This window comes from Helicoverpa zea, chromosome 1, assembly GCF_022581195.2.
Source record: "Helicoverpa zea isolate HzStark_Cry1AcR chromosome 1, ilHelZeax1.1, whole genome shotgun sequence".
Lineage (NCBI taxonomy): Eukaryota > Metazoa > Arthropoda > Insecta > Lepidoptera > Noctuidae > Helicoverpa > Helicoverpa zea.
The window spans coordinates 4,213,768-4,285,856 of NC_061452.1; the positions used below are offsets into that span (position 1 = coordinate 4,213,768).

General features: G+C 34.4%; 4 protein-coding genes and 2 non-coding genes across 12 annotated transcripts in view; 3 read left to right on the forward strand and 3 right to left on the reverse strand.

The window, feature by feature from the left end:
- Nucleotides 1–16,864: 16,864 nt before the first annotated feature.
- On the forward strand, nt 16,865–22,271 carry LOC124631371. Of its 2 annotated transcripts, none has more exons than XM_047165748.1 (3): nt 16,865–16,905; nt 20,714–20,893; nt 21,745–22,271. In XM_047165748.1, the coding sequence occupies exons 2-3, from the start codon at nt 20,749–20,751 to the stop codon at nt 22,257–22,259; spliced, it is 660 nt and encodes a 219-aa protein (XP_047021704.1). In that variant the 5' UTR covers nt 16,865–16,905; nt 20,714–20,748; the 3' UTR covers nt 22,260–22,271. The 2 variants fall into 2 exon arrangements, with proteins under 2 accessions (XP_047021704.1, XP_047021697.1); XM_047165741.1 differs by lacking the exon at nt 16,865–16,905 and adding an exon at nt 19,708–19,858.
- On the forward strand, nt 18,905–18,977 carry Trnak-cuu. Its single transcript has one exon. It is a non-coding gene; the product is annotated as a tRNA-Lys (tRNA).
- LOC124635576 lies at nt 19,264–19,382 on the forward strand. Its single transcript, XR_006985029.1, has one exon. It is a non-coding gene; the product is annotated as a 5S ribosomal RNA (ribosomal RNA).
- A 628-nt stretch (nt 22,272–22,899) lies between the features above and the next one.
- LOC124631387 lies at nt 22,900–35,400 on the reverse strand. 2 transcript variants are annotated; one of them, XM_047165767.1, is made up of 4 exons: nt 35,229–35,400; nt 24,745–24,949; nt 23,821–23,941; nt 22,900–23,297 (listed from the first exon to the last, which is right to left on the reverse strand). In XM_047165767.1, the coding sequence occupies exons 1-4, from the start codon at nt 35,275–35,277 to the stop codon at nt 23,106–23,108; spliced, it is 567 nt and encodes a 188-aa protein (XP_047021723.1). In that variant the 5' UTR covers nt 35,278–35,400; the 3' UTR covers nt 22,900–23,105. The 2 variants fall into 2 exon arrangements, with proteins under 2 accessions (XP_047021723.1, XP_047021715.1); XM_047165759.1 differs by having other exon boundaries at nt 23,821–24,058; nt 35,229–35,396.
- A 5,680-nt stretch (nt 35,401–41,080) lies between these two features.
- Nucleotides 41,081–54,031, reverse strand: LOC124634305. 3 transcript variants are annotated; one of them, XM_047169836.1, is made up of 10 exons: nt 53,893–54,030; nt 48,270–48,339; nt 47,806–47,841; nt 46,788–46,827; nt 45,249–45,443; nt 44,661–44,840; nt 44,149–44,316; nt 43,447–43,656; nt 42,953–43,090; nt 41,081–41,926 (listed from the first exon to the last, which is right to left on the reverse strand). In XM_047169836.1, the coding sequence occupies exons 1-10, from the start codon at nt 53,945–53,947 to the stop codon at nt 41,717–41,719; spliced, it is 1,302 nt and encodes a 433-aa protein (XP_047025792.1). In that variant the 5' UTR covers nt 53,948–54,030; the 3' UTR covers nt 41,081–41,716. The 3 variants fall into 3 exon arrangements, with proteins under 3 accessions (XP_047025792.1, XP_047025807.1, XP_047025801.1); XM_047169845.1 differs by lacking the exon at nt 41,081–41,926 and adding an exon at nt 42,355–42,591 and having other exon boundaries at nt 53,893–54,031; XM_047169851.1 differs by lacking the exon at nt 47,806–47,841.
- Nucleotides 54,032–61,198: 7,167 nt separating this feature from the next.
- Nucleotides 61,199–72,089, reverse strand: part of LOC124631762 (seroin-like) — a 12,717-nt gene continuing 1,826 nt past the window's right edge. For 2 of the 3 annotated variants that reach the window (XM_047166359.1, XM_047166350.1), the window contains exons 2-9: nt 66,556–66,787; nt 66,006–66,054; nt 65,651–65,663; nt 65,295–65,568; nt 64,975–65,005; nt 64,647–64,656; nt 63,344–63,367; nt 61,199–62,203 (exon numbers count right to left, since the gene is read on the reverse strand). In XM_047166359.1, the coding sequence (XP_047022315.1) occupies nt 61,952–62,203; nt 63,344–63,367; nt 64,647–64,656; nt 64,975–65,005; nt 65,295–65,568; nt 65,651–65,663; nt 66,006–66,054; nt 66,556–66,607 (705 nt within the window). In that variant the 5' untranslated portion in view covers nt 66,608–66,787 and the 3' untranslated portion in view covers nt 61,199–61,951. Of the gene's footprint in view, nt 62,204–63,343; nt 63,368–64,646; nt 64,657–64,974; nt 65,006–65,294; nt 65,569–65,650; nt 65,664–66,005; nt 66,055–66,555; nt 66,835–72,089 lie in introns of those variants that run through there. The other variant, XM_047166368.1, reaches the window with a different exon arrangement.

Here is a 72,089-nt window from a genome sequence, read left to right on the forward strand (position 1 = left end):
TGTAAGAGATAGGGTTTTGGGTATCGGGTGCGTGTGATTGGAATATTACTTGGGTTTGATTTTAGACTTGTACGATTTAGTTTTGAAAGTCATTGTATAGTGTGGAAATTATTTCAGGAACATACATTACCCTTCTTCTAGTACTAATACATAAAAGTTGTTTATTACAGCCTAGCGTGTCTTGTTTTTAGACCTTCAGCAAAAAGCACCACTTTCCTAACATAGAATGGACGAACCAAGGGACCGAACTCTAAAGATCCTACATAAGAAAATATATCCTCTTTTCAGTTTTTCAGGGTCGGTTGTATCTTTCGCTCTGTTCCATCCGCATCCTGCGGAAACTACGCTGTCTTTGTGCTTTTCGTTTTACTGTTTAATTGTGGTAATCGTTTTTTCTCATTAATTTAGGTACGAGGTGAGTAGATATTCAATAGATAACTAAATAGATAATCCGGAATATACAAATTACCAAAACACAATACATGGATTATTCAATAGTATAATTTGAATTTAGAATGACGCAAATATCAACTGAGCATTTATAATAATGAACGTTTTAAAAACAATTAATCACATTAATTAAACATGAATTGTATTAAGTTTATCTTGTACAACATGCAGGGTCTTACCGACTTCCTGTACGAAGTCGATTTATAGCGTTAAAATGTTGTACATACTATTTTATGGCGTTCACGCAACGCATTCAATCAAACTGTAGAGTTGGATCGTTGACTGCTATTTGATATTAGTGATTCCGGTAACAGTTCCAAAGAACACATTAATGTCTCTGAGTGGGGAGGTAACTGTTAAGAAAAATGTTTCGTTAATATTTCGTTTTTAAGTGTGCTGGTGGTGTGTGGTAAACTGTCATGGACGTATAGGTACATATCAGTGTAAAAAGCATCAACATTATATTCGAAGTATTTTGGTAATTTGATCACACTTTTCATCATAGTATTTTGATCTTCTGCTTTACAACTAATGTGTCTACTACAGATACATGTAATGCAGGTGTAGTACGTTTTATGATCAATTTAATTGAAATAATACAGGGAGCGTATTATTTGTTCCCTGGTTTGAATACTAATCAGTGTTCCGAACTAAACTGTTCTTTATCGTCACTGTTCCTTTTCCCATCCCTGTAGCTAACGCATAGCATATTAATTGCTTTTATACGAGCTCCGGATGCGTCCACGGTTGTGAATTCACAACTAATGTTTATTAACAGCGATTACATTTCATTTGTATAAAAACCTTGTTTATTTAAACGGTATTTGGGTTGCATTACGAATTCTTTGATTTATTTTTTCTGTCTCCTATGTATGTGATTAAGATTTATGTAGGTGTAGGATAAGGATTTTTGATAAAGATGTTACTTTTCTTTATCTCTGGGTGTATTTCAATTATTCTTGATTCTAAAGCATCTTTTCTCTAAATTCAGGGCCGAAGCTCTTTCAAAACAAATGACAATCTCTATATGTATACTTTTTAACCACCAGCATCATTAGGATTTTGGGTCTAATCTGCATACGGTGCTTAAGTAAAGTCGTAGCTTTATGGAGGTTTTAGCAAATTAATAGGTACTTGGCTAATCTATTATCGCGACCCTCACCCGTTTCCATAGTCATTATACCGGACACTAACTACCAACTGCCTTCATCCGTACTTAATTCAACTCCAAAGAAAACTAGTAATTTATGCCTAACACATTACCCCAATTGCCAAATATACCTTACGCCACTTACATCCCTTAATCCTTTCTAAACTCTATACCAAACATCTTAGGGTTGACATTCCTATGTTAGATGAATTTGTTATTTTAATACCTCAGCCATTTCAGACCAGTGTCCCCTTACGGTCCGGTGAACATCGGACCGGGGCACTTAATTACGTGATAGTGGCGGTCCATTTTAGTAACACTCCCTCTTCAAGTGTTTTGCACGTGCGCCCACTATTAAGCCACAGTCTAAATTATACGATGAAAGCTCAACAGTGAATTTTACAGCGAGACAATTTTAAGCTGGAGAAAATTTTACTCTGTGTCAGTAGCTGTTGACAGCCAGTGGGCTATTTTAGAAGCATGTGTTGGTTTGACAATACAATTTAAGGGATTGGGGTGTATCTTAGCTTTGGGTATATCGTCCCTTTGATTAATACTATCGTAATGGTCCACCGGAATTCGTAATTCGGAAGTTGGGATAATGTTCTTAGTTAAATTAATGCTTAATGCGCTCTCGCAATTTGTAGAAAGTAATATTTTGTGGTTTTCATAATGGTTGCTTGCTGCAATGTGTGTTCCTAAAAACTGCATCTACTCAGACTGTTATAATCATATTTTCCCTTCCGTTTCCCTTTCGTCTATTAGTCTATCTGTTTCTTTTAACGCCATTTATAGTTCACTTTGATTGAAATAGGAAAGAAATGAAGGTTTCTTTTTCTGACTATACCATGGAGGACAGACAGGCCGCTCAAAAAGGCAGGGGAGTGACGAGGTTTTAAACGTTCTATTCAAAAATTCAAAATTCGTACACCAAACAAACCAATGCTCGTTTGAGTTCGGACGACAAACGGTCGTAGAGGATTTGAAAATGGAACGAGGCGCAATCACGAAGGATTGTGCTCGAATCCCATTCTAGTCACATATCTATAGGCGACCAATCAGTTAAGCGCTTTTGAGAAGTACGCATCTTCCCCTTTGTCGCCTGCATTAGTGCGGGGGGAGGGAGGCAGGGTAGATCTTGTACGGGTGGTGTGCAAAAGCGTGAAGGGGTCGCGTGAATGACATTTGCGTAAGCGGCTGCCCGCCCTCAAGATTAGCTCTACGATGATTCTCGTCTGCCTAGACTAGAATAGCGAAATACGTTGGAGACGTTCAATTATTAATTATTAAATGTATAGTTAAATGTTTAATGTTACATAGTCCCTAACAAGTTTCTTCTGACCTTAAATTAAATGTGAATTCAAAAGGACCTAAATATAGAGAATACATAACAAAGCATCTACAATGCATTTAAATAAACAGAACATTGTTAGGTATTAGATGATATCTTCCACATTTATTTTCCAAAATTGCTTTTGTTTGAAGTTTTTTATGCCTAAGAGAATAGTGGAGTTTTGTATCAGTTGTTGAATTTGTAACTAACTATATTTTCTCCCCGTGTTATAATCTTCTTTAAAAAATATTTGCACAGCCACTCCACAGTTTTCTCTATGCAATCAATGGGAAGGATCAGGCGTATCCCTAATTTAACTGTATCGGCGGCTTGTCGTGACCGAAGTTGTAATGGCTGCCATCAGTCCTCTCTTACCCGCAGTCAAATTCAACCTCCCTGGTACAAAACAATTTGTGTAATTTGTAAACTGTGTAGCTACATGAAGGTTGAGGATTTGTGTTGCAAACTGTACTCGTTCTGAAATAAAAATGCGAGAGAAAATGAGTTTGTCTGCTTCTTAGGTTTAATTTAAACCATTGAAGTAGTTTTGGATGATATTATCCTTGGAGATGGAGATAGGTACTTAAGGTTGTGGCTCTAACAACTGCATACACAAGTACTACCACACTCATCTGACCTAGATGCTCTGTGGTCAGTGATGATGATGATGATGAAGGTTACTTTTATCTGGAGCAGTGGCGTAGCGTGGGTATCTGCCGCCCGGGGCAGTTGTCGATTTTGCCGCCCCTTCCCGTGTATTTTTTTTAACAAGTGTTACTGGCCGTTTGTTATTTTTTACCGACTTCAAAAAAAGGGATTTTTTTTTGTATCGACGTTAAAAATCATGAAATGACCATTCCCGCTGTGGGTTAGCAGCGGTGAGGGAGTGTCAGACTCTTACTGACTAAAAACCGTCGTGTTCCGTCGAAGGCCTTTTATGTTCCAGAGCCGCGGTAATCTTTCGAACATCCCGCAGCCCCGGCAGAAGGGCAAGTAGACTATTTTATATCTTTGTTACTTGATTTCTTGAAGGTTTTAAAATTCTTTTAGGTACGCAGGCTAGCGAAGTAGGTACCTATAAGTATATATGAAATTGAAATAATTTAAAAGCGGGGCTATTTTAAACTGTTTAACTAATTAATTTAATTTACGGACTTAAACTAGTTTCCATGGAACTATACCTAAGCGTGAAATTTGGCCTGTATCTAGGTAGGTATTGCTTACCTATAGCATTCAAGTTTATCTAAACCAGTGGTTCTTAACCTTTTAGTCATGAGGGACCACCTCATTGGTTTACCTAAATTAGCACTCTGCTAAACGCATGTCGGCAGTTGTGTAGGTAAGCAAATGCAATAAAGAAAAACTTGCCTATGTAGTTTCCAAATGCGCGAGCGAAGCGAGCGCGAAATTTTTATCGGACTTAAACCAAATATTACGTAAAATGTAGCCCAAACGTACTTAACTTTTTGTTTGTTGACAGATGCAAAAATAAGGGCATATCGTTTTTAAATAGGCGAGCGAAGCGAGCGCGAAATTTTAATCGGACTTAAAACAAAAATTACGTAAAATTTAGCCCAAACGTACTTAACTTTTTGTTTGTTGACAAATGCAAACATAAGTGCATATCGTTTTTGAATACGCGAGCGAAGCGAGCGCGAAATTTTTATCGGACTTAAAACAAAAATTACGTAAAATTTAGCCCAAACGTACTTAACTTTTTGTTTGTTGACAGATGCAAAAATAAGCGTACACTGTTTCTGAATACGCGAGCGAAGCGAGCGCGAAATTTTAATTATTTTTTATTTAAGGCTCAAAACCAAAATTACGTAAAATGTAGTGTCACGTTTGTTTTAAGTACCAAATTTTAACAATAATTAATTTTAAGTTTAAAAAGTTTCAACTTTCTTGTTTAATGTTTTGTTATTGTTAGACAGTTTTATGTAGCGGCGCAGATACTAGTTGCGAACAATTTTTTTTTAATTGGTTAAATTTTGCCGCCCCCTAAAAGCTGCCGCCCGGGGAATTTGCCCCCCCTGCCCCCCCCACGCTACGCCACTGATCTGGAGTCCCTATATGACATTGTAGCTTCAGTATTCAAGTAAAACCGCACGAAAGGGCAAGTTACAAACAAAAACCAACTCTTAACTTCTGCATTTACACTGTTTCAGCTCAGTTGGTCCCCTGAAATTAATTTCTCGCTGAAAAACATTTAAAATGACTTCAGCTAGCAGTTGCTGAACTTTCCCGCCGCTTTTGTACGACAAACACCACTTTTAACTACCTCACTTTAGTTTTAATTATAGTTTCCACGTTCCTTTCTATAGTCGCTATGAAGGTTTATGGCTGCTAAAAAGTTTATTTAGTTATTCTTTATTCAAAACTTTATTCATGAAAATTTCACAAATATAAAAGCAAGTTGACTGGTTTATAAAACGATTCACCATTCCACATGAAATACTAAAATAAAAGTAAACAGAAACACTTACCTAATGGAAATCATAGACAATTAGTTAGGCGCCTATAAAAGGCCACCCATAGACTCTCAATGTGCGTCGTAAAAGGCATATGGGTTTTTATGACATGGATTTCAGTAGCAACTAACGCGTTTATCCCTATTACACAAGAATAAAAGACAATCGGGACGAAATCAATTTGAATTTAGAACAAAATAAGAACAAACAATTGAATACCGTTATTTTTCGGCTTTTGGAGACTTTCACTACAAAGGATCGAGGATCTAAACTTTACATCCGATGTATATTGTATGCAAATGTCCTATGTTAAGTACATAAGTCCGTCATGCCATTGAAATGTCATTAGGATAGTTTTGAAAGGACATTGCCGGTGTCTGACATGGGTCTCGGTTAATTTCCGTAGGGAATCCCGGACTCCTAATAGAGTTGTGTCCAAAACTTGAATATTTTGAGTAATTCAGCGGAGATTGTTGAATAAATGAACGTTAGTTTTGACAGAAAATCTGGTGAGCTTAAACCAAAGGTACATAAGTCCCTTGAGTTAAAACTAGTAAACTACAAAATCAGTTCTGCAACAATTGTACGCAAGACTAGTTCATTCCGGTTTCGATTTCGAGGGATATAGTTAAGACTTTCAAGAAGAGATCAAAATACTTTGAAGACTGAGTTTGAACGGTAATTTATATTTCAGGACAAGAGGAGCCGGCTTCCATATCAAATGGCTGCGACTGAAGCGAATTATTCCAAGAAATTGCGTTAACCGATTTTTAGAAAGACGCTGTTCCATTTTCAAAATTAATTCAGTTAGGAATTCCCCGCTGCTTTCATTTGTAGGTTACCGTTCAGTGAGATAACTTTTCTGTTTTGCAATCTTCATTGAACTCCCATTTTTCGAAGACGCCCATTTTGCAAGCTTGGGCCTAAATAAACCGCCCTTCATGTTCTTCCATTAAAAGTTTTTTATAATTATGTTTTCTGATAAACAGGAAAGTTTCCGAACTCGCCGAGGTGAGCTGCCACAACGCCACTTAGTCTAACGACGCAATTCTAATTTATTGCTTACAAATTGCGAGTTTCCTACTAACCTATTTTCCTTGCCTTTTTCTGTAGACCTGCATAAATTCTGTTTAGAGAGATTTATTTTGCCCTACATTGAAATAAATTGTGCCGCAGATTGATACTTACGTCATGTTCGCGAAATGAAATTGGTTCATATTTGTTCACATACTAATAACGATCAGCGCTAAATTGGCTCCCACGTTATTGAATCCGACGGAGACGTGCCGCAACAATATAAATACACCAAATAAATTATCCGTTTCCAATAAAACAACATCCTTGCTACGCTTCGTGGAGCACTAAGTGCGGGTGAAGTTACACAGAACAATTTATTCTCAAACTTATTGTGTACACCCTAAAGTTGAATTTTGGGTATGTAAATAACAGGTTTGTGGCACGCGACGCATATCTTTCGGGCGAACGTCGATTTTTCAAAAACCCATCCTCTGAGCTTAATCGAGCGGATGTAAACATACCATTTTTCGCGTCTCGCGGAAAAATATCGATATTCTCGCATTGTAGTGGAACGAGACAGCGGAATAGAGGGGCTCCCACGAATGAATATGTTTTCGAAGTCTGCAATCATTAATCATGCATTGAGTGGTGGCACAATGCGAACTCTAATGGAGGGTTTTGTCGCAAAATAGCGGTGGGTGTATAATGTTCGTAGCGAGGCTTCTGTCGAACAATGCGAATGGAGGCTTTGTTTCTGTAAAGATAATTCATCTTTCCGCTGCGAGGCACAGTTGACGAGGCACAGCTTAGTGGATTAAACTATTGCATGAAGTGTCTCGGAGGGTAAGCCGACCGTGGCATACAGACGCCTTGCTAAAGCTGCAATATTGTTTCAGACAATGGCAGACAACTTAGTTACGAAATAAACATATTCTGGCAAAAATATATGTGCACAGTTACCATCTTAAAAAAATTATTAAATTAGGTACGCGAAAGGGAAATAGGAAAATTCCCCAAATCTTAAAGCTTTCGTCTTCGGGAACTATCAACCATTTAAAATGGACAACTAACGTTCATAACAAACACGCAAATGACAGGACATGTTACTTGACAGCGGAACTCATAAAAGATTAAACACATATGCATGTCACTGATTCAATTTGTAAAACTGCCATAAGTGTCTGCGCAAATTAAATCAAACCTAAACTTTGGGCACTAGAGTTGAATTTCGTCTGCAGTGTAAAGGTGTTTATGGCTATGTAAATGGTTTACAGGGATGATTAAAAATGGTCGAAGCCATCCATCAAGCGACAAGTCGCCTGCGATACGCAGCGCGTCTTATTTGAATAACGCCTATGGACAGAGAGTGGTGTGGAGTAGCTTTGCTAAAAATATTTTAATGACCGGTAAAAAATCGTGCTTAATCGTAATCGACCGAAACAATGAAACTCTTCAACTGTTACAATTATTATTGCAAAAACTTTAGAAAAAAATTATAGTCATCTTGCTCATTGGTAAATATGTATTCAATTAAAAAATATTCAATGTATCGTTAACACTGATGCAGCTTCTTAACAATGTGCTAGTTAGGTCGTACATCGGGCCCTAATTATCTGAAATAAATAAACATTTGTGTCATTTGAAAAAATAAAAAATATAGGTACATTCATATAAACTTTCTCACTTCGACTCCATGCCCCTCAGCCCACGTACAGGGTGTGTTCAATCCTGTAGATTGATCGTCCCGCAGTATCGGCAGCGCACAAATTGCGGCTCATTTCAATATTAGATCCGGATAACTAGCCTAACAAGTGCATGCATAAGTTATCCAGACAGATTGAACGTAACTACCTATTGACGGAGGTAGGCGAGGAACTTGAAAATCAATGACCGGACGTTTTTGCACGATCTTGGTAATGGTTTTTGATTGGCATAAAATGTTTGTTGTTGGCATAATTTTGTGTTTATCAAATATGAATAATGTAATTATTTTTCTGTGTTGAACTTAGTGATTGCTTTCGACGCTCTCGCAACATTCAGGTACATATGATGTAATGCCAGGATTTTGTAAAACTGAGGATTGATTACTAGCTAAAGACAAAACTAAAACCATTATATCATATGTTCGTACGTTTTAGCAAATATAAGAGAGAGAAGAAATAATTAATAAGCATATAACTAAATAGGTACTAATCTAAATTCTAATCCAGTTCAACTGAAACAAAATATATTCCTAAAATTGATAACTTAATAACAAGCACATCAAATATTGATTAACCCCCAAATGATGGATGGTCTCGATAATAAGTATCGAATGGGTTTATAATCGTAATCCTTGTGTTTGTTTATAGCCCGTATCAGGCGGGCACAGGCAAGGCCCCATACAGCCAACTAATTGATCGGCCCAATATAAACAGTAACTACATAACTGGCTTTTGGGGGTTAGTAAATGGTTGGTTTTAGATCAAATTACGATTAAAAGTTAGCTTAGTAGATATTGCTAAAGTAAACTAATTCGCCGGAAGACGCTGGATGCAGGTCGCTTCCAACAGGTATCTGTGGAGATCAAAGGGGGAGGCCTATGTTCAGCAGTGGACGTCCTATGGCTGAGATGATGATGATGATGATGATGAAACTAATTCGTTTCGGTAAGTATTATGCTTTAGCTACACTGTGCTTTTTAATTAAGACTTTGTGTTTTTTACTTATTTAGCGCGTACCTAATTGAATGCCGATATTAATATACCTACTTTTAGTTTTTACTCATTAGGTAAGTCAATTGCTTCACCTTGTTATTGGTTTTGAGCCTCGAAATCTCTTGCAATATTGTACAGGAATGCTGAAAATAAAATGAAAATATAACCAAGTACCTATTGCTTAAGTATTTCTATACAACCTATCATAAGTAAGATTCGTCTTCTCTAAATTCTATTTAACACGAGTTTTATAAAATAAATTGTGTACAATATTGAGTATCAATTTGTTCGAGTGGACGGGCCGGGTCTAGCATATCTTCATTTTGTTTATTTTTCGACCCTTGTTTGTACGGTAGCCATGCCTTATTTATTTAATGTTCCTTTTAGTCATGCTTTCGAGTTTCGACCGAATCGGAAACATAATGTTTTAGTAATAGTAAAAATATTTAGTTTGGAAGTTTTGTGGGGTGACTCAAGCACCAAAGTATTTTGTAGACTGGTAAAATTGTATACTAATAAGTAATTATGGAGAACAACTTCTTCTCCTGCCGTTTATTACCAATTTACCACGAGGGCAGGCCATCTAAAACGTAAATGCCTTACTAGTTAATTAAAATAAAAACACAACTAAGTACCTATGATAAGTAGGTGGTAGAAATTGAGTAAAAACTTTACTCAACATTTCGTGAAATCAAATTACAGCCCGTTACAAAAACATACTCCAATAAAAACAAAAAAAAAACTAATAGGAACCCAGAAAAAGTCCGTCCTCTTTACAGAATCGTGTACGTGTATCTGGCCATCTAAATGAATATTACGTAAGTGAAACATGACGAACGCATTCCTAATTTAAAAATTTCCATGCACGATCACCTCCGAATTACTGCGCGTCGCATCGTTATCTATTTAACATCGACCATAGCTAAAGTTAGGGTAAACAGGGACGATTTTTTGTCGCAAAAAGTGACGTGTCATGTGGGGTGCTGCGACAGTTTAGTCGCATGATGTCAAAAGATTTGTATCGAATGCTGCGTCATTGCATAAGGCAGGCTTTTGAATTATTGTTACGTGTGCACACGTGTGACAGTTTTGGTAGTTTATACAAAAGTGGCAGTGTCATTATTTTTTATGAACTTTTTTGTGTTATGCTCATATTCGATGTTATCAATGAACATTGCAATGAGTAAAGGGTGTAATTTTTTATCGATTACAGAAAATCAAAAGCTAACGAAAATGCATTGGCCGATGGCATGCCACAAGTACAATCCTGTATTTTTATGTGTATTTTTCTACGTCTTTTACATATTGTCACCTATATTACGAAATAATATTCTTACATATAATAACGATACTCAACTATCTATCTGATAGGGCTGCACCAAAATTCATAATTTATTAAAACAACGTCATTCCCAGAGATCACCCTTGGCGACTGTCATTCCCACGCACAGCGCGCAACGCCTTCATACAATACGCACTTTATTTTTTATTGAAACCAATGTTTATTTAATTTATCTCTCTCTCGTTATTTTGTTGGGGTAAATAACAATAGTTTTGCGACAACCCTACGGCGACACGCGACATAAATGAGCCGTAATTTTGAAGATGGCAATATTTACGATGAATATAAATATTAATATGTAAGTACTTTAGTTCGATTATTATTGTATATCCTTATGGTTTCATAGACATTTTTCGTATTTTTCGTATACCTAAACATAAAAATCAATCGATTAGATAATTGATATACATACTTATGTCATGAACTCAAAAACTAAAGCAAACAGCGGAACCAACACATTCAATTGATTAAAAATGCCTCCAGTTCCAATTTAATTAAGGCCTTACAATGCGAAATGAAATAACAACTCTTATTACCTACAGCGTGCAACGAACATAAGTTAAAAAAATAAATAAGTAAGACAATCTCAACGAAATTGCTATGTAAACGTGAAATTAACATAATTGTAGGGAATGCTATAATCAATAATCGGCCTGCAGTATAATTTACTCAAGTATAGACGGTTAAACAAACAAGAAACAAGCTTGTTCTGTACGAAATGAGACTTCTTGAAAAGTCGTGGGTAATTGTCGATGTGTGTGTGCCGGTGGCATTATTGGTGAATTGCTCTTACATATTAAAAATGGTAGTATACTACAAATAAGTATTAAATTTTTCTGTAAGTATATTACGACATGAAGACAAATTGATATGTATGTAGGCACGTGAGCGTGCGTCCGTTAAGTAATACTTATTAATTATTATATGATAAAACTTCATAATAAAGAAGAAGAAAAGTTATTTTTTAAACAAGAAATTAAAGACAAGGTTCCAGTTCAATTCAACGATGGGCCGAAAATGCTTCCTTGCTGTACTCCGAAAAAAAAACTTCCTCATTTTATTTTCCGATATGCAAATATTGAAATACGGATTCCAAAGCAGACAATGACGGACTAGAGAACCGAAATAAAATAAACTGAGATTTTAAATGAAGAGGATCGTTAGTATGAACGTGTTTTCAGGTAAGAATGCAATTTGCAATTTTGTCGGATCAATATCGGATAACGAGTGAGCGGAGAGATTTTAAATTGCGGACTCCGCAACTTGTCCGACGAGTTGTAATGAGGATAGACTATTTGTTTGTTGAAATTATGAGGAAATGGCGGACTTTCCCATTTTTTACTTTATTGGCTTTATTGCTAGATTTTAATTTTGAAAGTTTGTCTTCGTATAAGTAATGGATGTACGGTGATTTTAAATAAATTGTATATCTCATAATTACCAATTCGAACGGGACAAAAGTTAACCAAAAACATTTCCTAATGTAGATACTAGGGGATACCTGGCTTTGACAAAAGCAACACCTGAGTCGCGGATTTTAAAAATAGCAACTCATTTTTTCCCAAAAATTAACCATAAATTATAAGTAACAGACAGAGACACCAGTGATCTAATGATATCACAAATTAAAAAAACAAAAACGAAGGGCAAGCAACCTTTATTCAGAGTGCCGTGAAAAAATTAGCAGCAGGTTGTACAATAAATAACCCAGTTTCCGGACCGACATAATGCATAAAAATATTTTTCTTTACTTACCATCTCGCCCTCTTTGCTAACCAAAGGTTCAAGCCATGGAAATCTAAATGACTAGCGGAGGTGCCATAACGGAAAATATCCTAAGAAAGTGAGCGGAGGACGAGGAATGTTACTATTTTCACTCTCATATACTTACCTTCTTTGGACCCGATATTTTTTTGTAACAATAAAATCGTTGATAGATGACTCAAACAACCCGAACGCCTCGTTAGTTCACTCGTTACCGATCGGTTTGGTCGTGCAGACCGTACCAATCAGGCCTGGATGTAGGATGACCCACCTGCATTATGACTTCTCCGCTCATCTTTCCCTACTTCGTGGTTCAAACTCTCAAACCTCCCTATACTTCCTTATTATACCGTATTTCTTCATCACCCTCCTTAAATTATGATTAAAATTAACGATAGCCGCAATTTTCCTATCTGGCAACCTAAAGTTGTTTGCTCACGCGACTTTTAGACGATTTTATGCAAAATTACTTTGATTATGGGTAAAATTTGAACTTGTAAGCGCAGTGAGAGGGTTATATTGTATAATTTGATGCCTTTTGTTTATTAACTTTCCTTGATTTTTGGTAAATGTTTAACAGCAATTAAAATTCATTTTGCAGGGATTGTGGGTACGAGTACTTATAGGTAAACTCAAATGAAATCTAACACTTTTGAGAGTTTTTTTAACTCTCAAAAGTGTTAGATTTCATTTGAGAAATCTAACACTTTTGAGAGTTAAAAAAACTCTCAAAAGTGTTATCATTTGTTAAACCAGCAAATAAAGTGGCATTTTTATATTTATAAAATCTGACTTAATCAATAGATCTTAAGGAATGATTTCCAAATAACTTCACATTATAGTAAGCGCGGTAGCTGGTTTACCTTAGAGACAGTATTACCTATTGCAAGTCTCAGGTGTCCACCCCATATTTCTACTGGATTACTGGTTATAAACCGTTACTTCATCCATAACACTTTACCACTAAACTTGCATCAGCTACACTTCTATAAGTTTATCAACCAACTTCATATTATCCTCCACAAAATCCCTGCCAGACTAAAATCGACTCTATTTCTTGGTCATTAAGGTCTGTGTATAGTTTATTGTTTGCAATATTAGCATTGTTACTTGCTTTGCTTATACAGAAGTGCATTTGGCACAGGTGGTCTTCCCCATCTTCTTAAGTTACGAGATTTTAAACAAACGCCGGTTTTCCTGACATTTTAATTATTCATTTCTGTTTTGATATTGTCTCCTAACTAGGCAGGTATTGATTTTACATTCCGGGAAAAATTAAAATTTAATTTATGTATGTCTTCTTGCCGAAGCCGAAAATAGATCTCAGTGGCGTGCACTTGGAGAGGCCTATGTCCAGCAGTGGACTGCGATAGGCTGATGATGATGATGATGATGATGATGATGATGATGTCTTCTTGTATGTGACCATAAGTACCTACAAACACCAGGGTACAAAGTCCGGGCATTTAAAAAGATTAAAATACAGCTAGGTACATTCATTGGAAAAAGGATGTCGATCAATTGGTCGCTTAAAGTGTCGTTACTGTCAAAATACAAAATCAAAAACTATAAAAAAAACACTAATCAGTGACTAAATCGTAAGTGCTTAATAATTTAAATAAAACATAATAAGTATTTGGACGTCGCTCGCTCATTCATACGTCATGTCATGACGAAACTTGGGACTTGAATTTGAAATGGGCAGTGCGATGACCATGAAATTGAAAAAGTATTTCCAATTTGAACTTCCAATTGTCAAATAACGAACTAATTAGTAAAGGAGAATAAGATCACACTGGTGGTCATAAGAAGTAAATAGTTACCCATTTACTTATCTTTGTAAGTGCCAAAAGGTTCTAGAAAATTGTATGACTAACTTTGGTTCATTCGGGTCACCAAGCCCTTGTTTTGAAAATCTAAGTATAAGAAATATGCAAAAATTCAAATTGCATTCCTACAAAATATTGACGGATGAATAAAATAACATGAACACACAATTAAACTGACATACAATTGTTTCCCAAATATATTAGATTTGGTTACCCTACTCATCATTTGGCTGACACGAGGTGATTACGGGCCTTGTTTATTTTGTTATTATTATTTCTTTTTTATCTAAACACGATCGTTATTATCGAGTGTAAGTGGATGGACTCGTGAGTGATTTCTTTTATTTAGATTTTTATTTAACATTTTAACCTTTGGGATTGTCCGGCCTAACTACTTGTGGAGATGGTGACCCTACAGAGCGGTTCGTTTGTAGATTTTAATTGAATATTTCACGCTGTGTGAATGTTTGATTTGATTATTCGGTTCGTTATTATTAAACAATTATGTTAAAATTGCGTTTGTTTGCTAATTAGAATAAATGTTATTTGGTAGTGTGGGTTTAAACACTTTTGACTCAATTATTGTTCGTTATAATATTTTGTAATTAAACATGGTATTTTATGTCTAGCTTTCTCCATAAGTGCCAATTTATTTCACAAAAAAATAAAATAACTTAGCAAAAAAAGATAATTGAAATTGATATATCACATAAATATTTGCTAATAAATAATAGTCTATAACAATGCATTAGATATTATCTCACGTTCTCATACTATAGGTGAAGGTATGTAGGTACCATCAAGTGTTGCTCTTTTTATCAAAGACTTCGCCGCCTAAGATCTAAGGGGTCCGCTGTAGCACGTTGTGTCCAATTTAATTTCGCCAGTGGCTAAAAATAACTGACTATGGATACCGTACTACAACACTTTGTAATCAATTTTTTTGTGATTGAAAAAAGTTCGTTTGAAGATGAGTAGTGTAAGTCATGTATATTCACATATGTAGTGAAGTAACTAGGCGGATCTATAGTTCGATGATCTTGTTAAAAGAAAATCTTATAAGCAACGAAATAGCTAACTCAGATGCGTACATATCTTATTTGGTTTTAAATTCACTTTAAGTGACGGTTATAATAATAAATAAATAAATAAAAGCTCATTTATTTCCAATCTACAAAGTTATATACATTGCGATTACTTTTAAATATAAGTTTAAGTATTTATATAAAGTTTTCCTTTTTCTTCTACTCGCTATCGTTGCTTTTTTCCCTCCATTTTCTTCCCGCTACCTCTTCTATATCCTCTATCCAACGGTATGTTAAGTGTTGTGTTAAGTGACTAAATCTATCAAGGAGATAGCATTTTTTCAGAATAGACTAACAATTCGTATGCATGCAACCGCCATACAATGAATATCAATCAGCCCAAGATAAACTGGATCCTGTATACATATAGGCACCTACCTTTACATGTATGTAATTTCATTTCCATGTTTAAAATTACTTGTCCGCTTGACAGATTACTTGCTATGAGTGAATAACGCTTGACCCGCCCTCTTCGCGAGAGCCGAGACGAGTAGGGTGCACACAAATATGCACTGAGCGGGATTAGTCACCCACTGACTCATCGGTTTTTGAACAGCGCTTCAGTTTGTATGCGAAAGGGGTAAATTGATTTTTCATTAGCAAGTTATTTAAAAATGCTTTTGTAGGCTTTATGTTTAATTTTAACGTGTAAACAAGGATTTTTGCAACCATTTTTAAACAAATATTAAATAGACCCAACATTTTTTTTACTAACTTACTGAGTTGATTATTTTGATGAGTCAATAGTGTTAATGTAGTGATCAGAGCAAGTAAATGGTTAGAATTTTAAATTCAATTGATTAATGTTTCCCATATTTTTCTTTTGCACTAACCAACGAAATGGAAAAAAAACTGAATAAGACAACTCTGGAAAAAGAACCTTACGCATATTTCCATTACACACATGATATTTCGCGAGGAGAAAATTGAATTCCATGGGAGGATAATGTAATATGAATATAATGTATGGAAAACATAAGTAAATATGTTGTAAGTATAAGGAAACGACAATAATAACAACTCTGAAGAACATACTTACATTATAAATTATTTTTCATTTATATTATTTATTTCGCTTTTATCGCTTCCTTCTTTACTGTAGTATCTAAGTATTGTTTCAAACAGTAGCAAAATCCTATACTCCATTACACATATCATAGCAGTTTCGTACTACCGATTGTCATAAGTTGTGATAAAGGGATTATTCCAAAGTGATGGCCCACCGAGCCCACCTGTGAACTAATATTAATAATTTATAACGATATCCTGCCTTCCTATCCCTGCGGTTACGCTTGTACGCCCCTAGCGTAATATTTCAATTAATGGCGGAAGTCTTGTTACCGGGTGTATTGAGTTTCAACTAATAAGCAATTTGATTAATGCATAATTTAGTAATTTAATGGATTTCTTTTTTTTTGGTTTCCTAGGTACTAAATTTAGTGATTTAGAATATTATATGGGTACGGGTTATGCAAAAGTTCAGGGTATATTTTTAATCTCCAACTTATATTAATATTTTTTTATTTATTGGGTGAAGGAAAATTTTTAATGAATCTGAAAAAACCTCCAAAAAGTTCCATGAACACTATTTTATTTTTCTGATACCTTTTTACCTATCTCAGGATCACACACAACAAGACTATCCGAACTACTACCCAATCCATGGTCACCTCACACCATGCTCTCAGAAGTAGCCGCTAGTTTATCTCCTATTGAATTTACATTGTGCCCGTTTTTTGTAGTAAGCAATCGTGACCGTGATAACTAGGTACATAAATACATAAGCTAGTTATTTTGCATGCTATAAATTCCAGCTACGCTTTGTGTGTGCCGATATTTTTTGCCTTGTTAGTGTGAAAAACTGATTAATAAAATAACGCTTGCTGATCAGCCTGTCAAAAGTTTATTGAGGTTGTTTAATTTACTCACCAACTTACTTATTCTGTGTTATGGATTGTTGCTTAATGTTTGTTTTGATGGTTTCGTGTTTGCTTTACTAAACTCTATAATTTTTATATTTTTATCAATTTCGACAGCATCATATGCCCTGAACCCTTGGTACTTAAGACTGAGATAATCCAAAAAGTATCCTTAATGCATTGTTCTTGACATAAATAGTTAGGTAAAGTGCCTACATACATCTTTGAAATTTTAGTACTTTGAATAATATCCGTAACTGCCTGACAGTATTCGGATGCTATAGCATTAACTAATTGTACTTACTTCTTATACTTCGGCAATTGGAATCGTATTGTAATGGAAAAACCTCATTTGTTCTTTGAAAAACTTACCATGCCTATGCAATATTTAGCGTAAGATATGCTAAAGGCAGGTAAAGGTAAGTTGTGACGGCTTCGAGCCCACTTCGCTGATTGCGAGCGCGCCATTTGCATCAGCCACATTGGGTGTGCCCACTGTACATTCAGGTATGAGTAGAATGTTGTGCTGTGTGTCTGTTGTGAATATATTTATATTTTTTTTTATGTAGAAAAATTTGCAAACGAAAAAATATTTCAGGAACTTTTCTTATCATGAAATTCAGAAGTTTTTAGATTTGCGGTGTTTTTTTTTTAATAAAATTGATGATGTTATAATAGTCTTGTAGGTTGTTTTAAAATTAACCTGTATCATTTTGAAATTGGTAGACCTTTGCAAAAATTAAGTCAGTCACGTCTTCTTAAAAAGTGCATCAGACTACAGTGCAGTTCACTGTACTACTCACATAAACTTACTATCTATAAAGAAAATCTACTACACATTTTCTCTGCCGACTGTACCTGTACGAAACTAGCACAGCTTCTTAGTAATTTGAAAGCGTCACCCGCACCCTTCTTGCCGTAAGAAAAACACAACTTTTCTTATGGTTTCACTTTCCATGATCATACCACATACCTGAAGAGCCATGGAGCGTACTATGGTAGAAGAAAATGGGTGCTATTACTTTAAAAAAGGTTTTCCCGACTTGGCTTGCTATCACTTATGTAGGTAGATAGGCACTTCCAGTAGGTTGTAGTGTTGTGCAAAAGTACATTTGGGGAAATAGGTAGGTAGCTTAAATATCTGAGTAGGTAGGTAAATGTAAATGTTGTTTTGCTGCTTTCTGTAATTTATTCTTAACCAAAGCCATGTCAAATCAATGTGCATCTGTCTTTTTTTCAACAATTTATGTCGATGATTGTTCTTACAGAGGAAAACAAAAAAAAAATAAACAGCTCTGGAAATGATTACCTACGTAGGTACAACAATCATTGACTGTTGCGGTTTTTCTACCTTCAGCAAAAACAGTAAGATAATCACACCACAATCGCAGACCAGCAACGATCGCAAAATACCATCAGCCAAGTCAAATAAGACCTGTTTCAACTCACGTATATATCTCGAAATACTGTGTGCAATCCCCCTAGGAGGTAGCTTTGAGCTTTGAGCGCGCAATATCCACATGCAAACATGTTGCTATCTGCCCGAAGAGAGTTAGGCTTTGTGAAGCCCTTTATACTTGGCAAGATATCATGACTTCTGAGACATGCGGGCTGTTTGTGAATCTCTAAGCTATTATGATATAGAGAAATTAATTTATTTTAAACCGTAGCATTTGAGTTCATTTTCATTATCTTATCTTATTTTATCTTTAGACTAGTGTAAAATACCCGTGGAAAATACAGAACAAATTATTTCCTCTTTTATTTTTTACACTACACTGTCACCACAAGTTTTCTTTATTGATCTTCTACAGAATGTAATCATTAATTTCAACTTTACAGTCACCAGCCCGGCTAGCTCAGTCGGTAGAGCATGAGACTCTTAATCTCAGGGTCGTGGGTTCGAGCCCCACGTTGGGCGAAATCTTTTGTTATGTGAACTTGTAACAGCGCCATCTACCAAAATTAGTAGAAGCTTTTGCACTGGAAGAGACTGTTTGGTTTAGTGAGTTCGCACGGGGTTTAATAGATGGCGCCGATTTCAATTGAACTGATTATAATAATTTGAAGTCGTATTACTTTCTTTTAGTAAATCCTAATGACGTGCTCGTTCAATTAATGACATTAATGTGTAACAAAAAAAAAAATACCAGTATTCATTAAATGACTTTTCATTGAAAATGATAACGTTTTCAGAACCCATAGTCGTCAACGTCCATACCACGTTGAAAACACCGGTTCTCGTCCGATCACCGAAGTTAAGCAACATCGGGCGCAGTCAGTACTTGGATGGGTGACCGCCTGGGAACACTGCGTGACGTTGACTTTTTGATGTTCTTTGGGTACAATGACATTTTTAATACCTTCTTACGGGATTCACCCGTTTTAGCTCAGTGTAAAAAATTGTTTACGAGGCAGGTCTTCCTATTTTCTTAACGATGGCAAATCGTGACTGAAGCACCCACAAACCTTATTTTTCTTAATGATAGGCTTGTCTTTTAAAGTCCTACCTATTGCTGTATGTCTAACGACCACCATAAAAGTTTCTACACTATAAAGATATTCCTCAAGCGTTAAAGCCATGACAAATCAACATTTGTCAGTACCTACCATCATTATACATGTCTTGTTTCTTATATCGTCAACACGGGAGGTAATTGTGCAGCTTCCTTTGCGACATCATTTAGAGCAATTTTGTATAGTTTATATAAAACGTATGTCACGCGAAGGATGCCATATTGTTTGTGGTTTGTTTGAGTGACAAGATGACACGACTCTTTTGTATCTGCTTGAGTGTTTGTGGTAAGAAAGTCTTGATGTACTTACTTCGATTTTCAATCTTTTCATCATCACTTCTTCGATTGATTGCTCTTTATCAATTATAATTTAATCGGGAAACCCTATGATTATATCCTTTTTTTTTCTTTGTTTTAAGGAAATTACATAGCTGTTGTATTTTATTTGGTAGCATATTTTTTAATAATTTTTATGTTTTGAGCAACAAAATTAATATGCTATTTGAGATCTTAGTGAATCTAACTAATGAAGAAGTTTCTGGTCTTAGGTAATTTATAAAAATAGCTCTTCCATTGTATGGAGGTAGTATAATAACTCTTAACATAAAAGGTCAAGATCAAGTCACCTGGAAATAGATAATTATTATGATAAGATGTTTCATAGTTAGACAAACTTGGACGAGCAAAGAAAAGCCTACACAATTTGACGTCAAGATAATATTAGGGACGTCCAGACACAGGACGAAAATACTCTCAATACAATACACATCAATATCAGGAATAATGAAACTTAAGGCCAAGCGTTCCTTGAGATTTATAAATAGATGATATTATTTCTTAACAATATCTTAAGTACAACATTTTTTGCCAAGAATTTAGTTATTAAAAGTTACTTAGTACTACTATTGTTTAAGTCTCAGTATCTGCTTCTTAGGAGTTTTTGATGGAATAACAGCTAGTAACACAATAATGTCATAAGCACTAAGTACAAACTAAACCCTGGACAACAGATAAGTAATAGATACTTACTCCGCCTTGACATCGTTGAATTATAACACAAAATACAAAATTCGAAACAAAAATGTTTTACAAAAGAGTTCGTTGTACCTGATCGTTATAATTTTGTTATAATTTATTCCAGCATTTGCTGGTTGGAGTGATGCAGTTTCCACAAAGATGGACTTCGCTGGCGATGAAATAGTAGCGACAGTTACAAATTCCACCAAAGTGGAAGACGAAGACGTTGAAGTACAGCATACGATTGTCTTGTCTACCAAACTGAAAAACAATAATAGAAGAGGATTGCATGGTTCTAGCGAGGGTAAGTATAATGATGCTCTTATTACACGATCTAGCTTCTTTATTATAGGTAGAAATAATAGATAAAGGTATGCTGTGGCACTGGAGCACATAGGGACTTAAAATAGGGTCGGTAAAAGCATGATACTTCGTCCTTAGCGAGAGGCATCTATTTATTAATTACCTGTTTACAAAAACGGGAACAAAATTGAGATCTCAAGCCCCAATCACAGCAATAATGTCGGTCCTTACACTATCAGGGTACTTTTGCCAAAGCAATCTGCCTATCAATGTCCGCTAGGCAGCGTGCATGAAATCTATACAATTATATTAGGACATTTTTATCTTGGATTGTGTATTTAAGAAACATTTATTAAAATCTTGCCTCATAAACCATTAAACAGCATATGGGGCAATGGACGCATACGATTTTCCACTTGGGTGACTTGAGCCAAGTCGCCAGCTAACAATGTTGATGATTCTTTTTAAGATTTAAGATAATGCGAAATACAAAATACTCCTTTGTGTAACTTGGTCGCAACAAACTGGCACTAAAGTCTAACTTTATTACATTACATGTGTGATGTAGATTTATTACTTTATCGATTGAATAACAAGAGGATTGCACTCTGATATCAGTGGATCTATACAAGGTCGACGCTACTGACCTGATTATAATGATTTTGTTATCTCTTGACATTTACGAGCTTAGGTGAGAAATGCACGCAGTTAATCTCGAATATATGGCATGCAATGTTTACGAGCTTGTTTTTAATCTGTCTGGTGCATTCGGATATTAATCCTAAAATATTCCAGCCTATTCCTCTCTACCACTATTGTTGATTGGTAAACAATCTGCTTTAATTCTTACAGGTGACACAGGTACACTTTCATATAACATTGGCAAGAAAGAAGCAAAGGAAGACAGCGGTGAAGTACCCGTAGTAAACGGATACAAATCAGTTGAAACCACACAAATCAGAACACCTGACACTCGTATAAGGAACAGAGCAAAGATTTATCCTGAGTCAACATTTATAAACAGAAATGTACGTGACGAGTTGGATATTTACCCTAATTATATAACAAACCCTTCGCAGTGGCAGCCTTCCAGTTTCTACAATAATATAAATTGGATGGCTCAAGAGGTGCCTAACACAGAATATAATACAGGATGGAAGATAAGTAGACCCGCTTATCAGACTCCTGGGAAATTCCATAGAGGGATAACAGATGATGGACTCAAGGAGTTTTATTGCAAGAAGTGTAGGGAGCTGAATGGACAGGGCATGAGATGCCCTCCGGCCTCACAAAGACGCAACTCATGGCTCTATGAGACCACAACTCCAAAGATTAAGTTGGACGGCAAATTGGCGAAATTAAACTAATTTGTTTGCGGTCATTGTTTTTGTTCATCCCGTATCCGTGTGTGTGCAGAAAAACTTGGTGATGTTATCTTTTTGACCTTGAGACGTTGCTCAGAGGTTGAAAGGTATGGGTATAATGAGACGTTCATAATTGTGTGCACGTTTCCAAGTATTCGCTTAGTGCCTAATGTTTTCGTCAGATGTTATTATCCTTCATATCTTTTTCTTCATCAATGAGTGAACAGTCTTCATTATTAAGTTATGCAAAAAGAGGATGGTTTTTAATTACTGCTTGTGCTTTAGGTAGTTGAACTTCTTTTGTAGTCTTTACAAAAACTAGACTAATAGCGCAGATATAATCTAAGTATAAGTGCAATTTTAGCTTTTTAGCAAATTTTTGCTTCGTCATTTTTAAATTACTGTTTTCGTTTAAAGATGATCTTCACAAGGGCAAGATATTTTGAAGAAAAAAACTAACAGATAATAAATTATTACCAATAAATTAACAATTAATGAATTATCCTACAAAAAATCGTAATCAAACTATAATTCAAATATCGGTAGCAATCAATTTAATACAAAAAGTACAGTTAAAGCCTTCAACTGCTACACCAAAGGTGTTTTCATACATTTTTTCTGAGCCAATAAATAAACTACCAGAACCAATATTATAATCATTTTATTGATACTATATCATTTTATTTCACAAACAACTTTTAGAGTGACTTATCATAATACATAATCGCCATTGCTTTAACTGCTTAAATAACTTTGAGAAACAATTTTAATAATTTTTGTATCTTGAGATCCATGTTTTAGTGTAAATTTCATAAGGTTTTGGGCGTTTAAATCATCGTTTTTTACAGATTAGTTTTGTACTTTGTAATGGGTAACTTTTCCGTTGTCGTTGACTAAGGTTTCGGCTCCTCGGTTTGAGATCTCCCTGCCGTTGATGTTAGATGATGATGAGTAGGACTTGCTGGAGACGGAGTAGTATTTCCTGCCATCTGGTAGTGACGTATCCGCGAAATGGCTCACTCTATCCACATTCGGCATTCTCTGAAAATGTATATTTTATTAAACAAAGAGTTTTTTTTTACGTAGATACTTAAAAGGGTTTCTGAAGGAATCATAAAATCAATAGGCGATTTGAATCCATTATCAATAAGCATTTTGATATTGTGCAAGTAAATATTGTACATTGTATTCAATGTAATAAGACCCATTGAAATTATAGTTTTGTGCAGTTTAGTCACGACTGATAAGGCCACGTCAGTACATAGCTATGTTAACATCGATCCAAACACAATATACTTAAATGTCAAAACAATAAAAGTATCCAATCTGGAAAAACACGTGCTCAGAATGCATAAAGAGCTGGAAACATAATTAATTGTTACAGTCATAATTTATACTAATGAAGTAAGAACCTCGAAATCTATTGTTAAGACGAGTTAATAAAAAAATCAACAAAAACAAGATTCACAGGTACTAAAGGTAAAATTCGTGATCTAATCATTAAAAAGATAAATAGTAGACGTGATCAAGATTTTCTCACAGACAAATACACGTAAAAACTCACTGGATTGGATGGGCTGATGGCGGCGACGTGGTGCTGGTATCCTGGTCCCGCGGCCGCGCTCGCGAACGCCGAATTTCCGAAACCCGACATCGGCATTCCGAAGCCGCCGAACGGAGGGTACCTATAGTCAACATTCGGATTTGGATAGTAACCACCCAACTGGTTCGACGATAAGTCGAACGCTTGTCTGGCAGCATCAAACGCCAGTCTCTGGTTCTCAAAATTCTTTTGGAACACCCTGTGAACACAAATTGTTAATAAATCACACTGAACTGGTTAGTATGTTATATGTAGCTGATGGAAGCACTGGAGAAAGTGAAGCGATAGAACATTAGTTCGAAGGAAACTCTGGAAAGTTATGACATGTATGAAGACACTCCTTGAGTATGTAGATGTGTGTGTTTTACCTTTTAACCCTTGGTCCGCGTGGGCTATAAAATGCAATGTTTTAATTAAAGTGCTTGTTCATTACGTACTTGCATGCAGTAAGTACAGTCAACTTCAGGTCAGTGGTAACAGTTTAATAGGAATATCGTATTTATTCCTATTGAGTTAAGGTGCATGACAGTTACCACTGATGTGCGGTCTACCGTACACTCACTCTTTGAGTGTGAAAAATATGAATACAGCTTCAATCTTTTTAACATTGTATCTGTAGATACAATTATCTGTATAATAAAAAAGATAAAAATAATTATGAATTAAAGTATTAAAATCTACCACCTTGTGTATCCTGCAAATCAGTTTACCAGGTCAGAGTTGAGTCTCTATTAACCAAAAGAAATCATAAACTTATTTCTAAAGATACTCATCGTACTATAAAAAGAGAAAAAGAAGTTAATTTCGAAGACCCGTCACCATTTGAACATTTACCGCAGATCCTCCACCGGAAGCCTTTAGCTTCTGACACGTTATAGATCTTACTCTTGGAGCAAATTGTCAAAGTTGCCGAAAAATAGGGGGCCGAAGTCAGCTCCGTGGTAGGGGTCCACTGTGTCTGCGAAGTGTTCAGGGAACGGGTCGCCTGAGGTCCTTACGACCTTGCCGTCCTCCAGGCCGTATGTGCCGCCGTACCTATTGCCAGTCGAGTCCACGTACGCGAAAGCACCACCCCCTTGCGTATTTGGTCCTGGAAACAGATTTTTGAAAATTTTAGATTTTGTTTGGAATAATTATCACGAACAAGTAAGGCTACAGAGAAATTAATAAATCTCATCATCGCTGTCGACCAGGAGCGTACCCAAAAGGCTGGTAGCATAGCCACGCTGAATGGCAATGCTTATTCTTTTTCCAAGGTCATAGCCAGCCTGTTGGTTACGCGAAGCGTCATCCAGTTGTTTGGAAAAAAAATGTAATGCTACTGAGTAATTACAATATAACCTGCCCTAAATCTGTGAATTATTAAGCGAAGGCGTCAGATTAAATACACATCTTTTCTTTTGACATAAGTAGTTTCTATGTTGCTGGGTCAATTATGAATAGATGACGACTTTCAATAATGATGAAAGACTTTATCACGTGTGGGTAGAATGTTCATAGTTAATTGGAAAGGACTCATCAAATCACTTAATAATAAATTAGCCCAGATATGGGCATACACCTACGACGTCAATTAACGTAATTATGAACACGTCATTTGTTGGTTTTAGTTGAATCGATCAACATGAACCGATTAATTTTAATATTCGGATTGGTAGATATAATTTTCATTTCAAATAAGGAACTGTCTTGGTTATTATTATAACTACTACAAAATTGATTAGTTTTGTCTACATTTGGGACGTTATAAACTCTATGCATCCAAAACCATTTTCAAGTATCGATCAAAGTCTAAAAGTTAGTATTTGGAGAAGGGGAATCCCATTCAATGGAACAATACATCAATTCAACTTGCTAATTGTATAAGAAAAATATTAAAAAATTATAGCGATCACGTGTTTATCCTCATGCAAAAAGTCGATCATATCATCAATAAAAAAAGTACAGATAACAAAACGCGTCAAAACGTTTAACGTGGCATCCATTTATGCTGCGGTTTTTTTTTATAAAAACATAAACTTATGCGCATCAGACTGAGATCATTATTTAATCGACGGGAAAAACCTACTGTAATAGATTATTATGTACTGTGTTATTATGATTTTAATTACGACTTGTTACTTATTAGTAAGCGAAAAGTTACAGAGCCGTAACATATTTCGCACTTGAAGACAAGGCAAGAAGGATCTATTGTTATGTTAATGAATGTACCTATTATTTGTAGAACAGAATGTAACTAGTCTGTAAGTGTGGATTTCAATAAACGGTCTATCGTTTCTTTTTGATTGGAGATTGAATTTTGACATTAGCTTCATATATAATGCCTTTTAATCTCTAATCGCAAAACAATTGATGGGTCGGTTATTGATATCTGAAAAAAGTACATTATGCCATGTCTTGAAAATTTCCCATTGAATCAAAAGTTACTAAAGATTTTAATAAAGAAACAGCTAAGAATACTAAAAACAATGCAAATAAAACTGTCTAACCTGAAGCAGCTAACGCCTTAGTAATAAAAATAAACTGGTACCATTTAACTACTAAACACAGGTGTGTACTGATGTATTTTAATGCGACTAATAACTGCGAACATTGCATGGTCTTGTAAATGACGCAATTCATTTGAAAAGAAAGGTGTAAAACTTGGAAGGATCTTGAACAATGAATATGTTAATGAGGCATAAGTGTCTCACTCCTGTCATGACGGCAGGGTTGTGAAAGATTTTTAACCGATTTTATGTCAAGTCAAACTAAAAAAAGAACATGAAATGAACATGTTCTAAAGAGTGGAAAAGAACCGGCAAGATACTCCATAAGAAGAGAAGACCATAGCAGTAGACCAGCATGTCATGATTTCAATGATAGCGTAGTTAAACTTAAGAGAGTCTGAAATGGAAACAATAGCAATAGCCTTAAGTGAATTTGCACCAAATCACCGGACGTCATTTGTTTTAGACAACAATCTCTTTATACTAAGAATTGAGAACACAAAATGGATTCAGCAATTTATCATTTCGGAAACACAAGAATGGAAATTAAACTGGTATGCAATTAATAAGAATGTTTTGGGAATTGTTAAAATGTAACTGTCTCTAAAACTGCTGCTAATAATGTAGTTTAGATAATTAAGATACCAGTCGGAAATAATTGCAGTTCCTTTGTTGGACTTGATGTAAAAGAAACCGGTGCAATTAACGGTTGCAAACAAACGGATTTTCCATTGAGGCTGGAATGTCAACGCATGGTGTTTGATAGAAATATCACTCCCACTGTCTGCCTTTCTTTCTAGGCTACCAAAGTAAGGCTCTACCTACTTACATAAAGCAGTTTTTTTTTGGGAAATCATCAAATGACCCCAATGGGCGTCAGACTCTCACTGACTAAAACCCACCACGTTCTATCTTAAGCCCTTTATGTACCAGGGTCGCGGTAACTCTTTCGAATAATCCCGCAGCCCCGGCAGGCTTTGGTCCTGGGGTTTGCTAACACTCTTTGATTAGAAGTATTGTTGAAGGAGATATGTACTCAGTTATAATTATTTTCTAACCAGTTTTTACTAGGGTAGTTCATGTTAATCAAAACAATAATTGTATGAGTTAGTAACTGTCAACGCTCCATCTATCATTTTAATGTCTTATACCGTGAGACAATTGTCATTAGCACCCTATTCATTATTAACCAGAGTCGTTGTGGAAAATTTATTTGTTCAAGAATACGATGTTTGTTTATCATATGAATCATTTCGTGTTTTGTTCATCGCTGCATTTTCATTGTTTCTTGTGGTTTTGTAGAATCATTTGAGGTATTGTCTATTTTATTTCGTACCTATATTTTGTTAGGTGATATCATCATCTCAGCCTTTAAACCATTATCATGTTTTTATCTAGGCAATTTTTCTTTTCCCTTATGTATAAGCAACATAAAACTGTCGTATATTTTCTTAAATGTCGAATTCCTCAAATCATTTTTCGGTTCCATAGAAGTTGTGCTCTGTCTTGTTACCTTGCTCATGTTACTCTGTTTTTTTTAAAGAAGAGTAAATCACCAATCATAACATTTGACAGTACACTTCGTACATATATAGATACAGGTACTGTGACAATGAATTCACAAAAGCAAGTGACAAGTAAATTCACATCGTGAATACTAAAACCGACGTCACTCCCATTCAGGTATAAACTGCATAATGTGGTGTCCTTCATGGTTTATAAATACATATAAGAAACTAGGTATATGGTTAACATATATATATTTGAAAATGCAATATTAGTACTTATCGCTTACTGTGTTTTATCAACAGTATTGGCTTGTAAATAAAACTTACATCTATACTAATATTACTCAAAAACTACTGGACCAATTTTAAAAATTCTTTCATCATTGGAAAGCTACGTTATCTGCGAGTAACACAGGCTATATGTTAACCCGGTACGGGCAGTAGTTCTCATATAACGTGGTGAAACATGGAGCTGGATGCGAGAAGCCGAAAATAGATCTCAGTGGCGTGCACTTGGAGAGGCCTATGTCCAGCAGTGGACTGCGATAGGCTGATGATGATGATGATGATGATGTGGGTGAAACCGCGAAAAAACGGCTAGTTAGAAATAAATATATGCTAAAATATAAAGAGAAGCAATCAGAGTGAATGCTTTTAGACAGGGATCCTCGAATAATAAGACACTATGGAATTTAAATTTATTTTTAATTGATTCTTAAAATAAAACCGTTTCCAATCTGCATATTTATAATTTCTAAGCATTTACTGTTGTCATATATTTTAGGCGCCACATAGATTGAGAGTCGCTATGTGAAATTGTTTAGTGTCTCGCATAGCTAATGAGAAACTCAGGATAGATGCTGTCAGTTGGGAAAACTTGATTCCGTCATCTTACGTGTACGTAAACTCGGTTCGTATAGACGTGTCTCGTTTTGAAGATCTGACATGAAGGAATTTATAAAATCCTATTAATCCAAAATGTATCCTAGAATCTTATGCTGCTTTACTTAAGTTGGCCAAATAATAATATCGTAGAGCAAGTCTTATACTTTTTTCAGTTCAAGCAAACAATTATTAGTGTATTAGTGTGTGGAGGAAGCATGTTGCTAAATAGTTTAACCGAGAGCTAGTTGAGTCCTACTATTTTACATGGATCGACTACCCATCTGACTTTCACAACCTTGTTACCTGGACAATGCGATTCTTCTACCGGTCATTACATTTTTTTTTGTAAATATAAGTAGAATAGGTATATAAAACCTAGACCTATAAAAAAAACAAAAGAATCGCTAGAATCTAGTTATTATTTTCTAAGCAGAAGGCAAGACTAATTCAGTGAACGAACTATCGATACGTATGTCAATATTAGATGTGTACTGCGATTTCTTAGAACTTTGTTTACTTACTACTTAACAGTTGGCAAGTGATGTGAGAAAATTGATTTGGTTTAAATGGGTTTTTTCCTTGTCGGGGACATTTTTGTAGTATTTTTTGCACCTTCTGATAGTGGATATGAGATAAGTACTCGAAAGAAGTAGTCACGAAATACAAGCTAAGTACTGTTCCACAACATTTGTAGGTAACTTAGTTCAGGAGTCTGGCCTCATCATCATCTTAGAAAATATTTTGGCGAGGAATTTTAAGGCGTTCTTGGTCGAGGACTTGAGAGTCCTCTATCATGATTTAATTGACAATGAGATCTTATGTAGGTATATCTGTGCACACATTTCAGCAATTTCTAAAAAGATCACCCGAGACGTAGCACAGGAAACTATGTTTACTTGTAGTGTATTGATAAGAAGTAAATAATTGTTCCAATATTAAACAATTATTTTCAAAGCTACCACTACTAACTGGAAATTGTTCAATAATCAAGCTTTTCCTTTTCTTAAAGGCTTATCCCTTTATAATCTATAGAAGAGACACTTGACAAGAAATCGTTAGTCGAAAGTATAATCAAGGATGTACGCCGAACGTGCCAGGTCAAAGACTAAGGTCCTTAAGATATGTCTCATATCTCATCAGATATGCAAACCTTTGTTAAGAATTTACATACTTTCTCAGTACTTATGTGAAGTTTTATTTCATGGTTGTCGTGAGGAGTTAAGCCTTGATTTAGGCTTGTTGGGGATACTAAAACCAAAATACCAAATTGTTAAATAAAAACCGTGGTTTAGTAAGTTATATCGCTAATAATAAAAATAAAAAAATACTATAAAATAATTAACCTCAGAATGGTGCGTAGTAACTAAAAGTTTATGTAATAGGTATTTATTTTTATTTTTAGATAGGACCTTGTTAGTTAGCATTCTTTAAAGATATAGAAACCTAATTTAAAAAAAGTCGCCTATAGAAGAATCTTCAAACAACGTTTCGGCCTGTGTTTTGAAGACTAGAACAATATTGATTGCCTTATTATCGGAATCCTAAGTTTGGTGAACCTTATCAGTATATTTATTAATAAGATCTAACTAAATATTCTCCGGTTACAAACGAACATACTTTCATATAATTTATGTTAATCTCAAAGGCATTTTTAAGCTTTATATTATAATATCTTAGGACAAAACAAGTTTGTTATAACAGACTGCTACATTCTTTTGTATTGTTAATTGCTTGAAACTTGTCTATTCTTTTATTTTATCTGTATTTTAATGGAAAACTATTGGCAAATGAGTTTCTATTAGGTATTAGGAATCATGTTGCTAGGTGCTTTCTATGGTCATTTTAAATACTAAACAGATTCATTAAAATAATTGGCAAGTCAAAAGATTTTATTCAACAGAACCTAATTTTCTTTCATCTTAATCGACTGTACCTAATCTATATTAATTGAATATTAATTATCCATTACTTTTTTATCAAAGTCAGAAGCAATTCGAGAATCAATAAAGATTTTATTAAAAACTAAAATTACTAAAATTAACAAAGTACGCAAGCTTATTAGGAATATATAGTAACTATCAACATGCATAAACTACTGATTGAGACAACAGACGAAAGTTGCACATAATTTAAAAAAAACTCAATTAATTCCGTTTAGATTTTATGCGTGGGTGTGATTCTTTAATCGTTCTCTAATTAGTGCATAATCTGCCTGCAGTCATTGACAACATAATTATAAAACCAAATCCTTTGATATATAAAGTGTTACGATAAAAAAAACATCGTTATTCATTTGTCAAAAAATAATAAAATCTCAAAAAAAAAGTGTGTTAAAATAGCAGTAGATTCTGCCTTCAGGCGTTCCGCTCATAATCTCTTTTCTATAGAATTGTTCGAAATAAGTTATTGCTAATAAGAAAGACGTTTTCGATGATGTATTTGGTTATTTAAACAGTTTTAAATAAGTAAGAAAGCTCGATAAATCTGTCAACTAATGCTGAGTAATGAGCTCATCTTTATTAATTTTTAAGAGTTATTTTTTATTGCTATAAGCTGTCGCTTCAGGGTATTGCCATTTTTTTATAATAAAGGTTTGTAGCTAGAAAAATGCTCCATGGTGTTTTTGGTATACGAAGTCCTAGATTCAAGAGTTGTTTACAGAGCAGTTGGTGTCAATTCGAGTTCAAGTTTTCATTTCAGTAGAATGACCTGTTAAAAGTAGGTTGCCGACTACTATTAATTAAGAAAATGAATGCCACAAAATAATCAGCACAACTTCTTATTTTTTTCAAAATAAACATTATTAAAATGAAATAAATAATAACAAATAACTTAGGTAAAATTGTCAGTGACATCGAATGTCATAAAAATGCTTATAAATTGCTAGATATAGTAAATAATTTGTTATTGATGATTTCAAACGTAGGTAGGTACGCAACTTCGGGCAATGCCTTTGCGCGGCGATATAAAAGTACAAAATTCTAAGCACAATCTTTAAAAATTACATAATATTTTTCTTTAAAAACTTTGCAATTCCTCATGATTAAGTAAATAAGCCTTTATTATTATTAAAATGCAGCATAAACACGATAATGATATTAAAATTTACTTCAAGTGTGACTAAAGTTTTTTTTAATCAAACTATTTGTTACAGTCTATGGTACATAAGCACCTATTCACCTATACCTTTATGAGGTGCTGATATTTACATTACATTGTATATATTCTTTTCTTTCATGCTTTAACATTCCTTTACGCTTATTTGTATACAAGCTTGCACCCGCGGCTTTTTGTCATTCCGATTACAACTACATTATTGACAAGTTACACCAAATTCGTTCCACTGTTTGTGTATAAAGTGTCAAATATAAACACACTGGGCTATAAGAGTCAAGGAATAGAGAGTGCGCCTGTGTCTGCGCAAATGCTTGTGCACCATAATATATCCTGCGCAGCTGGCTTATCTCTTATATGGGAATAGCTACCGTGGCCGACAATGGCTAGAAGGAAACCATCATCATTATATTTATACTGCATCAGTGGGTTAATCGGCCGAATCTTTTTCATACAAAAGAGCTAAAGACTTCAGTAAGTTGTTTATAGAACTACGCTACAGTAATCGATTAGCAGCATAGCAGCTACTATTGTTACCTAACACCTTATCGAACAAACAAAATCAGCAACACAAAATAAGAGTTTATTGTTTATAAAGAGATTTTCTAGCATAGCCCTTACAACTATGAAGTGCCAGGTTGTTTACAATGCTTTCACCTTTCATCGGCTGAACAGACTGATTTAAAATTTTGATAGAAATGAATGATACTATGGACACGCAGGCTACTTTTTACCCGGTAATTTCTCTACTAAAATAAAAGCAGCGGGAGACAGCTGGTTCATCCTAAAGGAAGATGGAACAGATATTACCTTCGTAGGCCGTTTGAGTCAATTCATTCAATAACAATATGTTTAATAGTTTCAAGGGTGTTCCTTTATTGGCAGTTTATCGAATATTGCCCAATTTATAACAATCAGCTTTATGGGTTTCAATTTTCAGCATTTTATGGACAGTATCAGTACCAGCGGTTACATCCGCTTTCTGAGATTTTGTATTTACTAAAACTTAAACATGTGTCAAACACTTGTCTAAAAAAAGTGTAGCTGCAAAATGGACCTTATTTCAACGTCATAATCTGTCATTTTCTTAGACAAGTCTTAAACTGACGTTTAAAAGTTTTTGTGGTAAAAAGGTTAATGTTTACCTATACCTGTTAGAATAATTTTAGATATCATGGCAAAAACTATTTATAAAGAGGTAAAGTTGTAGGGGTAATTTTTGCACCTACTGAAGCGATTTTGTAAATTCAATTTGGGATGTCGGTGGATCGGCAAGGTCTATATTAAAAATATGCATGTTTGATATTTTCATATAAAATCTTATTCTTAAGATCCTGTTATGAATCTTTAAGGAAAAAGAAACAAAACAGCATGGTAGTCGACCTTCTCTTATAAAAAAAGAAAATGATGAACTATGTGCGCACGCAATATTGACCAGAACCTATATGAAGCCGGTTTTTACTAGATTTTTTTGCTTGGAACTGGATAGTCCTTTTACAGGGGTTAGTAATTGATAGACAGTTTTTTTTTTATAGTAAGCTCCATTTAGTAAAGTAACCTGAACTATTTAATTATAAACGTGCTATTTTGTTTTTCAGTTTAATGAATCTTTTTTACTTCTACTTATTAGTGTTTTACCCCATGAACCAGTTAGACCTCATTACTTCTTCCTCTATAGGTATATTCTACAACACCATTGAGGGAAGCAGAGCCAATTTTTCTCAGGAAATCTTGTATCATTTATTATCAAGAAAAATTACCTCTCAGTTTAAGACATTTATGTTGACATAAATCATTGTAGGAACTACTGTTTACCTCGTCAGCATAGTCCTAGAATATCTAATTTTCTCAAAAGTGTCATTTAAATTCAAACTGTAACATAATAATTTGGCATTTGTATTCAAGTATTTAGCTCTTGAGTTTAGAGAAATTATAAAAAGGCTACTTTACGTTGCTTTTAAGTAATACCTGTCAGGTACCGTTGAGTACTTAAGTATTCGTAAACAAACTTACATAAGTACATGTAGTTAAAGCATAACACGTATGATCTTATAAGTGTGATTTTTTCTCACGTATTTTTAGGCAGTTTATGAATGACTATGTTCAAAAGATTGGTTACAGACTTCTTTCAAACTTTTCCTTATTATTTTTTGTATGTATGAAGCCCGTTAACAAAATACGATATAATAAGTCCCAGTCAAATTAGTCTCGATTTTACGAATAATCATAAACTTATAAAGAAAATGCAATGACAATTAAAACCCAAAAAAAACACTGTTATTTACAGCACTCTGTTATTTATTACGCACAATGTTAAATACTCACTTAAGTAACGATAAACTAAAACTATGAAACTAACGAAATTATGTTCATTTATAGATACATATTTCATAAGCTTTAAGGATGTATCTTCTGTACCTTACAAGCTAAAGGCTCTATCTATAGCTACAAATACCACAGATACACATATCAAAAGTCCTTCAAAACATGCGTATGATCACCAATAACAAGTAGGTACATACCTTTTATATACCTGACGTAATGCAATGACCTGATGCAATGTTTACTTTGCACGAATGTTATTAACATGCATATACCTACATAGTTAATATACATGTATTGTACATTGGATAGATCACAGAATTGATGTAACGTATGTCAAAGATATAATTTATTTATTTATTTATTTAAAATACTTTATGCACATTGTACAACGGCGGACTTAACGCCTTAGGCGTTCTCTGCCAGTCTACCTTAGTTATATTTATTCTTAGGTATATATTAGTTAATTTATATGTATTCTTCGCTATATGACAATCTAGCTATCATCCAACTTCTTTGGGGAACTTCTGCCCGTACGGGGAGTAAAATAGCCTGTGTTACTCGAGGATAGTATAGTGGTTTTTTTTTCTCAAATCGGTTTAAAAGAGTCGGAGCTTTACCTACACACAACAAACATGGAACAACAACACAATTTTCTCTAAGTATTATATTAGTACAGATGTATATATGTATATTATATGTCTACATGTATATTAAATATGTATTTATAGTATAGATGTATATACGTAGGATAGATCACAGATTTGATAGTTATGTCGTATGTCAAAGATACAATGTCTATGCATCCTTTTTTGACAAACAAAATTTTCCTTATTACAACAATAGAGTATGACAAACACGTTTTACTACTTGAAATCAATTAGATGAAACACGTAATTCAATTGTCATTAATTAAACCGCATTTCTAGTCTAAATACTTTTTAATTGACACTTTTGTTAATGAGTGGAGATTTTCGTATTTTAATTATGGTTATTTTTAGAAATTGAAACATATTTTTGTTATTAAAATAAATAATAAATAATGACTTACCATAACTCCAAGCCAAAGGTATGAACACTAAGAAGATAATTTTCATCATTTTGTCACGATCACTGTTGATTCTCAGTTAATATCGACAAGTAGCACCTCTAATAAACACAATTAGAGTATCGATACGCGAGTACGTCGGACCAATGGTCGCAGTGTTGTGGTGCCGGTCGGAACTCGCGCATTAATAAATATTTTTCACTGCGCTTATCACATCACTAGCGTTTTAACGAACTACAGAGTGTTCTACTTTTAAACATTATTTGTTTGATGTGATTTTCACGGTTTAAAATTAAATATGTTACTGACGCGTGTAAAATATATTAATGTAAAATGTAGGTGATATTCTTACTTATATATGTTTTGTATATAAAAACGAATAGTTTTTAAATCTGAGTAGTTTTTAGTAACGCACGTAACGTAAACTCATATGCCGTAATGTTGTTGTTTAACCTTAGTTTTTGATTCGTTGTCATTGTACATTATATTAGGTTTGAGGAAAATAATTATATTCAGTTACATAGGCACTTATCATAATTTGCGAAGCATTTTTTGCGTTTCCAAAGTACACTGATAAAATCCTTCGTAATTAAATAAATAATTAGGTTTTTTTGTGTATCAAAAATGTCATGTAAGTTCGAAATAACATAAAATATTTTGGATTGTATCAGTTTATTTTACAACAAGCGTAATAAAATAATATTTATTATAATAATAATTTATTCCCTTGTCAAGTTGATAGAGCCCACAACTATAAATGAGTAAGCAACCAGTTTGCAAAACATAAAATTATACGATTCGTGATAAAAACCAAAGTATACTGTTAATACAATCAGAGGTGCGGCCCTTGAATAAATAAATAAAACAACTATTTTATAAGAAATCTCGAAATTAGATGTATTGGAACATTATTCTGTTTTTAAGAAAAACATATGAGAAAGTCATCTTGAGCTTAGTTCGAAAAGATTATGCGTCCCTGAATCTGTCAAATAAATTATTTTATGCTAGTAACATTTGGAACAGTAAATAAATCCATTATTAATTGAATGAATAAGCTTTAAGATTATTTTTAGCATAAAATATAATTAAGTTTTCACCTGCAGAAAGTTAAGTGGAGAAAATCGGTTATGAAAATCTATTGGCAGCGTGAAACTTCAAGGTACAAAAAAAAATTGTGTACTTAATACTATTTTAATCTCTCCTTGCCAAATAGCTGTATTCCGTTGGCCTAGGCGTCAATATGAAATATTGGGTTGAGAACAGGATAGACAGTATTGTTTTTTCTAAAGATATCTTTCAAAAAATATTATCTTGCTAGTGAGGTGACTCAGTCACTGTTTTTAAATGTTCGCTTCTACGATTTTTCATTAACATCATTGTAGTTGGGAAATCCCGATTCATCATAATTAACTTCTCGTTTCATGTAAGTGGGTAAAACATTATCTTTGTCTAATGTTTGTTTGTAAAATTATTATTTTAGAATTGTAATTTTTGATTACTTTGACATAATTTGTAATTTTATCTAGTCTGAAATCACCAACCCACATTGAGCAAGCGTGGTGATTAATGCTCAATCCTTCTCCGTGTGAGAGGAGGCCTGTGCCCAGCAGTAGGACGATAAAAAGGCTGAAACAACAACAACACCAATTTGTAATTTTGGTGCCTTGTTCAAGATCTGTGCGACAAACTCCCTGACTTCCTCCAGATAGAGATGTATTTGATAGCTGTTTTTGGCAGTTTTTCCTCCTTCTAAGCAAACCACTTCGAATACTCGGATAAAACACTATTTCCGTCTTCAAATAGATTCAAGCCTTCAAATAGATAAACTGAACCGATTTTTAATTTCATAAAGTTTTAACTTAGAAGTGTAATAAACAAATGAGCACCTACATTTTCTTTCTCAATAAATACAGTAGAATTAGCAAGGATTAAACACTTAATTGAAGATGATTCGATTGATCTGCAACTTTCTGTGTAAAAAATGAACACGTGTTTATTACACTATTTACTTCTGTAAAGTCGTGTCATCATGATTTGTTCTCAAGATTAATAGCATTTGGGTTTCCTCAATCTATTTTCCTTTACTGTCAGTCATAAACGAAATTAATTTTTATTGGCAAGGTGACTCAATAGGTTTGAACAAGTTAATTCGGGGAATCCATATTAAGAGCAAAAACTGCACGTATGTATGGTAATCTGACATGATCAGTAGGTACGAGAATAAGACAAATACATAGAGTATCTATAAAAAAATGGGGCATCACAAACATCGAATTTTATTTCACTTGTTTCTTGCCTTGTAGTTTTTTCGATATGACAACATTAATTTTCAATTTTTGAATGACTATATATGTTACACTGTTGTTAAAATTTATTATTGTAAGATACATTGTTGTTAAATTGCTATAAGATGGTTAGAGATAATTAACTACAAAAGTAAAGGAATATGCTAAACACATGCAGGTATGTGTACAGCATGACATTTTACTTTTTCCTAAATAAGCACCCTTTCAAAACAAATGGTGCAGAACCAAATCTATTAATTCAAAGAATTCCTTCAGCCACCGATGGCCTCCATAGTGCCTTTACCCTAAGCGGCGCGTTTGCAGTGCATGTAAACATCCGGGGGCAATGATTGTTTTTCAGTAATTTAATCATCACCATCTACCTACCTGATTATTTACCTAATTGTGAAATATGGTAAAAGTGTAGTAATTTAACTACATACTGTTACTGTTACTGTTACAGCCTTTTTATCGTCCCACTGCTGGGCACAGGCCTCCTCTCACACGGAGAAGGATTGAGCATTAATCACCACGCTTGCTCAATGCGGGTTGGTGATTTCAGACTATAGTCCAGGTTTCCTCAAGATGTTTTCCTTCACCTTTTTATCAGCCATTGGTGTCCAAGATATACTTAGAAAGTACATACAAACTTAGAAAAGTTGCATTGGTACTTGCCTGACCTGGAATCGAACCCACACCCACATACTCGAGAGGTTGGTTCTTTTAACCACTAGGCCACCACGAACTTTAATACCTACATGATAATTTAACTACATGCTGAACACTATATTATTACATTGGCACATACATACATACAAATATCCCAAATACATAAACTTTTTACTAAAGAAAATTCCTTCAGCCATCGATAGCCTCCATTATAGTACCTTTACCCCAAGCAGTGCGTGCGCATCATTTGTATGTAAACATCCGGGGGCAACGCCAGGCAATAGCGCTCCTTATAGGGCTCTTCATGAATATCATAGTCCACCAATAAGGTTGTAACAATATATTTACATTTCAATAGACATTCTATTTAAATCTCTATTTCTATGTACTACTATGTAAGTATTTTGGAATTAAGAGTGAATTTAATGGAATCTGTTATGAAATAAAATTGTGTTCGTGACACTTTATAGGATAACTCAAGAACGACTGAACCGATTTATCTGAAAATTTAGGAGGAGGCAGCTTAGTATCAGATAGCGGACATGGGTTACTTTTTATCCTCATATGGGTGGGAGAAGAAGTACTTTCTTTATTCGAAAATTAGGGAGAAGTTCAGGAGGAAAAAAAATACATTTAACTAATTATTGTATTGCAGACGGCGTGACTCGTACTAAGTTGTTGTGGAATACAAACAAGTTGGAACCTTATGAGTTGTATGTAGAATTGTATTTTTGTCATGCGCCAGTAGTCTCCAGCCATTTATGGAGTAGTTATTGAAACTTCAAAACGATTCCTTGCCACGTAGTAACTTCTAAGTAAAAATACAAACATCCCAACTGAGAACCCCTCCTTTTTTGGGAAGTCGATTACAAATAAATCACGTAGGTATTTATAGATCTTTCATTCCCCATTTTTCCTATTTTTATCTGATCCTATAAAACACGCGCATAAACTATGCATTAAAAAATGCGCGGATATTAATTTACATTTATTTACTTGTTACGACATAAATGAGAATTAATTACATCGATAATAATCGCAGCTATTATCGCTAAGTGCATAATATTGAGCATTGCTCTGGTCAAGGTTGGATGGTCTTATCTCAAGAGGTCGTATATGAGATCATTGTGACATACGACGTATTGTTTATACCACGTTATATTCATAAAACAAAATTTAAAATTATGTAAGAGGCCTACACGATCGATTTCAAAATATGACGGGGTTTTTTTCGTATCCTTTTCCTTCATCACCATCATATAGCCAATTGCCGACCACCGCAGACCATAGGTCTCCCCCTCAGAACGCGAATTTGTACCTTGATAAAGTTTCTAATTATCTTCTCCACGCTCTTATCCCAATTTTGTCGGCGCAGCATTTTTTCTCTTTTCATACTCTTCTATCTTTCGTCACAAGTAACATTTATACTAATAATCAAAATAATTAGAGAAATAACTAGAAAGGCAAATTAATTAAGATCTTGTGTAAATGTAAAAATAATTAATCACGTGAAGAAAAAAGTAATTTTGTTTTGCTTTTTCTGAAATGACAAAGGATCTGCGATATCTCTGCCGAACAGTATAAGGAAAATAGTCATAACATCTGATTATTACTTAAAAGAAAAAAGCTATTAAAAGTGATCTATTCATAGATGGAAATCGGTAGTATCCTGTTTAGTTACACATCAATTATATTGAAAACATAGGTAATTTTTAATACAACTTTTTAATACAAGCTTATGCCCCCAGCTTCACTAGGTATTTAATCCTCATCTGTCTACAGACAGAGGGACAATTTTTATAGGTGTAACGATATTATAATGTTGCCACTTCTGTTCTGGACCTCATTGCTCTCCGGCCATATCGGACTGTCATTCCTTTGGGCTCTGAGAGAAAAGCAATAGAGAGTAGACTTACATATGTCCGTTGTTGCCTGTGCACTCCAGTATCTCCTGCGTAGCTGGCTGATTTTCTTCGTAGGTACTTACTTATATTTTATGAGTAACATCGTCTCTGGAATCTTATCAGTTTATTGTGTGTCTGTTACCGACAGACACACAATAACTATTTTACATGTGAAATAATCATAAAGAGATGATGCGTATGTGTGTAGAAGTAGGTATAATTAACGTAATCGTGTCTCACGATTCATAAGGCTCGCACAGTGGGTAGCGTGATGCCATTGAGGATGTAAGCATTAACAGAACTACCTACTGAGTAGTTTTTATATCATGAGAAATAAAAAGAATTACTTACGTAGGAAAATTACTTCAGATTAAATATGATATTAATAGGTAAACCTATAGAGTTAAAATTAGGACAAATAAGGAAGTATACAAGACTACATTGATGAAAAATTACCTTTTATGAACAAATGGACCCTTGATTGTACCCAAGCTTAGTTTTGTGATAATTTACTACTGTTTTGTAATATATTTTTATAGATAAAGAATTATTTAAGCAGGTTTAAACTGAAAATAGCCTCAATTGTACAAAAAGTAGAGGCTTGTTACTGTTAAGTGAACCATTGCTATCGAAATACTTCAGGCGTTTAGTCAAGAGAACATTGAACAGTCAAAATCCTACTTCCTACTTATATTATAAATGTTAAAGTTTGTGAGAATGTATGGATGTATGTTTGTTATTCAATCACGCAAAAACGGCTGGACCGATTTGAATGAAATTTGGTATGTAGATAGGTGATACTCTGGATTAACACATAGGCTACTTTTTATCAACACACCACGCGGGCGAAGCCGCTGGCGGAAGCTAGTATTATCATAATTGCACGCCATCCTTTGAAAAGAATATTTTTATATCTTCAAGAACTTGCAAACCAACAATTTTAGTTATTGTTGTACTTGGAAGTGAGACATATAGTCAACAACAATAAAACAACCAATAATTTTACAGATTACTTTATTTACAAATTACAATACATAATTAGTTAAGTAATATAATTACAATCACAGAATAAGAATGACTTAATCATTTCAAATAATAATTATTAGTTAGATAAATAGCTACTAAGGTTTTTAATAATATAATTTCAATAATTTTAATTGAACTTTTACAATATCATGTCAAAATTCAGATCACAACAATTTCATGCAGCATGATTTTAGCAAAACATAAAACTTACGTACTGTATTATACATATGGCCTATTTTATATAAAAAAAAACTGCTTACAATAACAAGTTTTTTCTTACCTAACAGTTGCTAAAACTATCGTAACTTATATAATGGTTTAGTTGCATTTTTGAGATATACTCGTAACATGGCTCAAATTATTTTTGACTCATTTTCTATTAATCACACTTGATAATCGACAACTTGTTCTATATTTTAACAAAACGAACGCAGTAATACTTTTTAGACGTCCACCAAATGAAACCATAGACTTTTTACTGCAAAAACAAACTTTTAAGGACAGCAATATCTTTATCAATATTAGCAAGAGGCACAACCTTCTTCATCTAAAAGGAAAACGAGCCATTGTTTTAAAAATTATAATAATAGACGGATCACGCATCACTTTAGAAAAAACTTACATTGGTCATATCAGCGCTAGGTGTGAAATCAAACTCCTTGACTTTGCCATTATTGTTTATGATCTTATGACCCCCTTTGTCTTCGGTAGTCTTGCCGTTGACGCTGGTGGCTGATCGGTACGCGTACTGAGCCTCGCCGTATACCTGGCCTCCCTTCTCTGGCTTCAGGTCTCGTACTCCCGTGAATGATATGGGCTGAAATAAATATCGTGAAGTGAGAAGCTACACTTAACAATATAGTTGCGAATTCTGTACATTTTCTTAATGCTATAATTGGCGTTCGCCGTATTGATCGTGTGTCGTCAACGGATGAACCGTTGACATATCTACAACAACAAGAAACTTTATTGACAAGAGAGAACCAGAAGCTTCCTATGCAATTACTTGAACATCTCTTCGCTTTTTTGTTCAAAAGCTGTAAAGTGGAGGGTGTATAAACGATAATCTAAAATGTTAGGAAAAATATGAAACGTTAATTCCGCAAAACAATACATTGAGGTTCGAATGCAGGATGTTGTACTACTTTTATGGACATGCAGAAAGGGTATCACCCTCCTGCCTTATGCAAATGCACAAATTTGGCGACTGTCTCCAGTTGCCAAGCATCCGAACCTATACTACTTTTCCTAACAATTAATGTCATGGACAATGGATTTCCGCAAAGTAACGCCTGATTCCATAATTTAACGATAATCTAATAAATCATTTACGTAAGGCAGTTCATCGCTTTTCTTATTCTTGTTTTGTTTATTTATATTGCCGCTAATTTCTTCTAGTTCGTCTTGAATGGCAGATGCAACATGTTTGATGTAGTCCTGACTCACGAGATGCAGTGGCTTCGGTTTTTGCGTCATATCAGACTGAAATTACATTTTCTTAGATTAGTGTTTGTCAATGCAAGTCATTCATAGACCTTTTGTTTCTTTCTTTTCCCTTTCAAGTAGTTGCCGAGTCTGTTTGATATTTGGTTTGGTTATCAATTCGTATGATGGGACTATTGTAGTCATGATTTTGATGTTTTCTGCCAAGAGCCATGCTACATCTCTAGAAGTTCTGAATAGTAATCTTAAAAGCAATCCTTAAGACAGTTGTGTTAAATCAGGCTTATTTAAATGGAGATTTATTAAGGCGTACAAGCTGAGAGAATTCAATGGAGTATATTGAAGAACAATAAGGTACGAAGCGGTTTCACTACTACAGTTATAATACCCAGATTAATACCTGGGTCCTGAGACTTTCTGGAGCGTTATTTTTCTCCAAAACTTGGCCCCCAGTGGCAGGTATTTCAGCAGGTATTGATAAGCCAGAGAACAGCTCTTCAAATATTTTCGGATAAGCCACAGTACCAGTTATTTGAAACTGAAATAAATTTCTGGAACATTAGGCGATACTCTGAAAAGGTCCTTAATATTGTTGTGACCTTTGCTGCTGATGATATGGTAAGTGTAAGATTGAAGAATGTTATTATAATGAATAATGATTTTACCTACAAACACAATGTTATTTGAAATACGTCTGGAACTTATAGGTAGGAATTGGCCCTGAATTCTTCAGGGCTTCTCTTTTTGAGCCGTCTATTACATGAGATTTAAGACATCACATTTAACCTATTTTGGAGCAAGCATCTTGTCTTAATTAAACTAAAATGATGATTTAAGAAAAATGACATGAAATGGTGACTTTTCTATCTTTAGTAAGGCCAAACGCATATTTACATCATTTGTGTTATTGCTGTTATCCACGGTTTGGCTATTTTTATTTGGATGTTCCACTTCGACTGCCTTTCTTAGAGGTGTCTTGGGTACAACTGGTGTTGTTTCTATATTAAGGGTTTTAATATTTGTCGTTTCTATATAATCCACATCGCCGTTGACTTTTCCATCTTCAGGTGATTTTTTATTAGAAACACCATCAGAACTTTGAGGCTGAAATATAGTCTTTCGTTATACTTAGTTAGGTTACAATAATGATATATATATGTATCAATGAAGGCCGCTTTCGTTTTTATTTTCGTTTGTAATGGAGATTAAACCTCCGTGGAAATAGGGGAACTAACAATAATAGTTACTGCTGGTTGCAATCATCCATTTGTCATCATCAATTCCTCCCAAGAGTCTTAAGTGATTTGGACCTTTGATGTAGGATTTACTTGCTCCATGCGGTACATCAGCTTTCGAAATAGATAAATAGCCCACAGACACTTGGCCTCTATTTACATGACCTCACCTAAAAAAGAGCTTCCTGCACTTCTAAATCTCCTACTTTCAGAAAACATTCTGAGAACTATCGGGAGACAGATGAACTGCTAAATTAATGATTGTATGAACTATCGATGGAAAGCTTGTGTCTCATTCTATAAGCTTTTTTGGGAGTGTCCTATTCCGTATTATATTTGTCAGCATGAATAAATAATTTACTTCAGGATTTTGTGTAGCTTCACTTTCGTCGGTGCGTTCTTTGTCGCTGCGAAAGGCCTGATTGGGAACGTGGACTACGTCTGCTTCAGACAAAGCAGAAGGGTCGGGATATTCTTCTGACGGCGAGCGCTGTTTGTGTTCTTCCTTTTTGCTTCTTTCTGGCTTAAGCTGAAATGTAATACTCCGCATATTTCGTTACCTGTAATGACGAAACTGTCCCTTTTGAAGCCCTAGCCTCCCCATACCTTAGGTAGAAGACTTATAACAACCAGCAAGTTTGTACTCTAGCCCTGACATAACACCGACTTGTTACCGTGCAGGCTAGAAATACACATCATACTAAGAATGTTTCATTGCTTTCATCTAAAAATGATTCTGTTGAAATCGTGCATACTGCTGAGTGAGACCAGATATTCATTGCTTAAGCCTGCATATCAAAGTAGTTGGAAGGTACATCATTCAACATCAAATCCATCAGAATTTGCACTATGTTGACCTTAATTAATACTCACAGTTATGGGGAGCTTCAGAGCGCTAAGTGCTGTATTCTTGTTTTTGCTGTCCACCTTCTTTCCGCTGATGTACTCCGACATTTCGCCTACCCCGATAGGGACGTGGTGGAATGAGTAATCGGCTCCATAGTCGTTGCTAATTGGAGAATGTCCACCGAGGCTGGTGATGATCGGAGAAAGCTGGAAAGTGAGAAGGTACATTGAATCGATATATATGTTATACTGAAAAGGGTTTTGATATTTAAGCTACTTTAGACTGATCCGAAGGTGACATGTAGTATCAAAGTATGATTAGGTACCATTAAACTTGTATCTTGATTTCAATAAAATAATCTAGTTATATTTTAAACTAAGATATAGGTAATAGTTTCTACTGCAGGATTGTTCGAAAGAGTTACCGCGGCCTTCATTAAGGGCTTCAGAAAGAACATGATGGGTTTTAGTCCGTAAGAGTCTGACACTCCTTCACGCTGCTAACCCACAATGGGATCAATCAAGATTTAATTATACATATTTGGGATAATTGACATATATTTGGGATGGTTCATTCGATGATTTCCTATAAAAAAGGATATAATAGTGACTTACAAGAGGGAATTGGGTGCTTGATGGTGTGAAGTCGAACTCCTCAATTTTTCCATCGTCATTGATGATCTTATGGCCTGCATGTTCTTCAGAAGTCTTGCCATCAATATTGGAAGCAGAATGGAAGGAGTATTCTGCTTCCCCATAGACGTGGGCACCGTCCGCCGGTTTAAGATCCCTCACGCTGTTGAATGATGGCTGAAATAGACGAGATGATAGGAATGAGCATATTTGTCATCTTTATGATTAACGAGTTGACAGGAATCAATGCATCTGTCATCTATATGATTCAGTTGATAAAGTATAAGTTCATTGTCCACGTTTACTGTTTGTATGGTAGAAGTTTCAAAGTGATTGTTGCTGTTTATTTGTCTTGCATTCCTAAAGCTCTATTTTTAGAATTCGAGTCGTCGTGCAAACTTAGGTACTAGGTATACTTGAGTACCTATTTTCTCATGCGTACTTCTGTACACTACCTGCCTGCCTACCTACATCATATGAGCTGTCATATGACCTTAATGAATGACCATAGATGCTGCACGATAACGACTTGAGGCAAATATAGTAAATAGTTGTCTCGCACATACATCAAGTACATAGTTACATATTTAAATTAGAAACATAGAGGGACCTACTTCATGCCTGAAACATAAAAGATACGCAGGCACTACCAACTGGGGAGTTTGTTGCGCCACTTCTTCTTCCCAGAAAAATCACATAGGAAGTGGTGCAGGGCGGGCGTTTTGGGGGCTGTCTTTTGATTTTGACGTGGCATTTTAACTACCTATGGTTTAGTTCTTTGTAAAACCAAGAAAATCGTCTATCTAAGTAATTTCTAGGTACGTAATGGAGAACATTAACTAAGCACTTATTGCAGCTTTAAATAGCTGTGTGAATAAGTGTTCTGTAATGTGAATCTTTCTCAAGATCAAGTGATGACATTCATTGCTAACAGGAAAATTCTTCCGTATGTTATATATTAAAATAAACGGTAGAAACTCATTCTAGTTGTTATTAATTTAGTTAGTATTAGTTTATAGTTAGTTTGTAGTTAGTATTAGTTTAGTTATTAATTAAGTGCAATTATTTATAAGTTGACGTGATACAAATTGACTTGGGCTTACTGTCATTACTTTGGTTGACATCATCTTTTACTAACTTTGCCTAAAACTATTAATTAAAACTCATTCTAGTTGTGCAATTATTTATAAGACTTGATACAAGTTGACTTGGGCTTGCTGTCATTACTTTGGTTGACATCATCTTTTACTAACTTTGGCTAAAATTATTAATTAAAAATAAATGAAAGAAATGCGGACTTCTTGTAGGCAACCGAAAGCTACATCATTTTGTATTATTTATATTATTTTACTTACATCGTTCTATAAAACAATACGTATACCTAAGAATCAGCGACTACTTCAGGTGTATAAAGACCTATCAGGTGAATGAGCATATGACTTTGAATAGTATTTCTATTCAAAGGACGTAATCAGAAGTCATCGAGTCAAATCAGAATAAAAGCGATTCATTTCAACATACCTTCCACACCTCCGTATTTTTGCCAAAATTGCTCCTCAATCTGTAAATAGCAAGCTTAATGTTAAGTTTTGATAAATTAATTATTCTGTGAATTTTATTTAATTTAAAGCAAAAACATCTCATATCTCCGAGGTTCCCGTCCCGGAGGGATCCGATTTATTTTAAACTGACTTCGATTATGTTTGTCTACTAACCCCGACTTTCACTGTACTCAAAAATTCTACACATAATATACGTTGTTAGTAGTTTCACAGTATTGGAATTGGAGTCACAGATGCTTCTATTAAAACAATAAAATGGCTCAAAATATCCTTGACTATGAGGTAATCTATTAAGTACCTACACTTACTTAGGTTTTACTGTTAATTGAACATAACCATATAAATCAATGTTATTAATACAAACATATAAACACAATTTAAATGACAATGGAATGATACTTAATAATAAGTAACAAAATAAAATTTTATAATGCAGATTAGTCTTTATAGCGAAGATGAGATAAAAAAATAGAACAAAAGAATTTGTTATTTACATATAACCAGTCGAACTAGATCGGCAAAGGTTGACCATTTTGAACAATACCTAACCGTTTCGTGAGAAAATTGATATTTATACAATAGGACACAAATATGGAAGAAGCCATTTTGAATTTAATTTTGCATAAAACTTGATAATAGATAAAGCATTTAGGTAAGTAATTGAGGAAAGATGTTAACAACTCTGTGAGGAAAACCCTAATATGTGTTTCGTGAGCTTTTTACTTCAGTTTCTTTGTGTAAGTAGTCTGGGCTTAACTCCAAAAGATTTTAAAGATAAATAGAACGACCACAAAGGACTTAAAGAAGAACATATCATACCTACTTACTATAACTTCTACTTTTAGTATATCTTTTAATAACAATAAGAATGTTATAATTACTATATTTTTTTTGTCACACAGGATTAAGGTTTTAGGTTATTTTAGCAAACAAGATTATATAACATGAATATTATTTACACAAATACAAAAACTTACTGCATTTCATCTTCAGAATCTGTTTCACTCTGTGGACTGTTAGATGATGCGTGTTATTTTACTATTAAGATTATATTAGCTAGAAGCTTTTATTTAAAAAATAGGTACCCTATACCCTTCAAATGATGGAATTAATTAACAGTGTACAAATAAGAAACATGAAGCTTTCGATTTTTTTTCTTCGTCATTTGGTATAACTGACGATATTGTTCGTTCATTTGCCTCCAAGCCGCTTTATCAATACTTTAAACATAGGTGTATTTAATAAATGTTATGCTCCAAAATTAACTGTTAGTACCTACATATGTACGTATTGGCTCTTTGCACTATTGAATCATATCAGTCTATATATTAGTTTGACCAGTATTCTTAAGACTAATCGCTTTTAATTTTATTTACTATCAAATTATAATTTGAAGAAAAACATTTTAATCTTGATTTAAAGTAATACTAGAGGTACTTACAATTCTTGCACCTTATCAAATTGTTGTTGTCTCGCTGCTGCTAAAATTTCATCGTATGTGACAGGTCCGCCTGAAATACATACAAATAGTACATTTTGGTAAAAGTGTCGGAAGTTTATCATTGTAACTGACGACCAAAACGGTGAAAAATGACCATGTTCATAATGCGACATTAATTCCTTCTTTTTTAGGTAGATAATAAACGAAAATGACTGCAGTTCGATTTGTTTCCGAGTAGGTAAACCAAAGCAAAACGCGGTAAAACTTTTACTCGCAAGTTGACAAACGTGAAAATATTTTTTAACAAAATGTAACAGAAAGAATAATACTGCAATTATGGCTCTTTTGAATGAGTACTCTATTCTCAATGTTTTTATTTCTTCTGTAAAATATTTTGACTGATATTTCCATTAGTAGTAAGATGATAATAGTGTTTATAAATACGGAACACGGTTTTAGGTAAACATCATTCTTTAAATTGGCAGTAATTCACACTTTTTCTGTTTGCTAAAACATATCAATGCATATTTTTGATATCGTTTGCAGACGCATAGGTTTTAGGTCCTATGTAGGTAATATGAAACGGATTTAAAGTAACAAGATTTTTATTGCGAAAACCTTGAGACTTATAAGTAGTTTTTCTCTGATATATGTACAATGTAAGTAAGTCAAGTATCGAAAACATTTCTGTTTTGAAAAGAGCGTCTCTGGAGTTTTGTGCCGGTTCTTCTCCATAAGAATCACTCCTTGGAACCGTGCACCTAGCTTTCTGACGTTTTGTAAGAAATTTTAATAAGTCTTTAAAAATAAAGCGATGCCGAGTGGGTATACCTATAGACTAAAGAGTGAAGTGGAAAAGTAAGATAAAGAAACCTAACCTTGAGGGATGTAAATATAGAAACTTAGAAGGAGAAAAGCTAGAAGAATTTTCAAAGCTTGAACACCACGTATTTGTGTTTGATTGTGAAAAGGTACGCATTGCGACGGAAGGCTTATTAATTCTCGATAAACGTATAAATTTAGATACAGACACAATAGTTTCAAAGCCATCCCTGACTTGGCATAAATCTGAAGGTTTTGAAGGTAAAGGTCGAATAGAAAGACAAATATAAAATAGAAGCAAATATGTGAAGATGATTTGCAAATTCGTGGAGCGCTCTACAAAGTGTGTAGGTTTTATTAATATCGTATTTTATTGCATACCTATTGATATGGAACCTATTTGCTCGATTGTATATGCTAATTATAATACCTATAGATGTATTAAAAATCGCGAAGAATGTAATAATATGTAAAAAATACGTACATTCTTTCTTAGTAAGATTAATTGCTCTTTTATAATGAATTATTGTTTTAACCAGATTTATAAATTAATGAGGTCTTTTACGTGACACAACTAGAAGCTTGTTTAAGGTAATAGTATTATTATTGTATACATGCTGTTTTTAATTGATTTCAACTTAATTTTGTTATGTAAATCTCGTTATATACAAATAGGGGACATATTTAAGAAAGACACTTCTTTGAAAATTTGCATTTGATAAATTGTTACGTCAACGTTGCCTAAGATAAATTACTAGGAATTCTTGACTTTTTTAATCGCTTATACACAACATAAAGTAAAATAGTTTGTTGTCAGTAAAAATACTTATATGGTTAATAAACTAACAAAGTAACTTCATAATTATTTTAAGTACCTACATATGCAGTTAAAAGTCTTCAGGCAAAAACCATAAAGAGATTTTATGAATCTGATAAATACTAAAGTATTGTTCTAAGTAATAAGTTTCCTCAACGAGCTTGCTTGAGGAGACTTAGAAGGAGAAATAACTTTGTTGTTTCGAAAAAGGTTTATTTTTTTGGAACTTTGAACTGAAAAAAGAATCAAAATATTATGATCGAGATCTGAAGAATTCTATAAAAGATTCAATTTTTTTTTTAGTCATGGTGGCCCAGTGGGCAAAGAACCAACCTCTCGAGTATGAGGGCGCGGGGTTCGATTTCAGGTCAGGCAAGTACCAATACAAATTTTCTAAGTTTGTATGTACTTTCTAAGTATATCTTAGGGTGCGTCCACATCTGGCGAATGCGCCGCGAATGCGCAGCACGCGAGCCGATCGCGAGCTGTCCGCGAGCTGCGCGCGTGCAGTCACTGCAATAGTTCGGTGCGCCTCTTTAGCGCAACTCACGCAAGGCTCGTATAGAGCGCGCGAGCGGCGCGCGATCTGCGCGCAATCAGTTCTCGCCCTTAGGGTGCGTCCACATCTGGCGAATGTGCCGCGAATGCGCAGCTCGCGAGCCGTTTGCGACCTGCCCGCGAGCTGCGCGCGTGCAGTCACTGCAATAGCTTGGTGCGCCTCTTTAGCGCAACTCATGCAAGGCTCGTATAGAGCGCGCGAGCGGCGCGCGATCTGCGCGCACTCAGTTCTCGCCCTTACAGTTCCGTTTATTATTTAATAAAGAGCGCGTCGCGCGCCGCCTGCGCGCTGATCGTGTACGGCGCTTAGGTCGCGCGCGAACTGCGCGCGGGCGGCGTAGAAGCGGCGCACGAACAAAAATGCACGCGCGCAGCTCGCGGGCAGGTCGCAAACGGCTCGCGAGCTGCACATTCGCGACACATTCGCCAGATGTGGACGCACCCTTACAGTTCCGTATATTGGCTCAGTACTATCGAAGATGTCAGACGTCGCGCGCCGCCTGCGCGCCGCTCGCGTGCGGCGCTTAGGTCGCGCGCGAGCTGCGCGCGGGCGGCGCAGAAGCGGCGCACGAACAAAAATGCACGCGCGCAGCTCGCGGACAGCTCGCGATCGGCTCGCGTGCTGCGCATTCGCGGCGCATTCGCCAGATGTGGACGCACCCTTAGACACCAATGACTGTGTTTCGGATGGCACGTTAAACTGTAGGTCCCGGCTGTCATTGAACAACCTTGGCAGTCGTTACGGGTAGTCAGAAGCCAGTAATTCTGACACCAGTCTAACCAAGAGGTATTGGGTTGCCCGGGTAACTGGGTTGAGGGGGTCAGATAGGGCAGTCGCTTCTTGTAAAGCACTGGTACTCAGCTACATCCGGTTAGACTGGAAGCCGACCCCAACATAGTTTGAGAAAAAGGCTCGGAGGAGGATGATCCAATTTTTTTTTTAATGTGAATTTTAAAACAAAATAAAATGTTACAACAGAGTCATACATTAATCACAGTTATTTTTGTTTATTTAATATTATTATTTTAATGCAGCTTTGTTATTTGCTCGAAATAAATTAATAATACATCCTATGTAAAACCTTTCCTAAGTCTAATGCTATGCTCAAAACCGTATCATATTCGATTTAGCCAAACGTGAGATAAACGCACACAAGCCCTACACACATGCAGGTCAAACTATGCTAACCTCCTATTTTTTAAGTCGGTTATCAACCACGTTTTATTATTCATCTGTGATCGATAAGTATGTTACGAATTACAAATACGAATGTTTACAACTTTTTGATTGTAAACCAATAAATGAATGGTTAGCTAAGGTGTAATACATAATATCGTTTTTCTTCCGTTCCGAAACAATTGGAGTATTGTTTTCATATCATTGTTTGGGTTATAAAACACGTAATTTTTATTTCCGAGTAAGACAATGCATCTCAGTAACTGTGTTTAGAATCCACGATAACAAATATCTAGGAATAGGAAGTATCTATTCTAGTCATTTATTCTAGGAGAATCATCTGTATTGTATTTGCAACGTAACATAAATAAATTGTCCCTTAGAAATTGTAAACTATACGAGATTCTCCCTAGATGGTTACACACATTTTATGGGAACCTAAATGACAGTTTGTATGTTAATTATACGAGATTTTTTCGTTGAGGTAACACCCATTTTATTGATATGATAGGCATTTTTATCAGGTTCCGTTCAGTACTTTCAGTAATGCCTTAATTATATCTGAACTTTATTTTTGTTTAGTTTCATCGTCATTAAACTATGTAATGTGAATGGTTATCAAGATTATGGTCTATGCATAAGGTCGCTCTGGTTTGAATCCCGGGTCAGGCCGAAATTTCTTTGTAGGTTCTAGAAACTTTTACAAAGCAGCCCGTAACATAGAAGTTGACGGTGTATACCCTCGTGCCTGGGAGGGCACATAAAACCGGCGTCCTCGAATGCTACTCAGTAGCAGTCGTTGTTACAATTCCATGTCAGAGGCCGTCAGGCGGTATTGAGAAAATTCTGACATCAGGGCTTGTTAGGTGATTAAACCTGAAACTCACTCGATAAGAAGAAAAAGATCATTCATTATCATCCCCCGACCCTTTTTTCCCAACTATGTTGGGGTCGGCTTCCAGTCATTCATTAAGTTCAAGTTAAAGTTATATTTTATATTGTTCTTGCCTATACTTTTCTAGTCATATCAACCATGTATAAGTGTTAATTATTATTCAATAACATTGAACTTTTTGAGAAGTTATTTGTGGCCGTGATATAACCTGCATTTATATTGGCCAGTGTGTCTGCATATTGACGATGTCCACACTTTTGTCATAGTTAAACGATTTGACCCCGAAATTTGCCAATGTAATTGACCTCTGACGTATAAACCTATACCTCAGATGTGCAAAAAAATATTAATACTTCTATACTAATCGGTACATATATCCGAAAAGACCGATCCGATTTGTAAAACTATTAATTGTTGGGAAGGTACGTTATCCCTGAGTAACTAAGGTTATATTTTACCTATCCGCGTACCGGCAAAAGTTATCCCGGGACTCGGGTAAGGAAAAACAGCTAGGACATAATATAATCTTGTACCTAGCTAAGATTGCAAAAAAGTGTAAATGTACGACATAATTACCTAAATAATTTGTGAAATCTCATATTATGTGAAAGTTTAAAGGGACAGAGTATTTCATAAGTTAGTCACTGAAATATTTCCCAAGGTTAAGTACGATTATACATTGTTTTTATGAATGACTCGTACGCACTCAGACGCTCGTTTTATATTACTTTGGGGATACAGGAAATCTAAAGATTTGATTCTCTGTCAAGTGCGGTTAACCGTAACGACTTTTAATTGAAATACGCTTAATTTGTACAAGAAAACGCATAAAACATTGTTTTTTTAAATCGACACTGTATGTGCGTACCTTCGCAGATTGTTAAGAAGCTATCATAAATGAATGAATAGACAAATTAGTTTTTTTTGCTTATCTTAAATTGCATTATAAAAACATTTGTCACATCAAAATAAAAACGAGTTTGGGGATTTATGCCCATATTTTTCAACTTGCCAACAATATATTGGACTTAAACTGTTTGATTATACTAAAAGCAAAATAATATGTGTGATAATTTAATAAATGTCCAAATCTAATATGTATTCAGCAAACGTCACTTAATATTTTGGGCTACTTTTATTTCCGCGTCTATGTTTTTATTGAATAATAATTTAATTGTCTGTGCAATAAAACACACATTAATATTTTATTTCACCGATATTGTATTTTGAAAACAATATATTTTATTTTTACGCAGTATTTTTTGACTTAACGATTAATAATTGCGTTTGATTTGCCAAAACGGAATTTTTCCTCTTTTATAAAATGTAATATATTTTTAAAGATGTCGCTTACCTTGGACGGAGATAATAGCAACCACTAGTATTAAAGTCGATGCGAATTTAGCCATTTTCGTATAAATGTTAAACTGAATGATCACGTCAACACGCGCGGTCTGGCTGACTCGCCGTTTCTTAATGCCGAATATCAGCACGGACAAGTCTTATAAACGTTATTATTTTGCACAATTTACCTACGTATACATGTACAATAGAATACACACGAAGGGACATAATAATTGTTTTTATATCATACCTACTTAATGCTAATAATGCAAACAGATTTTATTGTTGTTTATTTTTGTGTCTACTACTAATTTAAGCTGTTATACGCTTATTATTCTGATGTGTCATAATATTTATCTGTTCTGAGTATTAGATATAATGTTGTTTTATGAGAACACGTGTTTTGATCATAATTTGTGCGTATTGCAAATCGATCTTTTAACCATCACCGGCTAACCCTTCTCTGTCTAATTGTGTTGCTGGGGAGTTTGTTGCACCACTTCTTCTGCCCAGCAAAACCACGTGGGAGGTGGTGAAGGGAGGGCGTTTTGGGGGCTGTCTTTTGTAAATTTCTGTCGGTCAAAAAGTGCTGTATTTCAGCCAAGTTTGAACAAACGATTGTTGATTACGCGATTGAATTAGAAATAAATACAATGTGTAACAATATTGTTTCGTCTACAGTATATTTATAGCTCCAGCTAGGTAAGTAGGTATCTTAGAGAGACCAATTGTAAGAGTGTAATTTTTTTCAGACTCTCACGTACCTACCAAGATTTAAGTACCTACATAATATGTACTTCGTGAAAATTGAGCGGGAGATATTGCTTTTTTTCAGATTTTGTTAAAGATCTTTAGTATTTAGTGTTTTCTTGTTACCAGTATACTGACTATATTAATCTAGTTAGCCATTAGACAAGTTTCTAGGTACTACAGTAGGTATCATAAGCAAGGATGATAGAGTAAGGTTCCTTTAAAACCTTGTGTAACTGGCTTGACAGCAACTAGGGTCAGTTGTAGGTACAGTTGACATGTTCAATGATTTATACGGTGTATTTTCAATGATAAATAATTAAATATATTTATTTGTATCCGTTTAATGTTTATTATAATTTTTATACCTTTAAAGATTTATTTATTTGCTTTTTGGATTACAGTAATGTGTCTTTTGTAGTTAGGTAGTTATGTATATACTTAAGTACAATACTGAATGAACCAGTGTACTTCTTCACTAATATTGTAAAGCTGAAGAGTTTTGTTTGTTTGTTTGCTTGAACGCGCTAATCTCAGGAACTTCTGGTCTGATTTGAAACATTCTTTTAGTTCTAGATATCCCATTTATCGAGGAAGACTTCCTAGTCTGTCTCTGTCTGTAGTCTCCTGCAGAGCAATAATTGTTCTTCTTCTGTGTGCGCTGCATAAACGGTATAGGTAAGTTCATGTATGACAGAATTGTTCCCCTTCAAAAGTTCTAAAAAAAGTCTGCTACAGCATGTGTATCTCTAAGGGTGAGCTCAATTGTTCTCAAAAAATGTACGGGATTTAAAATTTCGCAGTTGCGATGCGCTAACCTCTATTATATTGATACTTTTCCTCTCACCGAAAATGAATTCAAAAACAAATAAAATAATGGCCTACATATTAGTATTAGTTTTTTCCCTTGATTTAAAAATAGGCGTTATTATAAAAACAAAATCTTTAAATTATGTGAATACTGCTGAGCTAAATTCTAGTAAAAAACACATTAAAATTCAAAGCTAAAAGCTGTGACTTACCAATTACCGACGTCCTTTATTTTCCTTTGCATAGGCAACCGAATCACCTTCCTTGGACCAATATTGTACTAGATCAATGACTCGGTGTATGGCATTTTTAACCTTATTAAATAAACAATATTTATGTAAAGTTCACATTCCTTGCAATATTATTGTAGAATAAAAAATATGCAGATGACGTCATAGATGTAATGTATCAGGGTCACGGTATACTTTTGGACAATCCCACAGGAATATGTACGGATCCTAGAAACGACCTTTATTCAAACTCAAAATATTTATTTCCCTCTTAAATAGTTCTAGTGTAAACAATATTATAAAGTACCTACAGCTAACAGCCTTCTTCAGGCGTTGCAAATATGAGGGCTTAATACATATGATTATAACATTTTGTAGATTCTGCTTGTTCACTTTTGTAGCTTTAGTTTCAAAGTCCTACTCGCATCGTCATGTGGCATTTGTAACCTCATGTTACCAGCCTTATGACCAAACAGTGAAAAATAGACCTTATTTTGTAATGATAATAGTTTATTTTTGTATGTGAGACATACCTACTTTGTGACCGTAGCTAATGATTTAATTAGGGGTTTAGATTTCAGCATTAAAATTCAGTGTCAACAATTTTTCAGGGCTTGTCAAGCTCAGTTACTTGCTACGCTTTCACATAACCGTATATATTTTTTTGCCTTCATAGAACATTTTAAATAACAAATTAAGTAAAATCTTTCTTTTGATTCGTATTTAAATAATCTTATAAATAAGTATTATAGGTAGACAAAGTCTGATATAATTTTCTCCTTTCCCTTCCTATAAATAAATTGTCCTACGAAGACATATTTATGTCAAATATTCTCCGGACTATCTAGTTATTGTTTCACAGCCTACATGTCCTTCTGGCCTACTATATTTAGCATTATATTTAGAAGCCGAAACAATAGCCATTACGTCACTGTAATAGGTTTTACTTCACAAATAATATTGAGTTACTTATGGATACATTATTTGTTAGTAATATTGCTATTTTGGTTATTCTCAATATCTTTCTTGACCTGCTTCTTTTTACTGTCATTTTGGTTATTTCAATGTTTCGTGATATTTGAGGCATAACTAAGGATCCATTGTTTGTTGTTGGTGGTATAATCTTGCAACCTAAAACTCAAGGTTCTGCAGGCAATGTAGGTACCCGAGAAATTTTATACTGCAATATGATTTAGTCAGAGTCATTGCTGTGCCTGTATTTTTAGGCGCTATAACAAAGTAAACAATAGTTGGTACCTTTAAGTAAACAATAGTAGGGTTTGGATAAAGAATACCGAGCTCAAAAAACACATTATTTGAAAAAAAAAAACAATCCAATCTACTTTATTGGAATCTTTCGTACCTAATTACGTAAATTTTAAGATGTCAACAGCATCCAAAAAAAACATCCATAATTTATTGCAAAAACAAAAATAAGGAGCATTTAAATGTCAATGCACTTTACCAAAAAAATGTTTATGGTTACACAAAATGTGGTCTGAATATCAATACGTTTAAGCAGTTTTTATGCAGTTTTTGAACCCATCCATTGTTCGAGATAAACTTGCATTTAGGTTAGGTAGGTACTTAATACTTACTGGTTTTTACATGTTGGTATAGTCTTAAAAGAATAAGAAATTGCAAGGCTGAGGACAGTATTACATGGTCTTTCATTTAGCTAATATAGACACCATGTATATTATCTTTGTTACCTAAGATTCCATAGTTTAACATTTTGTAGATTTTAGTTTGTAAATTGCAGGTTCTTCTCGACTCCATTATCGCTCTTGCGAAGAGTGGTGAACGTCTTCCCGTCCTGAGAGGTTATGGACGCAAAGCTTGCATGCACGTCTTGGCCAGGTTTTCCAGCAGCAGCGGCCTTGTACAGGTTTTCAGGGTTGAAGGTCTGCAAATGAAAAGCGGTTACATTTCAGATTATATACCTAATAGGCCTGTTTCGGAAGATACGATTGTTGGTCCGTCTGACAGTTTGTCATTATTTTTTACGTTCTTCTTCTTATTTGTCGTTTATTTTTTTTATCGTGAACGTTTACTGTATCTGAATTTTATTTACAATTGAGCTATGTGCTCGATGGATGCACGATACTGACAATATTAATAACTAATTCCAGCGTAGTACTTATGAAATATAAATTATTCCCGATATTTTTTTTTGACATTACTAACGTTCTTAAGGAACTGACACTGTCCTAATTGTTAAAGCTACTAGGGTACCGGATTTCGATGCACGAGAGCATATAAACGAAACTCATTTTCACATGCTTCAGTGTCCACAGACAGAATTAGGCGAAGTGCGAGTTTTGAGTAATAAATACGATAAAATTAAATTGTTACTTAGAAATTGCTAATAACTTGGAGTTGATTGTTGTTGTTTAAAACTGCGTTTGAATAAGTACTTAGCAGTAACACTTACAGGAATCAGTCCTCCCAACAATCCAGGGGCACCCCTGCGAAAGGAAAAACTGTTTATTTATGTAGACTGTAATGAAAGCTCTTAAAGGTAACTATTATGAAAATATAATACAAATTGAATCTTACGCAACTGCAGCAGCTTGGGCGTTATTATTCCCTTGGGCTGAAAAAATGTAATTAAATTTGTTAACAAAGATATAAAAATTAAAAAAAAAAAACTATAAAATAATTTTAGTTCGTACAAACCATTAACACAGGCCAATGCGATAATCACGAAAAGAAGTACAATTTTCGACATGTTTATTATTCAGAAGTTTCTTACAGAAGTTCAAACTCTCGACACAGAATTTCCAAATGTTATGAAAATCATGAAAATTTCGGGACTTTTATATACCAAGTAATGTTGTTTACAACCTTGAGACTGTCAATAACTCTGACAGTAAAGCGTAGAGGAAAATTGGCTTAAATGGTACTCTGACTCATTTCTCGCTTAGCCAAAAATGCACGTTATAAAGGCTGAACAATCATCATCATCATCATCTGCCTAGCCTTTTCCCAACTATGTTGGGGTCGGCTTCCAGTCTAACTGAATGCATCTGAGTACCAGTTTCTTACAATGAACGACTGCCTATCTGACCCAGTTACCCGAGGAACCCAATACCCTATAAAAGCTGAGTATTATCCTGGAGATGAACATAATACTACTTTTTAAACCTCTTTTTATGTATGATTTTTATGATTTGTATCAAACATTTCAAAAGATGATAACTTTACGTTAACCCTTCCGTTTGCCCTTAAATTGAAGGAACATAAATACGGCAAGTCTAGTTTTTTAGTAACTAAATGATATAATCTACCAGCAAAATTAATAATTTCATCTTCATCTTCCCAGCCTTTTTTCCAACTTTGTTGGGGTCGGCTACCAGCAAAATTAATAATTTACAATAAATATATTATATTATAAATTATAATATACATATAAGGTTAGTTGCTCCAAACGGCACAACTTCCTCTAAACCTATTCGCAAAATATTTTTTGACAAATCAAGTTAATGCCTATCATTTAAATAATAGATTTTCAAGAACTAACAATATCTATGGCTAAAATAAATTGACTGAACCGATTATCTTCATGGCAGTCGTCTTTCTTTTGTCTTTCATATTCTCAGAAATTAAACAATGTTGGTTTTAAAACAAAAGGCTTTAGAATATTTTGAACATGTGTTCAACATAAATGGAAAACCACCAGTATATTTTGGCACACGAAAATGAATCATTTCTTTATAAGTTTTGTGTAAATACAAATTTTGGCAGAGTTCAACATAAAATGGACAGTTTTCGTGCTGACAGTAGTTGTAGGTTATTTTAGGTTTTATTATTTTAAGTTGTTATTTAATGTTTGCTGGGGATTTTCCATAATGTAATCAGGCTGAAATTTATCGACTTAAGTATATTAGGTACTTAATTTTCACATAAATGATCCAAGGACAAGTAATAATAATAATGCAATGATGGGAAGTATTCGTCTTTTGGCCGGGTTTTGGCACTTTCATAAGTAGTTTATTAGTTTTAACTTAAACATGTGCGTTATTTTATGTCATATTGTGAACTGAGATAATTCTCACTTCTCAGACCACATATGTCCATTAGAGTCAAGAGGTCTCAAATAAGTTAAGCAGGTATAAAAAATAGAAGAAAGGTATTAGGAATTTATTTACAAACTCTACTGAACTATTAATTCCATTAAAAAGAAACAATCTTTTCAGGCACTTTAATAGTCCGACCCCAGAGCACATGCCTCTCCTTACATCGAGAAGATATTTGCATAAGTCACAGAAGAGTTTCTGCCTTCGTATATTTAATAGCAATGTATGAAGTGATTGCTAAAAAGTTTGGAGTAGGCACTTGACTACAGATAAATAGTTGATATGACTTTTAATACACCAACATTATACTTATAATAATAATCAAATCAAATCAAAAATATCAATGAACCTAAATATATCCTTGATCTTACTGATAAAAAGTTTAAGAATGTAGTTAAAAACATTTTGATTAAAAAGGCGTATTATAAAATTCAGGATTACATTAATGACAGTGAAGCCTGGCGTTAAATTAATATTGTTTTTTCTTTTTCTCTGCACATGTGGCTTCCCCGGCGACCGGGACACGGGAGTGCCTCCGCCCAGACCAGCCAAGCCCAAGCCAGCAAGACCCCAAATTGCATTATATAATAACTTGGTTACCCAATATATTTTTACTTTGAATTGTATAAATTATTTTTCCAGTAACGATTGCACTAAAATTATTTTGTATAATTTATTAATACATTTTTAGCTTGATTTGGATTGTATAACATTCTCAGGACTAGATAGAAAACTGTATGTTTGTAATTATTTTTATTTTCTTTTAAAAAGAGTGTCCATGGAGTTTCTTGCCGGTTCTTCTCCATGAGACCAACTCTTTGGAACCGTGCACCTAACTTTGACGTTTCGAAAGAGCTTTCATAGGCCTATTTGAAATAAAAAAAAATGAGTTTGAGTTTGAGTTTGAGTTTGAAATATTTAGATGGACTTTATTTTTAGACCTTGATTTAAGGTGAAATCTTAAGATATATATATATCTTAAGTTCAATGCCTAGATACTCAAATTGAGTATACCAAGAGTGTATAGTATAAAATAATACTTTTGATAATGTTTCCAGTTTCAATTGAAATGACTGTAATTTGCTGATCAGTGCAACGGTGAAAAGGAAGAAAAAATATTTTTGTCCTTGTCTGCGAAGAGTATTACGACAATCAAGGTATTGCTTTGCATGTGCAAGTAGGCGGCGAAAATATAAGAGACTCGAATATATAAAAATTGGTTGTGGAAACCTATCCTTCTTGTGTTATAACAAATAAGAACGCAAAAATAGCTCTTTCATTTTTTGTAAGTTGTTGTTTCAAAGAAAGCGGAGCCGTAGTTACTTAAATATTCACCTTCGAATTTATGTACCTATATAACTATTAACTTACTTCTCTGAACCTAATTTTTTCGAGAGATCATACTGTTTTAACTTATCAAGGAAAAATACAAATAAAATAAAACAAAAACGAAAGTAATGATATTTATTAATTATCTATACGCTTATTTTAAATTATATAAAAAAAAACTGCTAAGTACCTATGTATGTTACGACTACCCAAAGGTCACAGTTCCCCAGAAGCTCCCTTTATCTTAATTTTGATGAAACTGCTAATTAAACACAATAAAACTTTAATCTATTTACAATAAGTTAGCAGTCAAGAATAAAATTGCAAGAATAATGATTTAGCAGTTCGCCAACTAATACTTGAGATAACATACAAAATTACTCGTATTTACAAAACTGGAAGATGCAAGTTGTCTTATTCCTATCATAACTTTATATTAATCAATTCATAAATAAATCTCAATAAAACTTGTTTTCCAATTTCATGAATTTGCTTATCTACATAAATAAAAAACTTAAAAAAAATGTTTTTAACAAAGATGATTGTTAAAAAAAACTATATTATGTACTACGGTTAATTACATTAATAGTACCCGCACACTGAATTTTCGTCGGTCAACAGTTTGTTTGGATAATAAATCGGTATGAAGATGAATGGTAGTACGCACATTACAAAGATCAGGTATTTAGCCGGTATCAGACTGACTGAAAACTTTGGTTGGAATAACATTCTTTTAAAAAAATAACCTCAACTGTCGAGCCGACTGTTTTGTCTACAGTATGCGGGTAAAGTTAGTCCATTACTAATCACTGGTTCAAATAACTAAGCTGAAACGTAAAAAAAATAGAAAAAAAGTATCGACAAAACAGGTTTATCGCTCAGGGCCCTTACGGAACGAAATAGTTTCTTCATTTACTTTACCGTTGTCATTTTCTACTCTAATTACACTGGCTTCCTGATTAACCACGCCATTAACATTGGAAGTATAGCTGTGGCTTCTGACAGATTTTCCTTTAAAATATTCATTTTCACCAGGTACAATTTTCTTGAGCCTCTCAGGGTTTAGTGGCTCGAAGTTGAATTCGAATTTCTTGAACCTATTATTGTGATTAAGCGGTTTGGGCTGTGAAGGAAACAAAGACAATAGTTAAATTGCTAATAACATGATAACAATCTATACTAATATATAAAGAGGAAACACTTTTATGTCTGTTAGTTTTTTTGTGCCCTAAATGCTCTGAAACTACTCAACCGATTTGAAAAATCCTTTCACTGTTGGTAAGTTACACTGCAAGCGCTCTTCCCGAGTAACGTATGCAGGATTTATTTTATCCCAATAAGCACGGGCAGTAGTCATTGATATACAAAAACGTAGTCCCCACGAAACGCGGGAGAAACCAACATGTAAACGGCTAGAAAATCATATAGTCAACGATTATAATCCAATGTATATGTTTATAAATATAATCTGCTACAATACGTGTACCTATAATATATACAACTGCATTCGTTTCTGTACAATTCGTTCCAAAAACTATTACAATATGGTCAATATTGCTTTTGGAATGCATGCGAATATAAAAATGTATTAGGTACTTTGGTTTCTACGGTAATGGAAAAATAGAGCTTAACAAGGAATAAAAAAATATCATCTGTCTGACCTCCACAACCTAGTCACCCGGGCAACCCGATGCCCTTTGGTAAGACTAGTTGTCAGACTTTCTGATTTCGACAACTAATTACGACAACCAAAAGATGTTCAAATAACTCGACGTGACAAGATGGTCACCAATCCATGCACCAACCGTGACATGCGTAACTTAAAAGAAACATCATCCTCATCCTCCGAGCCTTTTCCCAATCATGTTGAGGTCGGCTTCCAGTCTAACCGGATTCAGCTGAGTACCAGTGCTTTACAAGAAGCGACTGCCTATCTGACCTCCTCAACCCAGTTACCCGGGCAACCCGATACCCCTTGGTTAGTCTGGTGTCAGACTTACTAGCTTCTGACTATCCGTAACGACGGCCAAGGATGTTCAGTGACAGCCGGGACCTACAGTTTAACGTGCCATCCGAAGTACATTAATTGGTGTCTTAGATATTGTTAGAAAGTACATACAAACTTAGAAAAGTGGCATTAGTACTTGCCTGATCTGGGATCGAACCCGCGCCCTCATACTTGAGAGGTTGGTCCTTTACCCACTAGGCCACCACGATAACTTAAAAGAAACAATAATCAAACAATAAAATTTAAAATCATTACCTGTGGGGCGTCGAATTCAAAGAACTGAAACAATAAAATATATTATAGTTATCATTTCCTAAATTATCAGTTCAATAGTTTAAGTAGAAAAAAAGTGAGGTATTCCTCGAAGCGCCACGTTTTGTTTAGTAGCGCTCCCGATAACAATTGCTACTAAATGGTTTGCTCCGAAAAATAATATAGGTGCGCCCCTTAATAAGCTTTTGCAGACAAGTTTGAATAAATGATTTTTGATTTTCATTTGTTTGCCCCATCGGGTGCGTTTCAAAACAGTGGTGCTTCCAGTATATCTCTAAGAAGTATTATAGATAGTACATAGTTAGTAAGTAGATTAAATTAGTAAAAGGTGTATAGTGTTCGAGTAGTTTTGTAAGATAGAAGGTATAGTTCGTCTTTGTAGAAAAATGACAGTTTAGACTTAGTTTTTTTGTTTCGTTTGTTTACCTTATTCTGTGCTTTCTATGCTCTCTGAGCTTTGTGTATTTTCGTTTTTATTTTCTATTTGTTCGTCATCTTCCTGTGGTTATAAAATGTTGGTTTATTAATATAAGGGTTAATTGTATATGTCGCAGGGATATGATAAAAACGGGGATTTGATCAATTCCCTAAGGGATTTGATCAAATCACGGAGGATGTTAAAATAACAACACGATTCTATCTTTTCCCTAAAAAAATCTAGTGAATTGAACAAATCCCTAAACTGGTTCAGTGAAATGACAAAAAACATGTCAGTTCTTATTTGTGTCGCGCTTGCAAACACTAGGCAAGCCGTAGGTGTCTGTCACGCACGATGCAAAACGAATAGATGTGCCTGTAAGAAAAATAATGTTCATCACGATGCCACAAATCAGCTATATGTTTTGATAAGTGATTATTACAAATAGGCACATCATACGCAACTAAAATTTTTTTTAAAGACAATTTGTTCATTTTTTCAAAAAAAAATTGTTCTGAGTAATGGTGATTTTTTATATCAATATTTCCTTGTATTGCACACACCTGATTATCATAATAATGTAGGTATAACTTACCCAATAAACCTTTAAAATATCAAAGAAAAATTATTTTTGTCATTTCACTGAACCAGTTTAGGGATTTGTTCAATTCACTAGATTTGTTTAGGAAAAAGGTAAAATCGTGTTGTTATTTTAACATCCTCCGTGATTTGATCAAATCCCTTAGGGAATTGATCAAATCCCCGTTTTTATCATATCCCTGCGACATATACATAAACTTATATTATTTTGTCGCACGAATTACTTTAAGTTCCGTTTTTACTAAATATTTTGTTATAGCTTCTTACCCCGTTATTTCTGAAACAAAAAAAAAGTCTTTCATAACATTTACTTTAACATACATGGATTCAGAAATTAAAATAGTTTAGGGAAACAATTCATACATTTTACATAATGTGATTAAAATACTCTTTTCAATCACTATTCAAAATAATAAACATTAACCGTCTTACCACAAAAACTTTTAAACGTCAGTTTAAGCCTTGTCTAAAAAAATGACAAATTATGACGTTGACATATAGTTCATTTTGCAGCCACAATTTTTTTAGACAACTGTAAAACAAGCGTTTAAGTTTTTGTAGTAAGGCCATCAAAATTCAATTAATTTTCACTTACCTAGTCGCGATTTCTGGTGGCGAGTCTCCGGCTGAAAATTAATATACATTATTGTAAATTTTTATTGTTTACAGTACGGCTCAAACTCCCCGAAAATAACTAAACTTGTAGCTCTAGATTGTATATAGGTACTACGGGAAGATTCGTAGCGCGATGCGTAGCGTATCGGGACGTTACTGCCTACGCCGTAGCCACTAAATTCTTGTTCAAGGAAAATATATATTTCTAATTTTATGTTTATTTTGATGCTAACTGCTTTTTTGTTATTTATATTTTTCACATTTAAGAAATAAAATTAGTTTTCAACCAAAAAGACGTACATTTTTCTATCTTGACATTTCCATCATTGTTGATCAGGATGGTGGAACCGCCCGTTTTGACCAGATTCCCTTCATCATCCCTCCTCATTTCAGACTTCGTGCTGACGACAACTCCACTGTATGTACCTCCTTGGCCTGGCTTCGCATTCGCTATATCCTCAAATGACGGCATTTTTGGAAATTTGAATTTCGGGAATGGAGGAAAGAAGGGCATTGGAAAATTGGGCATACCGTTCATAGATCGGGCTCTGGGTATAGGGGGGAAACGGAACATCTGCAAATAATAACAAAGACGAACTATGCTCGTTACTCTTTGGTTTATGTGTGTGTTGTGTCTGTGTGTGTAAATATCTTACCGGTACGGGAAGTCTGAAACAATTAATATACAAATTAATTAGCAATTTAATCAATAGGATAATCTTCTACCTTTACTCGACTAAGTTTGAGGTTTAGGGCAAAGCAAGAAAGTGTCTTGTGTTCTATTTTTTGTTCATTATCCTTGTGGATGCACCCTCATGAATGAATAGGATCCGAGCGGTGGTCAGACGGGACTCACCCCGATAGTACACTTGATAGCCCGGGTTTACACTAATTTTATTGGCTTCCAAGGTCTTTGGCCACAAAACGGGTTTATTTTGATGGTGGGATTTGTCATGGGAACTGGGAACTATACCTATATGACCCAATTTTCTGGTAAATTCTAATACTTACGGTGGGAATACATCGTCGTTTTCAGGCCATGGGAAGCCAGGAAATCCAGCTAAAAGCATAACACCATGATCAATGAATGTTTAAATAATTTTCCATTCAAAATCACAAAGTACCTAAATATTTGGTAATTTTACAAAAGATATTTAAAATTATTATTTGGAAATAAAATAAATCGTAAAAAATACATACGGCTTTAAAAGTTACTTCGTATTAAGAATCTACTTTTGTCTTGTTTATGTTTACACAACTGCACATACGCAATAGACAGCCGACCTGTGTAAACTAAATAAGCAGCCTTTCTAAGAATTTCAGTACAATTTGAATTAAAATACAAAAAACATTGTAATGTTTTTACATTTCAAAGTTTATTTACTCCAAGCTTGTAAAATTTTAAACGATGTTAAATAACATATAAGTTTACAAATAAATCAACTATTGACTGAACCATAATGTCTTTGTCTGGGTCCGAAACACAATATTTCACACTACAATTATTATTTCCTAAAAACTTTTTTGCTAACAAAGAAAGGATTCAATGAGTAACACTTACCGCTAGCGACGGCGACCAAGGAAGCGACTATTACAACAGTCGTGACAGCCATTATATGGCCAAGATTTTATTACAGGCAGTAAACAATTCACAATATACGTCGCATTAACCAACAGTGAATAACTGAACACCTTACAATGCTCGTTCTTTTAAATATCATGCATAGTTGTTGTTCTTCAGCCAAGCTGTGCAAATAGTGTGACGAATAGGCCTTACATGGAAAATTGTGATGCTGAAAAATACAACACAGTTATTTAGTTTAATTCTCGGAGCGTTTAACCAACCGGAGACGACATTGTCATGCCTCTCTCTCTCTCTGCTCTCTTTGCCAAGGGTATTCATGAGACCGCAATCGTATTGCTCGTATGTACATACCTGTGTGCCACTTTATGCGTGTGTTTAATAATTTGCTCGTGTGCGTGCATAATGATGTGATTGAAAATGTATGAATGAGCTATCACTACTTGTCACGTTGCCTGGCTCACCGCGCGTTAATTGAGAGAATTTCGCATAGAGATTTGTGCTCACTGCGGCTCCATTTGGCTAATGATCTAAGATTAAAATGCCTTCACCCATGGTGTGTTTAACGCCTATTGGCAGTATGGCAAGCTGTTGAAATAATCTAGATTATTACTGAGTTACGGGTATCAGTTTTATTAAAGGCTATATAAAATTAAATGCTCATTGTACCTGTAACCAAGTAGCATTGAAGGTCACTACTGAATCTGACATTCCAGATTCGATTTGTGGCTATTGATTTTTGAGTATTTGATTTTTGTTTTCTAAGGGGTACCGGGTTCTGCGGGTTGTTCGAAAGAGATACCGCGGCCCTGGTACATAAAAGGCCTATGACGGAACACGACGGTTTTTAGTCAGTAAGAGTCTGACACTCCCTCACCGCTGCTAACCCACAGCGGGAGGGGTCATTTAATGATTTTTGACGTCGGAAAAAAAAAAAAAAAAAAAGTGGTACCGGGTTGCCTTGATAACTGGGTTAGGGAGGTCACATAGGCAGTCGCTTCATGTAAAACACTATCACTCTGGTTAGACAAGAAGGCAACCCCGACATAAAAAGAGTCGTGGAGTTTCTTTTCGGCTCTTCTACATGGGTCCAGAAAAATATAGGTATCGATTTTTTTTTCCATTATATAAGACTTTATTTATAAATAACTTTTTACATAATCTTAATAATAAAATTATATACACCTATTATCTTACTTATCACCTACTATGTACACTTACTAAAAATATTAGGAAATTGCGTCAAAAACTATCTATATAGAAAAATTTTGATTGGTTTGTTTTATATACTTTTTTGATTGAGTAGTAAAGTCTCATTAATTTCACGTTTTCTTATTGGATCAAATTAAAAAGGGCAAAGAAACTCAATGGTCAAGGGTGCTTTTTAGACCTAGACGCCGAAATCTTTGTTCAGAATTGAATAAGTCATATTATTATGATAAACCTATATATTGTTGCACGTGCTTTACCAGAATTTGATAAATCCATTGATAAGTTGAGTGACAAAATTATATTATGTGCAAATACTTGTATTACCTACCAGTTAAAATAAATTGCACATAAAATAATTTTGTTGAACATAATAATTTAAATAATACAAGAAAGCAATTGAAACGATGATAGTTTCAAAAGTAGAGGAACTGCAGCATATTTGGAATACTGCAGGTAACTTGGAATACTTCGATATCTAAATATATATAAACGCCATCGTGAGTTTTTATGCCGTAAACATAACGTCAAACGATACACAAAGCCATACAGCATTAAAAACAGGACGCTATCTTGACATTTCGGCTACCAGCCCTCAGCGAACGAGAAGCCTGATTTGAAAACTTTTTCGGTAAGAATGCAATCAGTGGTAATCATTTGCTGTAATACTCTAAATCTTTATTGTAATTATTTTAATTGCGGAGTGACCTTGTTAGTTTAAGATATTACTATGATTTTGTGAATATTTCTAGAATTAAAAATTTGACATGCAACTTTAAGTTAAGTTGGCGTGTTGTTAATTTGGAATACCGTGTTTTTTTTTGCTTTTCAGTTTTTTGGGAGTCGGTTTTATTTTTTTGTAAAAGTTTCTTTTTTTGTAAAGAGCCAATGACTATAAAACATTTAGAATTCTATTAGTTTCTAAGAAAAAGTGTTAGCAATTTTCAAAGAAAAAAAAATGAATATAATTTGGAATACTATATTCCAAATTATCTGCACCCTAAGTCAAATCACGTTTTTGGAGTATTTTTAGTTTGATAGGCATTTTGATAATATATCTGGTATTTTTTATATTTGATTGTTCTCATTATTAAAGTTTAATATTTTGACAATAATTTAATGTATTTTTTATTGAGCTATCCCGTTTCTCCTTCAATTTATTTTCAAAAAACAAACTGGTATTCCAAATATGCTTCACTTCCTCTACTATAAGTTAGTGCGGTTCAAAGGGACCGACCGATCGCAGCGTCCAGCGAACTAGGACTGTGATTTTTCTGTCATTTTCGGATTTGCACAATATCTACGTACTACGAGAGATATGTATTGTATTATTCTTCAGTTTTCTTATTTTCAACTATCTCTCGAAAAGCTTTCCTCTGTTATTAAGTCACATTTTCGTGAAATTAGTCCTTCAAGTGTGTTTAAATTTTGTACGAACCTCTTCTGGTAAACAACTATCATTAAAATATTTTTCATCATCATCATCCTTTTATAGGCCCTTTGCTGGACATAGACCTATTCTCACACATAGAAGGATTGAGTGTTAATCATCACGCTTGCTCAATGCCGGTTGGCCAAACCAAAGTACACCCTTGAAAATTGAGTGCCTGTGAGACAACGCAATTAGTGTAACTCTTAATGATGGTGATGATTCTGATATTTGACTTACCAAGAAAATTAACACACAAAAGGAAGTAATATTCCCCAGATCTAAGGTTAATTCTTTAGACATGAAGAAAATGAGTAGTATGTATGTAGATAGTAAGTCTGCAGTCAGTTTGTCAGTATTACCTGAAAGCCACTTGAAGCCCTGACTCATCACACTTATGATTCACAATGCACTGCTGTTTTTAACTCAATAAGATGCATGTTTTCCACCAACTTTTATAATTACCATATCACTAGCATGACTAAGATTATTAAACCGTTAAATAAAATGCATTTATTTTTAATTACTATTTCTGTTGAAAGTCATTTGGACACACTACAACGCATTACACTTTAATTAATCTTATCCTAACCTATTTAATTGGATATACTTTTAAATTTATGTGTTTGAATATCCAAATGCAATTTGCAAACACACTATTGTCTTAGCGTTAAGAAACGCATAATAACCTATAAGTAATATTTGCTTGCAAGTAAATCTGAACACTTTGAATGCACTCAATTTGAAAAACAATATAAAGAAAACCGTGACTGCCGTCACACTTCACTAACGATGACATGTTTTCTTGTAATTAAAGGTATCATTGTCACTAAAACCGTAACCAACCATGTAAATACATTTTAAATATTTTTGGAATTTATACGTATACATATCACTTATATAAAATCTAGAGTATGTACACCCTAAACTGAACTTATTACGTAATCAATATCTACTCTAGATAAACTCCTAAGGTTTTCTGGAAGAAATTCATTTTTAGTGAGAAGACCGCCAATTGAACTTCTCTTCTCGTTAAATAATTATGGTGTAAAGTAAAGAATAATCTATTTAATCCATCTATTAGTAACATTTACCACTACTTGTACTTACTTTATTCACTCCAAAAAGATTTTCACAGACGAACATTTGCATATCACACACTCATACCTTTATGAGAAACATGCAAGCAAAGAATTTCTCCTCTATGTCTTGATAAACAAACATGGCTTTTAATGACCATATTAGATCCGACTTGTTATTGCTCTAACCGTACAGTTTTCAAGGAAAATGAAACTGATAAGTCTTATTTTTCATATTTTTATTATACCTTTACCTACTTATTTTGTTACAGCAGTTTTTTTTCTGTTGTGATATTCTGTGGCCCAAAAAGGAGCAGAGCAAGAAGGAGAGGATCCATAGGAAAATGTTCGCACATTACGCGTAATTGAATCTGTAGCATCAGGTAATGTTTCATTTCTTCCCAAGTATCTAATTAATCAAGTAGGTAATATTAACTTCTTCTTTCTGCCCTGTTTATTAGAGGTTGGCGCAATATTTTTTCCACTTCTATTCCTCCCTGTCACTCGTCATACTGACACTCACAATAAGAAGGGATTATTCATGTCATCTTTCAGGCACTTCATCCATAATTTCTAAGGTCTTCCTATCCCTCTGTATTCTAGAAGATAATATCTACCCGTCAGCTAGGTGGACCGTAATTCACCGTCTTTTGTGATGTGTTGTGATGTGTGTTGTGATCGAATCATCAAGATCATCCATACCAAATCCGGCCAAACTTTGAGGCTAGTGAGTAAACATGTCATAAATGTGTTATCTTACGCAAAATATGTCGCAACAATGTTTACAGTAATTTAGTACAAAACGTACAAATACATCCGCGTTGGACTAAGTAGGTGCCATACAGCCACGTGACTAGTGACGTCATTCGATGCATCCTTGCATTAATGAATGCGCTTTCGAAGTTGCAACATGAAAGTGTTATACAATTGTGACGTCATTGTGAACAATATGCGTTATTGGGAGATGTTAACTATTTTGAGAAATATATAAGATAACAATAGATAATCAATTGTGCCCGCGTGGACCCGCGCCACCGGCATACAAGGGGTTAAGTATATTGTACCTTAGGAACACTTGCACCAAGGACTAAGGCAGAAAATATGTACGTATATTAGGGAAACCTGCTTTCTCCAAAAAAATATACTTAATATATGCTCACGAAGTAAGGAAATATAGTCTAACCATTTTGTTCTCCATGTATATACCTACCCAATTTCTCTGCAAGCTGTGAAAATTTATGTTTTATTAAAACAATAGGCATTCAGTAGGTACTTAACCGTAAAAGTAGAATAAATTATAAAATGATTATTTCGTTCTTATCAGAAGAATGCAAGTCAGATTGCCTGGTAGGCAGGCAGAATTAAGCAAACGTGAAGCATATACCTAATACAGTAGAAAAACCCAAAATATAATATAAACAATGATTAACAGGTATATAAAATTACTAGTCTTAGTAGTCTATTAATGTAAATGTTCTCCAAAAGGAAGCTGTAGGTAGTAAGTATTTGAGTAAACTATGTTTTACGTGTGTCATCTACAAGTCATTTATAACTCAGATGAGACTTTAATCTCCTTTCTACCAAGTGTGCTTAAACTCTACTAACCCATCGAAGTTTTTCTTAAATCCGCTTATGAAATAGCGACAACTATGCCAACAGGTGGGTAGAAGCCAGAAGCTACAAATGGTTATAGAAGGAAATCCCCATTATACAATGGTTACTATAATAATTTAAAGATGGTAATTTGTAACCGTTATGTAAGGAATAATATGGCGACTTATTATTGCTAACACATT

Excerpts from the sequence above, each read along its gene's own strand:
- LOC124631387 (XM_047165759.1), bottom strand. The coding sequence starts at position 35,277 with ATGATGAAAATTATCTTCTTAGTGTTCATACCTTTGGCTTGGAGTTAT. Across the intron at positions 24,059-24,744 it reads TTTGACAATTTGCTCCAAGA|GGTGTTCCAAAAGAATTTTG; the intron begins GTAAGATCTATA and ends TTGTGTTCACAG. Across the intron at positions 23,298-23,820 it reads CCATCAGCCCATCCAATCCA|AGAATGCCGAATGTGGATAG; the intron begins GTGAGTTTTTAC and ends ATACATTTTCAG.
- LOC124631371 (XM_047165741.1), top strand. The coding sequence starts at position 19,822 with ATGACACGACTCTTTTGTATCTGCTTGAGTGTTTGTG. Across the intron at positions 19,859-20,713 it reads TATCTGCTTGAGTGTTTGTG|CATTTGCTGGTTGGAGTGAT; the intron begins GTAAGAAAGTCT and ends AATTTATTCCAG. Across the intron at positions 20,894-21,744 it reads ATTGCATGGTTCTAGCGAGG|GTGACACAGGTACACTTTCA; the intron begins GTAAGTATAATG and ends TAATTCTTACAG.
- LOC124634305 (XM_047169836.1), bottom strand. The coding sequence starts at position 53,947 with ATGGCTAAATTCGCATCGACTTTAATACTAGTGGTTGCTATTATCTCC. Across the intron at positions 43,657-44,148 it reads AAGCTACACAAAATCCTGAA|CCTCAAAGTTCTGATGGTGT; the intron begins GTAAATTATTTA and ends ACTATATTTCAG. Across the intron at positions 43,091-43,446 it reads ACAGCAATAACACAAATGAT|TTTCAAATAACTGGTACTGT; the intron begins GTAAATATGCGT and ends AATTTATTTCAG.